The sequence below is a fragment of the Xyrauchen texanus genome, chromosome 16, assembly GCF_025860055.1.
Source record: "Xyrauchen texanus isolate HMW12.3.18 chromosome 16, RBS_HiC_50CHRs, whole genome shotgun sequence".
Classification (NCBI taxonomy): Eukaryota; Metazoa; Chordata; class Actinopteri; order Cypriniformes; family Catostomidae; genus Xyrauchen; species Xyrauchen texanus.
Genome location: NC_068291.1, coordinates 15,396,591 through 15,468,679, shown reverse-complemented (window position 1 = coordinate 15,468,679; position 72,089 = coordinate 15,396,591). Strand labels below are relative to the sequence as shown.

Genomic DNA, 72,089 nt, shown 5'->3' with positions numbered 1-72,089 from the left:
AACAGGGTAGAGTTTCTCTAAACGGGGATCGATTTTTTTTTTTTTTTTTTTTACATTTTCTAAAATTATTAAATATACCGCAACGTAAAAGTTCTATTGAAAACAATCAAATCGGCATATCACTAGGTGCCGAAAGTGGGGAGAAAATTAAAAGATGCTAAGCTAAAAGTCTAACCGGTTAGCTTGTGAGCTAACTGGAAAAAAAACAGAACAGAGAAATGTTCACGTTCACCATATATGTTCAGTTTAAAAATATGATATGTGACATGTAATTTAGAAGTTATTCTTTTGTCATATTTACACAGTTAAGACAACGTGAATCATCTGCGATTCCATTGGATGTTAAATGTTCTTTCAACCAATAGGATCGCTTTGTGATCCATGGGGGCCGTTACTTCTACTAGTGTAGTTAGTGTTACTTGTTGTCTAGTGGGAGGCAGACAGATAAACACTTGGAAATAAAACAGGCAGCACTCGATCAGTGCTCGAACGCTCTGCTGATGACTGGAAAAGTCAAAGGAAAAATTTAAAAAATGTGTGGGTAACTCTGTCTTGGATACTTCCTGAGCTGAGCCTAAATGGTTCTTTGAAAACGTGAAGCAAATGTATTTGAAATACCAATTTTAACTTTTTTCCAGACAAACTAAACCTACACGGCGAATTAACCCAACTCCAGTGAGTGCAGAGCGGCCAAACTCTAACCCCAAAAGATGCTTCACATCTACCTCGCTCAGCTTACCTGCCAGCCCCCCTGACATTCCAGAGATTACTGGAGAGCAAGTGAACTGTGGAAGTCCCTCAATCCAAAGGAAGAGGGAGATTCTCAGGAGAGAAAGGTATGTTGGGGCTGTGAGAAATATTTGAACCTTCCACCCACAGATATATATATATATATATATATATGTTTGAGTAGTTTTGCAAATACCATTAACATTGGCTTGACCCCTCTCGTCTTCCCTAGGTCTAAACTTGCCTAGCAGACCAGCTCTCTGCTAAAAGCCACTCTTACCATCTGCACCCCAACCAAAACAGTGCACAAACTGGGGTTGAAGGTGAACCTTGACCCCCAAGCACCTTACCCTTACCCTGACCCTGACAAAGTCACATAAGCTACAGAGCTGGACCTGTTAGCTGAAATTTATTGTACCTGCATTTCTTGTGAATGACCTGCAGAGGGTGCTGTATACAGCCAGATTAATTCACTGCTAATCAAAGTTTGGAGTAAACCTTGGAAAATGTGATTACATTTCTCGCTCATGGAAAAATAAATGTATTCCACATTAATATGATCCAAGACCCAGTTGGCCCAATACACAATTTAGCCTGATTACTCATACATCAAATCAAAAGACTCACAAAAACATGTTGAGACTAATTTACTTAAGAATATACAATAGCGTAGATATGGCTTGAACATTGGGGGGTTGCAGCATGAAGCATTTACCCATGTTTCCATCGATCATAAATAATGGGGGGTTGATCTTGCCTGTTTTGATTATTGATGGGGGTACCTTCCCCGCATCCCCCCCCTGGAATCTACGCCCCTGAGTATACATTAATATTTAGGTTTATGTTGTAATGAATGTAAATGTGTTTTGATTCTAGAGAATATAGTTCCATGTGTGTTCCTAGAGGTGTTCTTTGTGCTGCAGCTCTTGACTTCTCGTGGTGTGTTGGTCTCTGAATCTGCTGATGGAGTCATTGTGTGTGAAAACAGCCCAGGTGAAAATGATTGCATGCTATGTACATATACGTGCTTGCATAATTTTTACGTTTTTTTTAACTGCTCTTACATATTACTATTACATATTTGTGACGAGGAGGGGGCATTGGCGCTGAATCAGCTGATCAGCGGGAGAGCGAGATTAAGATGTGTTCAGATGACCTGTGTGAATTAAGTCATGGAATTATATTCCAACTGGATGAAATAAACTACAGTTTATAGAAACAAAAAAAGTTAATTGGTCAGTTTTGTCAGGATTACAATATAAGGACTGTTCCTTTAACCATTATATTGTATTTCCGCCAAAACTGACCAATTAACCTTTTTGGTTAAAAGGTTATAGTTTTCTCGCCCTCATGTCATCCCAGATGTCTGTGACTTTCTTCAGCTCAACACAAATGAAGATTTTAAGAAGTCATTAAAATCTTTGACAGTCATTTTATTCCATAATCTTTAAGAAGATCTGCAGCTTCTCATTTCTTAAACAACCATGTCGGAAGACGTATCCTGTGGTGGTGGAAAAGAAGTTACTGTGTTTCAGAAGTGGCAAATTATTGGCCTGCATCAAACAAAGAAAACAATTAAGGAGATTGCTGAAATCACTGGAATTGGGATAAGAATTGTTTAACACATTATTAAAACCTGAAAGGATAGTTGTGAACCATCAGCTTCACGGAAGATATGTTGTCGGAAATCACTAAAATGCTTTGTGAAGTCACATTGTAAAGAATTGACAGTAGAACTCACGGCTAAGTTTAATAGTGAAAGTAAGAGCATTTCCACATGCACAATGTGACGAGAACTTACAGGATTGGGACTAAACAGCTGTGTAGCCACAAGAAAGCCACTCTTTAGTGAGGCTAATTGGAAAAAATTACCTCAATGGAAATGGAAAAAGTTAATGTGGTGTGAGTCCAGATTTACCCTATTCTAAAGTGATGGGTGCGTTAGGGTAAGAAGTGAAGTCCATTAAGTGATGCACCCGTCATGCATGGTGCCCACTGTACAAGCCACTGGAGGCAGTGTTATGATCTGGGGTTGCTTCAATTGCTCACGTCTAGGCTCAGCAACGTTATGAAGCAATAAAAAGCTGAATACCTGAATATACTGAATGACCAGGTTATCCCATCAATGGATTTTTTATTCCCTGATTCATCGGGCTCAAATTTTGAAAGAGTGGTTTAGGGAGCACGAGGAATCATTTTCACACATGAATTGGTGACCACAGAGTCCTGTCTTAACCCCTTTTAAGTCTTTGGGATGTGCTGGAGAAGACCTTACGGAGTGGTTCAACTGTTGTTGTTACGGAGTGATTCATCACTGTTCATAAATAGTAGAATGCAACTTCTTTTTCCGGCCAAGTAGTGTATATAAAGACTGTTGTGTAAAATGCTTTACTGACATTATAAGTGAACCTCAAGAAAATTAAAGTAAAAATAAATCATGACATGACTCTTAAAATTTGAGCGATTGATTGTGAAACGCCACGCTGCAAAACACAGTGTACAATGTACTATGTAAAATACTATGGATAGGTTCTATTCATCTGTAGCTCCTGTTCTCTGTGGGGTTCCTCAGGGATCTATTCTGGGGCCAATTCTTTTTAATTTGTATATCCTCCCTCTTGGAAATATTATTAGGAGACATAATATTTTGTTTCATTTTTACGCTGATGATACACAAATTTATCTGCCATTGAAATCAGGTGATTCTGTTCAACCTCTCTTGGAATGTATTGAAGACATTAAAAAAGTGGTTATCGAATAACTTTCTCCAGCTAAACAATGATAAGAATGAAATGATTATTTTTTGGTTCTGCTGAATCTAGAATCGCTCTTGCAAGCTTGGCCAACACTTCCACCATGTTCATTCGCATGTGAGGAATCTTGGTCTCATTATAGATACTGACTTGGGCTTATTCCGACTTATTCCGATATTATCATTTACGAATGATTTCTAAATTTAAATAAGTTTTATCTTTTCAAGACCTGGAGACTGTTATTCATGCTTTTATCACCTCTCGATTGGATAATTGTAATTCTCTTTATGTTGGTTTCCTCAATCCTCTCTTTTCCGTCTTCAACTGGTTCAAAATGCTGCGGCCAGATTTTTTACATCATCTAAAAAAAGGGATCATATTACACCAATCCTGGTGCCTCTGCACTGGCTTCCTGTTTATTTTAGGATTCAATTTAAAATACTGTTGTTTGTTTTTAAAGCTCTTAATAACCAGGCCCCGTCATATATTAGGGATTTAATACAGCCATACTTACCAACTAGGTCTTTAAGATCTGCAGACAAAATGTTATTGCATATTCCTCGGTCAAGTTGTATACGCATGGGTGATAGAGCATTTGCAGTTGCTGCTCCTAGGCTATGGAATCAGCTACCACATGACATTAGACAAGCTTCATCACTGTCTATTTTTAAACGTAGCCTTAAAACAAATTTTTATTCTCTAGCGTTTTGCGGTATTAAATGAGATTGTTTTTTTTGGGGGTTTTTTATGACGTGTTTGTTTTATTAATGTATTGTATATTCATCTGTACTTGGCATGTTTGTTTTATTTTAATGTATTGTATATTCAACTGTACAGCACTTACAGGTTTGCTGTGTTTGAGTGTGCTTTAGAAATACTTTTTACTTAAAATAATGTGTACTTTTTTTCTTAGAAATCTCTTTTATGTGGAGTTAGGATTAAAATAAGCTTTCAAACTGTTCTGAGACCAATACAGACAGACGGTCACAGCACACTGGAGGTTGTCATTCACTAAATAGGGGGCAAGGGAGCATCCTATAGCTCTCTATGTGGCTAAGTGCATTCACTCTTAAAATCTGACCAAAAGTTCAGTTTTAATGCACACATCAGTCATGCGCGGGTCTCAGGGGGTTATTGTTAGTAGGGTAAAAAAGCTTTTCTGAAAAAAAAGCATTCCTGAGTCAATAAGTGATCTGATGACAAAATAAGCTAAATGGCAAAATATTGGTATCGGCCAATTTTTTTTGTGTTAAAATCAGTATCGGACAAACATTTTCATATCAGTGCATCCCTAGATTAGAGTTTACATATCAATGTGTATTCAGTATTCAGCAACTTTTGGAGATGTTTTTACTCATTTCAAATGTGTAGAGAGCAGCCAGTCATAACAGAGGTAATTCACATATAGGAATTTTAAAGATACAGGAACAAAAATGGCCTGTTTATTTCTAAAATTAAATTAAGGGTGTTTTGGTGGAAGAAACTTTGATAAACAGAGAAAATGTACTTTATTGAAAAATGCTACATAAGTGTCGAATGTGTGATTTCTGTGAAATCTGATCACAGGATGATGGTCAGTCAGCTCACAGCAGCAGGAAACCATTCTCACTTTGCCAGAATCTTCCAGAACCAGCTCATCCAGGTGAGCCAGTATGGCTGATTTACATTTCACATTTTCTCTCATTTCCTCTTATTCTTTGTCTGACCATCTTGCATGCACTTTATCGTTCTCCAGATGTGTAAAGGTCCTTATATGCTTGGCTTTTCCACTGATACCCCGGATGCTGACCTGCTGAGCATGCTTGAAGCAGACAGCTTAGGCCGTTTGAAGCGACTGCAGCAGTGTCTGGTCCAGCCACAGGGAGTCATTGGTCCTTGACCTCCACCATCCTTCCCTGGGCATCAGTAGTTCTTCAAGTACATGCTGGTGAGACCGTCTGCCAAAGTAAAAGCTTTCATGATTTCTTCATGCATGCTCTAATTCCTGTTCTCTTTGTACCAGCTGCCAGCTAAACCAGCACCTGAAAGATGGTCTTTGTCAGCAGCTGCTGAAGATAGATTAGATGTCCATTCTCAGCCCAGCATGGGGAGAAGAGACAGGCAATGGAGACATGGAGCAACAGGTTGCAGCAGAGAGCAAAATTATACAAAGTAATCAGGGATTTTAAATGGGTTAAAACAACACATTTTTTGTGGGGGTTCTCTCTTTTTCAGGACAAGAATCAGCATTTCTCTGCTGTGCTACTTACTTCTCAGCTGTTGGCCAAGTTTTTGGGTTTCATCTCCTTCCTGCCTTACCAAACTTCTGAGGCTCCATGTAGAGACATTCAGAACGCTCCAATCTCTCTGCGTAGTAAGGTACTGTAAACTTAGTTTGAAGGCAATAAATTATGTTCTTACAAGTCACAAATTTGTTAAAAATTTGTTCCATGTGTTTGTTCTAAGAGTTCTCCAGTGCTAGATGTGTGTGTGGTGTTGAGGACTTCTGTGCACATGAGACATACTGGAGTTCCTGTCTATGCTGGACTACACTGGCCCATTTCTGCCTTGTTACAGGATTGCCCTGTGCCTGCTGATCCACATCTACAAGTTAGTTTATTGCACACTAAGGCTGGACTATATAGCTAAGAAATGTCAGTATTTTTCAGTGTTTTATAGATATTCAATATATGTCTTGAATTTATGTATTTGTTCTAAAAAAAATTGTATTTGATTTAAAATACAGTAAAAAAAAACAAAGTGAAAAATATTAACCATAGGTTTCCACACTTTCAGTACATGAACAAGGAAAAAGAATATAGTTTTGATTTATATTTACTCATTTTTATGTACATACATCAACATAACCATACTTAAGCAATATCACTCGAGCAAGCATGTGATATGGCCCTACGCCAGCACTGCTGTGATTCGGCCGCAGGCACAAGGCCGCAGCTGTTTCGAACAAGTTATTGGATAAACAAGGATGCTTGTGTGTGTGTGTGAGAGAGAGATGGAGCATGTGCGATCACCTGTTGCCACACCCAAGCAGAGATGCTGTCAGCTTTCTGAAGGTCAGCTTTCTCAGTGGTAAAATAGCATCCAAGCGGGGGTATTTCTCCCTATTTTGCAGTAGCCGGTGCGCAAGTGTCATTCACTATAGAAACAGCGATGTACTTCATCATATTAAACAGTATGTATCCAATGTGGTAAGCACCTTGAGTTCTGTAATAAATCAGTATGCTGTGTCTCTCAGCTGTGATGAGCCTTAATGCAGAAATTGTTAGTTTAAAGCAGTTTAAAGCTATTTCCTAGCTTTAGTAATGTAGTAGTAATATGAGCAATCACGGAGCACAGTTCTATGTAAACAATGACTAATGGATTCACTTCAAGTCACATTTGGCTCATATTATACACAAAAATGATCTTTTGCCACCACCTGCTGGCTAACATATGTAATGTAAAAAAAATTAAAAAAAAAGACAAACCACAGCTCTTAACAGATCTGCACTGCTCTTACACTTTAGTTTAGAACAGCATGAACACAAGCGGAGTGATTTACACACACACACACACACACACACACACACACACACACACACACACACACACACACAGTGAAGCGTCCGAGTGCTGATGGTGTGAGACCATCAGTGCTCAAGGAACTTCTCTCGTCCAATCAGATTCGAGGACCGGAACTAACTGTTGTATATATTGTAATAAACTGTATTATACCAACATATTAATTTTAACTGAACCCATACTTCACCATTTTAAGCCATTTTATTGAATTGGACAGTTTAAAAAAAATTGTTTCTGTTGAAAAATTTATAATTTTTCACAACTCCGTTAGCATTTCTGCTACACATGATATTGATTGATTTCATATCACCAAATAATATTATTTGGTATATTATTTTATATTATTAATATATATTATATATTATATATTAAGAACAATTATTTCTGTGTGTAATTGTGTTGTTTGCTTGTTTCTTTTTGTGTTTGTGTGCACGTTTGTTCAAGGAGGATGTATTGGGTCGAGGAGGAGAGTTGTGTTACATGAACCAGTTGCTCATGGTGGCAATGCTAGGCTGGCTTTTTCAGGTGAGAAGTCTTTAAGAAACTTACACTTCTAGACAAATAAGAGGGGAAAAACATCCCAAATAATGTCTTTCTTGCATTCTGTCTTTCAGATCCCTGTTTTCCCTGAAGATCTCTTCTTCAGTTCAGATCTAAAGGAAGTAATTGGGGAACTAGAAAATAATGCAACCCTTTTGGGGCTGGTTAGTGGATCACCATGACAATTTATACAATTACCGATAGGGCATTCATGATTATGAAATTTGGCTGACGATTATTTGTCAAAGATATAAATGCAATTATGATGATTAATTGTCTGTTTTAGGGCTTTCATGAGTATGATAATTAATTGTAAACATGTGCGATAGTAAAATATTTCTGTCAAAAATTGTTCACTTTGACAAGTTACTTTAAGGCTTTCTGAATAAACCTGATTTCACATGAAGACAGACCTTTTGAGATTTAAATTTTCTTCATTTTATCATCTCCTTAGAAATAGAGAAGGTGGGCGTGACACAGGGCTTCTTTGTGTCGCTGTGTGTCATCAACACTGTGTGTATAAACACACAACAACAAATAACATTTGCCATTACACGGTCGTTAAAGTGAAAGTAAAACTGCAGCGATTTGAATTCACTAAAATCCTTGTTTATATTTTCATTGAAGCTCAGTGACAGGGTTGAAGTTCAAGTGAATGAGACACTGAAATGCACCCTTCATTCTCGTATTTGTTTTATCTTTTCTCCACAAATTGGCATTCAGCACACCCTGGATTAAAACTACATTTATAATTTTTTTCTCTGGCATAGAGAAAGCAATGGTACATAAAATTATTTTTTTAATTGTCTAAGCATTTTGACCACTATGTGGCACTGTCTTTAACTGTTTTTACAGTTTTAGATAGAAGTTGGGGATATATCTAAAACTGTATATTTACTTTTCAGGACACCATCCCATTAGTTGACCAGCAGCTTCTTTACATTTGCTGCCCTTATTTAGGTGAGAGCAAACTGTTCAGAAAAAGTTATATAGCTTAAAATTAAACATTTCACCAAGCTTGGGTTGAAAATCTCAGTTAAGGGTGTTGGTGGAGGTCTCTCTTCTCCATTCTGTTGACAGGGGAGTTTCGTAAACTACTTGCTGCTTTTGTGGCTGGAAGCACATCCAAGAGTGAAGGCATCATTCGCAAGATCACCCCCACAGAGCCGAGGGGACCATCCACCACTCACTTAGAGCAGAAATTACAGGTACACTGCCAGCAAAAGTCTTCCATTTGTTTATCTGCAGAAGAACTGAGAGCATTTTATCCATGTGTGTCTGTCCATGTTTTTCCATGTGTTTTAACGTAGGTGGATCTGGAACAGGCCTTCTTCCACAACCAGCCCCCCTCTCTCAGACACGCTGTAGAGTTTGTTGCTGAAAGTGTCTGCTCCAATTGCGGCAAACACATCAAGTCAGTCACCAACAATTTTCTTGTACTTTTTGGCCTTTTTTCCATGTTCGTTCATGTTAATCAAATTTATATTTGCTATTCATTATTTCATATTTTCCAAACTCTGTGTGTGGCAGGGCTACACTTGTGTTGGAGCTCATGCAGGGTGAAGAGAAAACCCTAAGAGATTCTATATGTGCTCAGCTCTGTGATGCAGTCATGCAAGCTCTGGAGAGAGCCACCAGGTCAGCAGCTGTCCTCTCTTTTTGTTGCATCTTACATATACTGTATATGAATATTGTGATGATGGATGTGTTTTGGAATAGTTTGCCTGTAACACATCTGCTCATGATAGGTTCTGCAGTGAGAATGCGTCTGGAGCTTTCAGAGATCTTCTTCCTATGGAGACCCCTCCTGCTGTGAGTACTGCACTAAAATGGTCACTATTTATCTGTTAATCAGTCTATTGATTGATTGGTTGTAGATAAACTGAGATATGCAAAAAAACTGCTGGATCACAATTTATTTAAGTTGTGATATAATGAATGTTTTGTGGTGTGGTTTAGGTTCTGGCCACGGCAGAAAGTATCACCACTCGTTTGGCCACAGAAAAGGCTTGCAACTGGCTGTCCTCCAACATCACAAGTAATGAAGCACAATTTTAGTGACAGAGAAATTAAAAGCGCTCCATTTAGTCTTCATATTTTCTGTTAAGTAGTATTTATAGTCAGGATCTGAAATATTCTTCTTTGAATATCTCCCTCAGTGCTGCTAAAGAGGGAGTGGAAGAGTGTGTTTGAGAGGGTGATGAAGAGTGTACCCTCCTGCTCCAGTTTGGAAGCTGAATAGCTGAATAACATTCTGAACATCTGCTGAACATCGACAGCTCCTCTGTGGAGATCGTCAAGAGCACAAAATTCCTTGGTGTTCACCTGGCGGAGAAACTCACCTGGTCCCTCAACCCCAGCTCTATTACCAAGAAAGCCCAGCAGCGTCTCTACTTTCTTCGAAGACTGAGGCAAGCACATCTCCCACCCCCCATCCTCACTACATTCTATAGAGGGACTATTGAGAGCATCCTGAACAGCTGCATCACTGCCTGGTTTGGGACTTGCACCGTTTCAGACCGCAAAGCCCTGCAGAGGATAGTGAGGACAGCTGAGAAGATCATCGGGGTCTCTCTTCCCTCCATCTAAGACATTTACAAAAAACACTGCATCCGCAAAGCAACCAGCATTGTGGACAACCCCACACACCCCTCACACAAACTTTTCACCCTCCTGCTGTCTGACAAGAGGTACCGAAATATACAGGCCCTCACGGCCAGACTGTGTAACAACTTCTTCCCCCAAGCCATCAGACTCCTCAATACTCAGAGACTGGACTAACACACACACACACACACACACACACACACACACACACGTGTCCTGAGTTGCACTTTAATTATTGTGACTTTATACCTGCCTGCTACCTCAATAACTGCTATGTGCATAGAACATTATCTCATAGTATGTTATGTTTACATTTGGCATTTTTAGAAACTACTACTGTGTACTGGTCTCTCACTGTGCCCATTGTCCTGTTAATTTTTAGTAATGTATTGTACTGTCCCGTACTTTTTGCATACGTTTGCACGTGCACTTTATATAGGTATGTGATTTAGTCTGTGTAGTCTCATGTGGTTCTGTGTTTGTCCTATGTTGTTTTATGTAGCACCATGGTCCTGGAGGAACGTTGTCTTGTTTCACTGTGTACTGTACTAACTGTATATGGTTGAACGACAATAAAATCGACTTGACCACTTGAAGAGGGCAAGGGATTGAGCAAAAGTCAGCAGTTCCAGGGTAGTGACTCAGGGCTCAGTGCTAGGCTCTTTTGCCCACCACTCTCCTCCTCCTTTTACTGATAGTTAACACATCAATAATCACATAAGCATTACAGTATATACACCATTCATTATTTGTGGTAGTTTCATGTTCTCCATGTATTCTGTACTGTTTGTCTCTCTCACACACTTTATTGTTTGGTCTTTTTCTAGCTCCTCTGTCCTATAGTTGAGCAGATGATGTTGCATTGTACTGTCCAGCTGGCCTGCAAACTGGGTGAGAGAGCAATTAATGGAAAGTTGAGAACAATTCTGAAGCATTTTTATGTCTTATTTTGTCTGTTTGTGTATTCAGTAACTGGAGAGCTGCCACTGGTGTCCTCAGCTGAGGGGAACAAGAGATCTGCTCTCCTGGAGAAGTTTCTGCTCCTTTGGGGATGGACTACCTCTCCTTCTATACTTTTGCACCTCTTCCTCAGTGAACCCACTCTCACTGCCATTTGTAGGGCCATGGACAGTGAGGTAAACAGCTTCGATTTCGTGGTAGAAGACTTCTGTTCTGCTGAACTGTTATGTCATATCCAGTGTGCAGTTAATGCATGTATGGTCTATCTGGTCCTGATTAGACGGCTTATAGAGAGAGGTCTTCAGAGAGAGGAGGAAGTGGGCTCTTTCTGGCCAAACTTGTCGGAGTTATCTTGGCCAGAGGTAACTTAAGCGTTTCCGATGTGTAAAGAAATTAATACTGTTCCTGGTTTGCACCAGAGGTAGTATGTTCTTTTCACTAACCAAAACCTAAACCTTTAAAATCATTTATTAGACTGTTTAAATGATTTGATATACATTAGTTAATAATATTTGAATATTATTATATTCATTGTTCAATTAATATTAAACTGATTAATGATATTTAATGTTCATGAGCTTAGGGATGGCTTTTCTAATGAATATTAAATCATGGTGATGACTTCCTGGAGCAACAAGTAATAAACCCTAATTAATACTCATGAACTATATCTTATTTTACTGCCATTCAGCAAATCAGTTAAGCCTAATTGGTGACTGTCACAACTTTTTAAGGTTTATGTACTTGGTTTTAAAGTGTCTCATTAATTATTTACTCTTAAGTCTATAGTTTATTAATTTGAATGGATTTAACTTTTGTCTTTTTCTCTTGTAGGAGACTGTAGAGACTCCCCGGCCACCCAGTTCCTATTCAGTTCAGTGCCAAACCACAGGGCTGTACTGCATGTCTCTCAATGACCACTAGGGGGGAAAGTAGTCTAAATTCCAACTGTGGCCATGAATCTCAGCCAACAGTACTGTACTAAAAGGTAGTGAGTGACATTATATATATTTGAACAAAAAAAAGTTACTGATCGGTCTGATTTATTGTTAGTTGCAAGATTAATAATTGCACTTGCATGGGATAAAAACCCACTAAGCTGATCAACAAGTCATTTGTGGCATCTATCTTTCCAAAAAATGATATGGGTACATTTCAGTGAGACTTCACCTGTTCTTTTAACTCACAATGATACATTGTCAGTCATTCCATCATGTTACTCTATTTGTTTTAAGTGTTTGACTTGGCCAAGATCTTACCTATTATTTGATTGTTGCCTTTGCTGCTACTTGTTTGTTTTGTTGTTGGTTTGTGATTGTGTGTGCATCTCTTAGTTTGTGTTTCCAACTGTCTATATTTATATATGTGTAGGCTGAGTTTAAAACCATCTGATTTGCACTTTTAATAGACTTTGTTCGTGTTGGACAATGTTATTACCGGTTCATTTTAAACTGCTCTATCCAATGTTATAAAATGTACTTTTGTGAAAATGAGTATCTTTCATGGTTTGATTAAGTTTTTGGTTGAGCAGAGTATGGCAAGTGGTCCTGTCTTCTGTAAAGATTTAAAGCCTTCTTTAAAGTCTTCCTTAAAGATTCTGAGGGTGGCTACATTGAAACAAAATGCTCATATATCTGACATTGAAAGCAAACTGAGAAAGTAAATTAGATTTTTAATCATGTAATATTATTAATAATAACAGAAATAGTAAAGGCAGGGCCATCACATTGCCAAAAGGCAAAATAAACTGCCATTTGAAGACCAGAGACCAACATCAAATTCCTCTTATATACTGATTTAAGCTTGTCAAAGACAAACGCATGAGTCTCAACACTTTACATGCAAATCACAATGATGATGGCAATTATCAAACACATTATGTAAAAAGGTAAGCTTTGAATTATTGCTACATGACAAATAACAAAGTGACAACAAACACAACCAATAGCATAAATAAAAGCAGCAAAAAAAAATGAAAAGGAAGTAACACTGATATTTGCATAATTTGTTCATGCTGCAATGTATGCTGGTAATCAAAATATGTGAGCGTGGTAATTCTCTTATATTTTTGATTTCATCTGAAGAGTTTTTCTAGAACAGAATAATAGAAATCTGAAAGTTCAATAGCTTAGCCAAATATAACGTATATTTTCCAATTACATGGGACCTTAATGAGGCAGAGACTGGTCTTTAAATGAATATTCTGGATTCAATACAAGTTTAGCTCAGTCGACAGCATCTGTGGCATAATATTGACTATCACAAAAATGTATTTACTTAATTTTCTTTAAAAGAAAAAGTACAAAAATGGAGGTTACAGTGAGGCACTTACAATGGAAGTGAATGGGGCCAATTTTTGGAGGGTTTAAAGTCATAAATGTGAAGCTTATAATTCAATAAAAGGACTTATATTGATTATTCTTTTAAAAGTGTTATTTCTGCAGTAAAGTTGTTTAAATTTCTTTTTTCATGATTAGGGTTTATGGCATTACGTTGTCATGTCATTGAAGTTGTAAAATTGGAAAGGCTGTTACTTTTCACAGAAAAGCTTGGTAGGCCTAAGCTATTTTTTCACACTAAAATCAGTTCAGATGCATATTAGTCACAGATTGTGGCTATAATTTTAAAACCGTGTGTATTATAACATTAACGGATTGGCCTCATTGACTTCTATTGTAAATGCCTCACTGTAACCTTATTTTATTTTTATTTATTTTATAAAAGAAAAGGAGGGACGAGACGAAATACTTTTTTTGTGGTAATCAACCTTATGCCACAACTGCTGTCGATTGAGCTTAACTTGTATTGAACCCGGAATATTCCTTTAATTCGTGCCCTGAGGCAAACATTTCTCACTCCGCCTTTGTTTTCATGCTCATAATTTCCTACTACGCCGAACGCTGAGTTTATAAACCAGTCATGCTGACGTTGTTTTGTATCCTTTCTTGAACGACCAGTAACCAAGCCTAATTAATATTCATAAGTCATGTCTTATAAGAGTAGGATTCTAGCGCCCTTCTTTCAGCCAATCAGTTGGGACAAGTGGGCAGATCATATTAATTACTATTAATATTAATGAGCAAAGCCTTCACCATAGCAGGATTCGTAACCTCCCCTCACGAAAAGACAGCAGGAAGTTTCGGCACAGTTCAACTGCGGCCGCGGCTACGTAATGTGCGCTGTGATTTTCTCTAGACGATATCTATAACATGGCCAGAAAGACTTCGGATAGACTTCCTCATTCTGGTCAGGACAAAGCAGCACACTGGAGGGTTTTAATAAATGGACTATAGCGGACAGCTGAACTGCAATTCATCTTTTCCGTCCGTCCGGTGTCAAGCGAATGGCCAACGTGAAAGTCGCGATCCGAGTTCGTCCCCTGAACTCCAGGTATGACAAGTTTTTATGGGATTATATATTGTATGAATCTGATTGTAAAAGTGCACGAGGCGTAATTTTCAACGGTGTCCAATGGAGTCCATAAACAGACTAAAGTTGTTGGTTCTGTTGCTTTGTCTGGGAATGGAGCTGCACTGACAGCCAAGTGTTTGTTTTTGTGCACAACTGAAACAAATGCTGTCATTCAACTAAAGCAGAGCTATTTCCTGACCTCTATGTGCATATCTCATTCATTGTAATGCATATGTTTATCTATGATATGACTAGATGTACATTACCAATATATGGGAGTTATATCATTTATTATGGTGCTATAAGTTAGGCAGTATTAAAAGACATAATGAATAGGGAATGCATCATTTTACCATGTGAAGTTGTTTTGAGCAGCAATATAGTGTGTTTGATGCCTGATACATGTACTATAATCTCCCAAATCCTCTTAAACCCCCTCCCCCAAAAGATAAACAACTTAATATCTGATACTGTGCTTTTTATATCTTAGTTGTATATTTCCTGTATGCTACTACTTGTTGTGTTATTGATATATGAAATGTGTTTTTACTTAAAGTTTTAGTGCAGCCTTGGGGGGGATACACTGATTTACAGAGTGTGCCCCCTGAGATCCCAGTGCCCCACCCTCCAGCATTAGCCAAATTACTACAGTATGTGGGTGCTGTGCAGGGGGAGAGAAACTAAAGAAGCTCCTCCCAGACCCAGATTGAGACAAAAAGCTATCCGCGTGTGCTTGGCCTTAGCTGTTTGCCTTGACATTTAAAAAGAGTCTCCCTGAAGTGTGCATCACAAAGGACAGTTTCATGGCTTTCTGTCATTATTGTGCTAATAAAGAGGGGTATTTAACAGGCAACTGTTGTTTTCGTGAATATGCGCATAATAAGTCTGTGACATTTTCTTCTTTTGCACTTTCTGACTTTGTCAAATGGCATATTGCTTTAAAATAGTTGAAAGAATCAAATATTCTTGAGACAAAAATGTACTTATTTATTTTTACTAGTTTTGAATAGGCCCATATAGCAACACTTTCACTATGAAGTTAGTCAGAGATGATCACAGAATGTTCTTAACACAAATGTAAATGTTTCTTTAATTAAATAAAAATTATTACTACAATATCCTAAAACCACCTGTCCTTGGACCATAATTTAATATAATTTAGATTAAGATATATATTTAACTTGAAACTAAAAAATACATGTAAATATGTATAATTAAAATAAACATTACTTGTTTCTTGTATTCAGGTGATTCCATGGAAATGGAACAAACCCCCATTTAAATGGTTAATTTAGGTCTGTATTTGACTGCATTATAGCCACTACATGTTTTTTATTTTTTTTATGGAAATTGCATTGTGTATATCCACCTCTTATGAGGGGTGCACCATTTCTAAAACAACATTTTCAGACGTGATATTTCAGTTGCAAAAGAGGGATCAAAGGATTCAAAGGACTTAATGTTAATATGTTAATAATAATTTTTCAGATAGACAAGTGAATGTTGGAGAAAAATATACTCTTTGTCATTATTGCGAATTTGCATTACATAACCAATTACATTTACAAGCTTAATCAAACTTGAAACACAATCAAGTTGTGTGGTAGTTTAAAGGGATAGTTCATGAAAATGAATTTTTCTCATTATTTACGCTTTCTCAAGCCATCCCAGATGTTACTTACTTTCTTCTGCTTCAAAGATTTTTAGAAGAGTTTCTCAGCTCTGTTGGTCCATACAATGCAAGTGAATGGAGACCAAAAATCTGAAGCTCCAAAATCCACATAAAGGCAGCATAAAAGTAATCCATAAGACTTCAGTTGTTAAATCCATGTCTTTAGAAGTGTTATGATAGGTGTGGGCGAGAAACAGAATAATATTTGAGTCTTTTTTTACTATACATTCTCCTCCCTGGCTAGTAGATGGTGATTTTACATTAAGAATGTGAATCGCCAAAAAAAGAATGTGGAAGTGAAAGATAAAGTGGAGATTTAAAGTAAAAAGGACTTATATATTGATCGGTTTCTCACCCACAACTATCACATCGCTTCTGAAGATTTGACCACTGGAGTTGTATGGATTACTTTAATGCTGACTTTATATGCATTTTGGAGCTTCAAAGTTTGGTCACCATTCACTTGCATTGCATGGATCAACAGAGCTGAAATATTCTTCTAAAAATCTTAATTTGTGTTCTGCAGAAGAAAGTCATACACATCTGGAATGGCATGAGGGTGAGTAAATGATCAGAAAATATGTTTTTTTTTTAGGGTTAACTATCCCTTTAACTGAGAGCGGTGCAATTGCAACACAAACGACCAGGGTTCAGAAGAGCATGCGAGGTGACACATGAACCGAAAGTGTCGTAGAAGCTCCATGATATTACGTGGTTGCTTCAGCAATTTTGTTCTTCATCTGACATTTGCTTTTATGACACTATTGGTTAGGTTTAGGGTGGTAGGTTTTGTTGATTTAAAACCGGATAGAGCATTTACCTTTTATAACCTTGTTTGTTTGGAAGAACATTTAACACACTTTAAGCACCACACAGTGTACATTTCACCTCGCAACTGCCATAACAAGTGTAATGAACCACGTAATGTCATTTTGCAAAAATGTCGCCACAGTCACAACAGCTTTTTTTTAGATCAGGCTGATGTACCGGTATATACAACTATATAATACCCTGGCATTAATTCATAATAAAAAAAAGTAAACACAGCTGTAATGTTGTTTTAAATAAGTTGTGCCCACTTTAGAGGCAAAGTTGTTTAAACCAAACATAAAGTTTACTTAAAACAATATAACTTGTTAAATGAGCTTAAATGTCTTTTTCAATTGACTTTATTCTAATTCAGTTTGAAATGGATATAGACATTCAATTCCTTATATCATCATGCAATAATTTTAACGGTAAAAGACTGTAAAATGCTACAATAAAAAAACATGAATTGGTTAACGGGCATTTACCATAAAATATATGTTAATTTATTTTTTATTATATTTAAATAGACATACATGTAGTTTTACGGTAATTCTTTTTTTTTATATATAATTGTTTTTTAATGTAAAAATATACTTTTCTGTATAAATAACAGTAAAAATATATATATTATGTTTAACAAGAGAGTACACATACATTTTACACTAAATTATTGTTAAAATTACAGTAAAAAAAAACAATAATTGGGTGTTCCAAGAATGAGTTTATTTCATTATTTTTATGGGAATAGTTATTATTCTTATTTTTAATATCATATATGAAGTTTATTATTTAATAACGGTACCACAGCTGTCAGTTTTTAACCGTAAATGTAACATGATACTTTTTACAGTGTATTATTGATAATTATAGAACCTTTATCATATTCAGACCAAGACATGCATGGGTCTCAACACATTACACGCAAATCACAGTGATGTTTCAAATAATCAAACACATAATTGTGTAAAAAGATGCATGCTGTCAAAATACGTTAGCTTAATGTGTGTAATTCTCTTGACTTGTATTTTTTATTTCAACTAAGGAGTTTTTCTAGAATAGAAGTCTGAAAGAAGTTCAATAAATTAGCCAAATAACTAACCAATAACTCAGCCAACAAAAACTAGGATAATTTACTTATTTCAACTAGATCAATCAAGGGCAGTTATTCTAAATATACATTAGAATTTATGAGAGCTAAAAGGCAAAATGATTATTTTTGTCAGTGCACTGGAATTTCATTCTCTTGCATCAGTTTTATCTGGAACCCGATACTGGAGAGCTTGCACATGCAGCTGCCCTCGCTGCTCTCTCACACACTGACACCCATATCCTGCTCACACTCGCACACACAGCTGCTTTGGCTCAGCTGTGCGACTTATGGAGGAGTTTTCAGCAATCTGTTTTCATTTGAATTTGACCTAAGACATGCAGCTCAGCAGAGCAGTGCCGAGTAATTCACCAGACCCACACGGCCCTTCACTGTAATGGCCTAGTCTGTCTGAATATGGGTCTGTATGTGATCAACCCCTCTCTCCCCAAATAAACATGTCTCAGAGGAATTCAGAAAGCTCATGATTGACCTTATTTAAAAAAAAAAAATAATTCAAATCATTCAATTAAAAAACAAAAGATTTAAAGATAAATTAAGAAGTCTATTACTTTGAAAACCACTGACAATATAACAAACATCGCATTAGTGTACTTCTTGCTGCATACAGTGCTGTGTACACTGAATACACATTTTTTAAACAATATGTGAAACAGTGCGCATTATGAAACTTACATCATTTCAAACAGTATGCTACATTTTTGTCACATGAACTCATTACGTGCACAATTAATTCAGCAATGATGTGCAGTAATTACTTTTCAATCAATAACTGGACTTTAATTCCATTTGTGTAAAATGTCTTATCTCTTGGCAGTCCAATCAAATAATCATTGCTAATATTGCCTCGTCACACTGGAATTCCATGTATACAACCATATACTCCAGAAATAGTGAGAGTTGTAAACTATTCCCACACAGACAGTATATATATACGTATATATATATATATGTATATATATATATATATGTGTGTATAGAGTGCTGCACAAAAGTCTTGTCAAAAAATATTTGTCTTAAGATGGTTATTTATATCTTCAGCTTAGGAAAATTTAGGAAATATAATAAAATAGACATTTTAGACTCCCTTCTATTTATTTTGCAAATAGAATAGAAGAACAGGGAGACCTGCAAAAGATGGCACGGTCCCCACAGATTCCCCCACTGAACATTGAGTCAGTCTGAGATAACATATAGAGACAGAAGCAATTGAGACAGCATAAATATATAGAAGAACTGTGGTGAATTCTCCAAGAAGCTTGGAACATCCCATCTGCCAACAACCAAGAAAAACTGTGTCCAGGTGTATCTAGGAGAATTGGGGCTGTTTTGAACTCAATGGTCATCATACCAAATATTGATTTAGCTTTTTGTATGTTTACTGGACTTTGTATGATGTTATTTGATAAATGAAAACTATTTATGCCATTAGTTTTGACATCCTCACTATGTATAATGTTTCACCTAAAAAAGTGCCTAAAACTTTTGCACAGTACTGTATATATAATTTTACAATTTGCCACCTTCAATACGGAATGATCCTTTAGTCTGTTAAAGGATAAAAGGGATTAACATTTATCATCATTTAATGAGGCACCAGTTTATAACATGCATCTAAATGTTTAATTAGAAATTTTCTGCACAATGTCTTGAAGTATCGTTCTGTCTCTGTCCTTGTTCTGCAGGGAGAGTCTATATGAAGGACGGTTAGCTGTACAGGTGGAGGGCAAATTGGTGAGGATCCGAAATGTGAAGGTGAGTTCATATTCTTATTGCATTTGTTTAAAATTTTTCAACATTCATTGATGGATTAATATAAGACATGCTTTAGTTTGTGGTCCAAGAAAGGGCCTAATTTAAACACATTATACACAGTAGTTTTACACACCAGAAATACAGCAGTTGTTGACATCTAGTGTCGTAACAGAGTTAAAAGAGAAGGTGCTGTCAGGGTTAGATGGCTGCTTGCAGAGTTTCTCATTGACAGGAAGTTTACAGTGAAGATTATTCTTTTCCTGTTGGGTTGCACATTTGTTTATTCATGCTTCAAGTTTGAACTGGACACACATTAGAGTAGAGGCAGCAGCACCTCGTTATCACTTTCCCCTTTAAATTGGAAACCCTTAAATGCCTAAACAAACCGATAAATGCAAAAAAACAATACACTTGCGTGATAGGACACTTTTTCGGAATGTTATTCTTGTGAATAAAGTGAGTGCCTCAACCTGACTGGTGGGATGATTGCTGTGATGGACTGTTTCTGTGTTGTGTTTTCGCTACTTTCGGGACCATTTGTACACACCATGGTAAGAAATAAACTAGGCTTGGGGAGAAATGTCACTGAATATGACAAAAATGCCCCCAATGTTTAAATACAAGTGCAAAACGTGCTCCTAAAGTAAATTCCTCATCTAAACTTTGATACAATTTATAATAGTATATCCTAGGCAAAAACAGTAGTTTAATATAGGTATGAAGCATTTCACATAAATGGATGTCATGCTGTGTGTTTTTACACTTAAAAAGTATATGTTTTGCTTCTTGTTCAATTTACTTAATTAAAATGATCTAAAGCAACACAATTCTACAACATTTTTTCACAACTTGATTACATTTCGTCCTATTCATTTAAAATTTGTAAAATGGAAGTTTACTTAATCCATTTCAGTTGGGACTTCATGAATACTTTTTGTTGTGTTAATGTAGCATTGATTAAACTGGGCCATTCCCAGCATGCTTTGCACAGGTCTCATGTTAAAATTAAGTGTTATTTTGTGTGTTTTTATGAAAGATGAATATAAATGGGGATACCTTTTGTGTTTAATTCTTTAATATGCTGAGATTAGAAGAGTTTTGGGTGTTACCATTATGGTTAAAATTGCTTGAGCTAACAGATACTGTAGATGTTGCACATGACATTGATTGCTTGCTTCATTGAGCAAATACTGTGCATAGTTTTGTAACTATGCACAGTATTTGCTCAATGAAGAAAGCAATCAACCAGCATGCATTTAGCATGCCAACATTCACTTTCACTAGTGAGACTTAGAACAAAGAAATAAGAGGTTTATTTGAGTTACATTGACACATTTAATTATGTTAGGTTTATCTAATTCAACTAGGTTGTTTCTACACAAATGGTGTTTCTCAATGCTAATGCAGAGAATGGACTTGTGTTCTTATGGAGACCAGTCTTGCCAAGCTAAGTAGTACGTACTCTGCTGCACTGTTCCTGTTGCTCAATTGCCTGTCTGAGCGTATTTGTGGCCAGTTAGAGAACTATTGGCATTATTATGTCAATATGTATTTGCAAGAGGAGCTGACCTTGAGGAATACAACCCCGCCTCCCCAAAAAACGTACCCCACCCGAGAGCCCCCCAAATACCTGTTACCTGCCCCATTTCCGGACAAACAAATCTAAATCACCCCGTCTTAATGACACCTCATCATAAGCCGCTACCCTCCACCACTCCAGATATGGAGGCGCACCAGCTGACCTCCAACCCCTCAAAATAACCTTCCTGGCGATCATCACACAAGTCTGAACCCGGTTCTCTATATGGCCATCCCCTACATCGAAGACCGCCCCATCGCCTAAAACAAAAAGACTTGAGGCAAAAACCGAGTGCCCACCACTTCACACACAAAATTCTAAACCTTCGACCAGAATTTCTGGATCTTGACACACCAGCAAACAACATGGGCCATGTCTCCATCCTCCGTTTGGCATCTCCAGCAGGTGGGTGTGTCTTTAAGACCAAGCCTATACAGTCTAGAAGGGGTTCAATAAAATCTATGCCAAATTTTGAGTTGTATAAGATGCACCCTTGCATCTCTAGATACAGACTTAACATTTTTAAGAATCTTAGCCCACACTCCTTCAAAATTAGGCTTGCTTGAGCATTAAGTGTCCTTTCAAGTTCTGACTTTCTTGCGTGGACGTGTTTTTAAAATATCAATTGGTATTATTAGTTAGCTGTGACATAATGTATGATGCTCAAAGGCATAGGGTCTTATTCATTGTGAAACTGTGTTTCTTAATGGCATGAATCACACTGAAGGCCTAGACTTTAAATGCACTGACCGCCACTGATTTAAAGAAATAAACAAATCTTAACATATTCTTTCTTATAGAGCCCACCCCTAGTTCGCATGGTTTGTATTTTAATGTCTCTTTATTTAGTCTTCCATTTTAATGTTTTTGTTTTTGGCAAATGCTTTATGGCTTACGAAAGACATCCTTATACTTTATGAGAATTTTAATAACACTTTTAAACTTCATGTTTAACATGAAAAGGTTGAAATTTCCATCCACTGTTTTGCACTATTTTTCCACACTTTTGTTTTTGTGTTAAAGTGGCAAACTTTATTTATTTTTTCTCGAAAGAGTAGTTATTGAACCACTTTTCCATAAAATGTCTATTGTGATATATGTACATTTTACATAATATCTTAATAGAATCACCCTCCCCAAGTTTGCATGGTTTGCATTTTAATGTCTCTGTGGCCATAAATACTCCCTTTAGGTTATGCACTTGATTAATGGATTAATGAAATAGCAGAAGCCACATCTGGTCACCTGCTGTGAGCTTAAGAAAGAGCTCCCTAAGAGAAGTTACTTAAAGGGAGACGATGGGCTGCCAAAAGACTTGAATTGCAGGCTGACAGAGAAAATTCATAAAGAAATATAAAACTGCATAAGAAAGACTCAGACTCATATTCACACTTTATCTTCAAGTTGTATTTGTTCCATGCCCAACACATGCTATTAGTGGATAAAGTAATCTGACTGGACCATTGTTCTCTTTGACGCCAGAGCACTGGGGCAGAGATCAGTCTTTTTAACTATGATCGATGAAAGCCCTGAGCTCAGTGTGAACACTGCCACTTTAAGTGCTAACATATGAATGAGAACTCGGAGTCCTACAGAGATATGGAAGAAGTTTTGTTGACTTTAACTTAAAGGGTTAGTTCAAACAAAAATGAAAATTCTCTCATCGTTTACTCACCCTCATTCCATCTCAGGTTTGTATGACTTTCTTTCTTCAGCAGAACACATTTGAAGGAAAATAGAAAATATCTTAGCTCTTTAGGTCCTTAAAATCCAAGTGGATGTTGATCTGATTTTTAAAGCTCCAAATGGAACAGGCAATCAACATAAACATCATCCACATGACACCACTGGTTAAATGAATGTCTTCTAAAGCAAATTGATATCTTTTGGTGCAAAAAAGATAAATATTGAAGTACCTTTTAACTATAAATCATTGCTTCCGGTCATCAGCAGTATGCTCACATTGGCTTGTTCACCCGAGAACAGATGCACGTGCGACACACCTCGAAAGAGTGGTGCTTTTTACAACTGAGGAGGAGGAACGTTGTACAGAAACTTCGTTTGCTTTGGTTTAGATCTGTATTTGTATCCGTTTGTTTAATCACAATGGTGTGTTTCTGTGCTCATCCTGGATGCCTCAACCGAGAGAAAAACAAGAGATTCATCCGTAACATGCCAACACGAATAAGTCACACGAGAGACCATGTGAACTTCGCCCTCTTGAGAATGTGCATACAGCTTCTGACCACAAACGATGATTTGTAGTTAAAAAGTACTTAAATATTGATGTTTTTAACACCATAAGTGATCGTTTCCTTTTAGAAGTCATTCATAAAATCATCATTTTTGGGTAAACTCTCCCTTTAAGATTATTGTAGCTTATTTTGGTAGTGCCTGTTTCCCAATTGTTAACCTTTTGTAATTTGTTTTGTAAAGTAGAATTAAAGTAGAACTAATGCAGAATATTTTGCGAATATTGTTGTATTGTAACTGCATATGACATTCATGTGGAGGTACATCAAAAAGTCGGTACACTCAAAAATTAATTACCCATACTTAATTGAATTTGAGAACATTTTATAAGCAATTTCATTCAATTCTTTCATTAAGTTAGTTTCATTGAGCCAACATAATTTAGTCGGACTAGGTCAAATCAATGTACTATAGTTTTAACTTAAGTATTAGTTTCATCAAACTACATTGACTAATGTTTAATTTAATACATTTTCTTATGTTGGTCCAACTTAATTTCTTTTTTTAATCATCAGTGTATGCCAGGAGAACAAGTTTATGGACAGTGAAAATGTTACACTGTCAATGTAATAGCTTCTTTTTAAAGAGTTAAACAGAATTCAAATCAAGCATCACTTGAAAGTGAAAATCCATCTGTAACCCAAGCACAAGCGCCAATCTTCACCACAATGGTAACTCCCCAATGGTAATTTCAGCGTAACAGACACTCTTTTGAAATACCAATATAACAGAACATTAACAAATCTAATCCTATTCTCACATTGCTCAAAAATGCATAATTTCAACATTTGTGCATCCCATCCAGCCCCATGCAATGCATGCTTGGAAATGGAAATCTCTGCCCAGTTTTATCTGTGCTACAAAAAGTATGAATGTAGTCCAAACCCAAATGGATTAAGTACACTTCAATTTTACTCATATAAATGGATAGAATGCAATATATCAAGTTGTAACAAAATGTTCTGGAAATGTATTGCTTTAGTTCATTTTAATTAAGTAAATGGAACAACCTGAAAACATCCTTTTATTTATTTTTTGAGTGGTCAAGTGGTCAAAGATGTTTTTAGGTTTTGTATATGTAACAATGCTTTTGGCACATAAAAAGTGCATATGTTTTGGAAAACTAGACCTATTGGAGCATGGCCATATAATCTAATCTGATTTTGTGTATTATTATTGAGCCTTAATATAACGGTGCTGAGTGCTGTGTTTGGGCTAATTAGTGAAGCTGTGGTCTGTATTGTGAGATCATTAAGTCAGCTGCGGGATTGCTATTGTGTGAATAATTACACACCAGAGCTGTGAATGTAACATTGCCAGGGTGATGGGCTGGCGATGCTCGGGCATGTTTCTGCATGCTCCTTTAACTGTCCTCCTGCACACACTGTGCCATGAAGATCGGTTTAACTGGGTGAATAAAGAGCTGATGTAAAAGCATGTTTGCTGACATCTAGGTAGTTTTTTATACTGACAGTTGGGTCATGCTCGGATGCTCATGTCATTTGTCTCTCAGCCTAACTATTTCCTAATCGATGCTTTTGAGTGCATTAAAGAGTATCCCAGACATAGGCTGCAGGGGCACAGGCTTGGTTCTTGGCATCCGTGTGGGTGTAACATTATTAGTGGAAAAATTTAGCTCATAAAGGGGCCATGGGCTGGTCTCCCAGTAACGGATTAAATGTTGTCGAAAGAACAATCAGATTTTCAATGGGAAATCACTTTTATCAATAGAATGTAATATAGTTTGTGGCAAGACTTAATCTGGGTATGAATCCATCCTAATGAAGGGCTATCAACCGTTATAACTGCTGTATATGAAAATGACTTAATAGAAAACATGACTGGGAGAATAACGAACATCGAGTATGTGTAATATGATCTTCAAAGACATCTTCAATCATTCCAAGAGAGAACATGATATCACTAGCACCAGTCACTACATATGTGATGTGATTTGTGTTTTAAGTCAAGTTGTTAATTCATGAGTTAGGGATTTCAATAAACGCTAAACCTGAGTATTAAACTTTGGTACATAACTTCTGAAGGATACCTCAAATTGTTTGGCTTATTGAGGAGAGGTGATTTATTAGGTTTTTAAGCAATCAAACAAATAAAAATCCCATAGATTTACATTGAAGGAGGGATCTGAGCAATATTTTGGGATTAGGAGCTGGTTGCACCAGCCTGTGTGTAAGTTACAACTTACCCTAGTTGTTGGGTAAAGGGGCACTAAGTTTCAGCTAATACACAACTTAACATTTGAGCATTGCACCATTAAACTTAGATGAAAAGTAACTCCACGTATAAACTAAATATATCCCTCATTTAGACGTATAATGATGATGATATATACACTATTTTACATTTACGAGAGAGAACGTCATCTGAATAAATGACTTACCGGCTCTTTAGCACAAATCCTCTCTAAATGCGTCACCCGGTATCACTTGTGAATGCCAGGTTTCAACATGAAATTGTAAATGTATTGAAATAGTAGCTATTTATTTCCTGCCCCTGATTCATTCTTGATACTGTTCATTTATGTGTATAATATACATATTTAAATATACTATTTAGTATATTTAATGATTATCTATTAAGGCTGGCAATTTAACATGCTTATTCAATGTGATTACTTAAGAAGGAAACTTACTTTAGTAGGAAATTACACTTTAAAAAATGAACACATTAATCATGTCCCTGGACTGTAATAAGGAGGATTCCTACCATTTGAGCAATTGAAGCTTGAAGTACCATCTGTATTCAGAAGGGGGCAGTAAGTGAAACTCCAGCTGTATAGGCAACGTGCAGTTGACGATTTCAAAAGATCAGTCAAAATCAGTTTGAACATCAACCGTAGCAAAATAGCACTGAAATGGCTTTTTAACTTTTGTTTACAAATAATAATTAAGCTCAACATCATATTATACAATTACACAGTATTTTTCTGAGTGCTTATCAACTACTAGCTTAAGTAGCTACTTATCTTCATACAAAATCAAAGAATGGTGGGTGTCTGAATGTTTGCAAACAGTAATTTGCTCGGCTGCTTCAAACTTCTTTTTACCCCTGAATGAAGAATGAAGAAGATCTCCGGAAGTATATCAGGGCCTTAAGACTTGCCTTAAGAACAAATGGTGCAACCAAAGTAAGAAGGGAATTAGTTACAAACTAACAAGTAGTCACTAAGCCCCTAGTGTGAACCTTATGTCCCAACTGATATAAGACCTTACAAATGACTGGTCTAGCCCTACCCAAAATATAATTGAAACTTAAGGTTCTGCATGCAGAAAACCGTAGCAAACGCAAAGTTGCACACTAAAAACACAGAATGCACCTTAGGAACAGAATAACCATGCCCTAGCAGCATGATGACTTTTGGATGGGCAAGCACCATTTTTCAGAGAATGTAAAAATATTGTTTATCTTGTTAACCACACCCCATTTATCCCCCCTTTCTTGCTGTCTTGCTTTCTCTGTTTAGTTGGAGGGGCGCTCGGATGGGCGTTCGGATGGTCTGGCGGACTCCAGGGACAAGCTGATGGAGTTTGGCTTTGATTACTGTTACTGGTCTGTGGATTCATCAGCCCCCAACTATGCATCACAAGAGGAGGTGAGCTCCCACTTTTGCACTTGTGCTGATGTTAATGTCAGGCTGATGAGCTTGTATATCTCTGATGTGTTGGGTGGAGACTGCAGTATGATAGCCTGTGGACTCTGGGATGATTGCACAACCAAACCTTTGACCACCAGGAAAAGATCTTAAAAAATATTATCCCTCTGCAGAATCAAGACACTACTAGTATTTCTCGCAGTAGATAATACTGATGAAAATCTCCTTAAATAATCTATGATCTTTATTTACATTTGTGTATGAATGTCAGTGGATGTGCAAGGTTGGATGATTAAGGCTAAAAACATACTCAATGCAAGTACGCAAATGCAGACACCAATTTTTAACCAAAGTATTACATACATGCAGTCCCTTTGTACATAACGTTATATTATGGTTATTAATGTGCTATTATTCAGGTAACTAATATTCTGGTAGCTAACATACATTGTCACCAATAAAAACCTGATCTTTTTTTTGTTTTGATCACCTAATGTGCATATGTTCTAGGCAAAAACTTTCTATTTTTCTACAAGTGATCCATCTCTTCCTCATACTGTCTCTATAAAAATGTTTTCTTGGATGTCACTTTATTGTGTTGTGCCTGGCTTGTAGATGGTGTTACATTTTTGTAAAAATCACTAGGTCTCGCAAACTTCAGACCAAAAAAAAAAAAACAGACACCCAATCAGCAGCCTAAGTGTAAATAAATGAACCGTACTGTATCTCTCATTTCTTCTAAGCCAGGCCTTGGTGTTCCCCTCAGAGTCTTTGTCTTCACTTCATGAAAGACTGAACTGTGGTGGCCCATGCAGGATGGTCTTGTCTGCACAACACTTTTCTTTATCTACTCGCTCATTCTCTCTTTTAATTTTGCCAAGTCAGAGCTATACAGCAGAGGCCTGGTGCTTGCATTCCTTGCGCGGGCTGCAGCCGAGTCTGGTCAGAGAGAGAGAGAGAGACTGACCTCTTTTTAAAGTCCTGTGGGACGGAGGTCCATTCCAGACAATCTCAGCATTATGTGTTGCTCTCTGATCAGCTCTGTGATTAGGATGCAGAATACCAAGTACTGATTAAAGCTGATGTTTGTAATTTTTTCGATGTTCAAGTTCTTTCTTGTATCCCAGCTTAATATGCAGCGTAAATGTTAAGCAAGCCATTTGTAGGTTGATTACACCTAAATGTGTAACAATCTGGTGCCCGAGACGGCAACATGGTCTTGTGTCAGTCTGCGGGAGAGAGAGAGCGGTAAGGCTTGTCACCTGGTTTGTAATTATCTCTAACACCTGCGTCTTGTTGTAGTGATACGGAGAAAGACATTTAAAGGGACGCCAAGTGTCGAGAGAGAGAGTGGGTCCAGAAAGTTCCACAGACTGAGTGTGATATTGTTTTGTGTATGTTTACATTTCTACAGCGGTGACCGTCGTATGCTCGTGAAAGAAATTAAAGTGCTGATTTCAAGCCTGCTTCGCTGTCTCCTGACTCCTCCATTGCTCAACGAACCTGTTCACAAGCTACTTAAGTTCTTACAATGCTCACAGTAAATGTACGTGTATCTAGGTCATCTCATGTAATGATTTGCCATGTCACATTTAGCAGAGAGAATATCCAGATTTCGTGACGAATCTTATTAGTGTTCTGACTCAAAGCTTCGGTCATATTCAGGCAGCTCATGGTCAGCAGCAGCAGCTACAACAACAGCTTTCTCCTGCTGTTTCTCTGCCTCGAGTAGAGCAGGATATAACCAGGTTATCAGCACCTACTCTTAAGAATCAATCTGTTCAATTTGTTTTGCTTTTGTACAATTAACATTACAAGTGATGTTCTTTTATTGTTTGTAGATCGTTTCCTGGGATGCTTATTTGTTACGATCGTTTAACTTTTTATTTGTAATCTATTTATTGTCTCCTTTAACAGTGATAATGTAACATCTATTTATATATTTTTAAATATGGAGTTTACATTTTTTTAGAAGACAACATACTATGGTATAGACAATTATAATCTATAAAGTAAACATAAGAATCAATCAATAGGGCAGTCACTTATTTCCAGGGGTTTCAGTACAGCGTAAAAATGTGACGTGGTAGTGTAGGCGTTCTCCTAATTCAAAATTTGCATAGTTCATATGCACTTATATTGCAAACGGTAACAAAAATTATTTATCGTTAATCGTTCTTTACATTAAAATGCTACCGCATCTTTTACAAAATCATCTGCCTCTGTATCATAGTAAAACAACAAAAACATTTACCGATTTCCCTATTTTGTCTTAGATTCTCCATGGCTGTTCCATTAGTTTGCTGTCGCTGTTATGAAAAGCCCGCGGAAAGAAGGCACTATAATGCGCATTTGCGCTGACCTGAAATTTGTTTTATGTCATGGCCACGCCCCTTGTGCGTCGCTGTACTGAAACCCCTGTACTTTAGTGAATGCCACCGCTTTAACTGATCTCTAACTTCTTTATCTGAAGCAAACGCTGTTAAAGCACATTTAATGCTAATTAAATAAAAGGAAACAATTTTTTTTTTTTTTTTTTTATTGAACAAGAACAGAACAAAAAACAGAATGTACATCTACAATGGCATTGGTACAGGTAGGCCTAAATGAGAATTAAGCAAGGCACATATAAGTTAAAATAAATAAATTAAATGGATAAAATAAAAAATACAAATACAGAGAGGTCTCTTTATTCCTCTTTTAAGAGCTCAAGGTCTCTTATTATTCCAGCCAATTTCTGGGCCTTTTTACTTTATATACATTCCAACGCTGGAAAGAAATTACAAATCAATTCTCTTTTAAATACAGAAAAATACGGTTTCGTCTTCATACATTTGGACTTATGAATGAAAAATGTGCCCAGTATCAACATTACATTTAATAAGAAATTCATTTCTTTTCTCGTCCAACAGCATTCCAAACATAACATGTTTCCTAGCAAAAGTGGGCAGTGAGTGAATCTTTGATTCCAACCAATAAGACATATTTTCCCAAAAAGTATTTGAAGAAAAACGAGAAAAAAAGATGATCAGAACGTCTCTGTCAATTTGACAAAAAGTACAGGCATTTTCTTCAAAATTAAACCGTTGTCTTAAAAATTCACTTGACGGGTATCCCATTGAATATTTTAAAATGAGTTTCCTTAAACAATCAACTTTATATACCTGAGATCCACCTGCATGCCTGTGCTCAGCCATGATGTTTGATCCGTGTCTCAAGCTAATGACGTAACTTCCAGAGAGGCATCACTGAGCCCGTTGTACACGCCCCAATCCCCTGACTCCACCCCCACGTCAAAACAGTGCCATAAAGTGAAGCGCAAAGGCAAAACGGTATCATGAGCTCACACCTGATGGAAATGCAGATTAAAAGGAGCGTTGCAAAGAAAAAGATGTGTGGCAAAATCATTGCTGCCTAAAAATCTGTTGCAGAGATAAAAAAGGATAAAAGATCTTTAGATTATTTTACAACAGTCATTGATTTTTGCAATTAATTACATCTTGGTTTTTGCTATATTTTATTTATATTTTGCAATTCTTTATTTTTGTTTGCAAAACTTTCTTTTTTCTCTCGATACTTTATTTTACGTTTGTGATACTTAATTTTTGTTTAAATTTTTTTTTTTTTTGTTTGCTCAATACTTTTTTTGTTTTGCAAAACTTTATTTTATTTTGCAGTACTTTATATTTTTGCAAATATATGTGGCATGGAATTGATTCTATACCCTTTCAAATAATTTACATTGGTCTTGCCAAAATATGTAGTTATTCCAGTCATTGGTACTATGTTAGAAATATAAAGTAATGTAAGATCACCATCAAAGTGTGAAGGCTAGTTCACACTGCCCCAAGAAACACTTCCAACTTCCAGTGTTTGTTGGGGTTTGTTGGATCAGTCAGTATGTTTACAGTACATTCTATTTAAAAGTTCAGTTTCAGTCAATAAAAAAAGAACATAATTAGTAGGGCTATCAAGTGATTCACATTTTTAATGGAGCTACATTCATATTTCACATTTTCAAAACGCTCTCTGTCCACAATGCTGTTTTCAAGCGTTTTCCAAATGTTGCTCGTCCACAGTAAACCGGATGAAAACTCTTTAGTCCCCTTACTACACATGCAAAAAATTGCCATTCCATGTACGGTCTGAAACGCAATTTCCTTCATGTTCCATCGCCGGACAGCAATTCCAAGTAAACTTCCATCATCTTTAAAAGGAATGCAATCAAAACCAGAATGAGCTTTCTTGCCAAGTGTTCTCATGTAAACAAGGGATTGTTTTGGTGATAGGAGAAACAAGTGCACACAGAACATTACAGTGAGACACAGAATATAAAATAAGGTAAGAGTATGAAGAGACATACAAATAATAGGACATATAACAGAATGGCGTATGTACATGTGCAAGTGTTAATGGATGTGCAATGTAGGGGTATGTACAGGTATTGAATTAAATATGAGCATTTACATACGTACACGATATATGTATTTACATTATTGAACAATGGGGGATGTCCTGAGGCAGGGTAAATGGCCTGAGGGTAAAAACTGTTCTTGTGCCTGGATGTCCCGCCACTCAGTGCTCTGTAGCGCCGGCCAGAGGGCAACATTTCAAAGAGGGAGTGGGAAGGGTGTGTGGGTCCAGAGTGATTCTACCTGCACATTTCCTCACTCTTGAGATGTACAGGTCTTGGAGGGTGGGCAGGGGGGCACTAATAATCCTCTCAGCAGTCATGACTGTCCGTTGTAGTTTCCTTCTGTCTGTTTTGGTGGCTGAATGCAATGTAAAGTTTGTACAAACTGAATAGTAGGCACAACAATACCGCTACAACAAAGGCCGCCATCTTTATTGTTTTGGGTTGAATGGATCATATGACTGCGTCACATAACAATAAATATGTCATAATTTTCAGATATCTCCGTTTCCCCTGTCCACACTATAATGTGAAGACCTTGTTTTAAAATGTATCCACTTCGGAGGGCGTTTTCGAAAAGCTCAGTTTTTGCTGTCATAAATGCTGTCTCAGTGTGGAGAGAAGGCCAAAAACATAGGGAAAGATTTATTATAAGGGCTATTCTAAAGACACCAATCTACAACTGCATCAGACGGATGCTTTTGGAGTATCTTACTTTGGTTGCGTCGTGTCATAAACCGTTTATTTAGGTAACTCCTAAATAACTCCTTAAAGTTAAACGTAGTATGAAACATCTCAAGATCACTTAATTCATAATTGCCTTCCTTTCAGAAACTTTCATAATCTTTGTGTCATTTTGTTAATTGTTTTTTTTTTATATCAGTGGTGACTAATATCAAGCTACCACATTTTTACTGTAGAAACAATAACAGTAGGATTTATAGTATTCTGATGTAAACTAGGTTATCATGTAAAAATGTTTTTCAAAGGGAAAGGCTGACCACATCACAGATATCATAAACTGCTTTGCTCTGATCTTCTTCTGTTTTGATATTATTAATTTAAGTGTGCCTTCACACTAACATCTGTGGTGTGCTCCCAGGGTCGAATGACGTAAAACATTGGTTAGTTTGGATAATGTGAATGCCGTTTTCCAAACTCTGGTGTGCACCCGCGAACTGCACCGAGACTACCTGTAGGAGGTGGTCTGAGTTTGGTTGCACTTGAACTGTGGTGCGGTTTGCTTGAGTGAGAAAGCAACCTGTTCTCAGGTCCGCACTTCTTCAGGAAGTAAAATGACTTACGCATGCATTTTTAAGCATGATAATATCATCAGTTGCACAAAAACAAACACACACGCGTGCATCATGGGTGGCAGGGAAACATTGTGGGACACAGAAAAGGTGAGGTGCCTTTTATATATGTGAGTGAGTGAGCAACCAGCTGTGTCCTCAAAAAAAAAAAAAGCTGTGTCCTCAAAAAAGATCAGATATAGTCTCCTTCCCCTGGAAAACCTGCATTATGCTTTCCATCATGTGCAAGTTTGTGATGACACAGGTTGATGATGGAAAAGCTCTGGGGTTCGACAGAATCATAATGAGTCTGAAACCAGACAAAAGCTGCTGGGGGCGCTGGGAACTGTCACGCTCTGATTCAGACTGCAGCAAACGTGCCCAGTGTGAAAACCACCTAAGTCTGCCTTGTTGTTGTTCTTTAATTCGATCTTGCTGTGCTACATGGGTCTCTGTGGCTGCTAGCGACAGAATGAGACTGGAGCCTCTCCTTCCTGTGGGGTTTCCAGAGACTCCTCCGCAGAAGGGAAACCAGCCCAAGTCCTTCACTGTGGCTGCCCCCTTCTCCTTTTCTCTAGGAGCAAGTCAACCCTACCTACGCCTCCATCTGTGTATATGGAAAGATACTACGCGTTTGCTCTTGTGGCTAAAAGATTGGGGGTTGTCTCTCTAGAGGAACATGTCCATCTCTATACTGTATGTCCATGTCTGGAGAGAGAAAGCGAGATGAGAGTGAGGAGGGAGAGGTTGATGGTGGATCTGGTTTGGGAGCAGAATAGATAAAGAAGGGTAAATGTAAGCCAGCTGTTAAACTGGTGTGAGATTAGGGCATTCTGAATGCTTAAAGGGTTAGTTCATCCAAAAGTGCAATTCTGTCATAATTTACCATCTTGATATTTCAAACCAGCCTGACTTTCTTTCTTAAGGCCCTGGTATACTTCACAAGAAATCAAAGAACGAACGGGTGTGACGTCATTTAGAACAAAATCTGGCCAAAACGAAGGTGTTTTTGAGTTTGTTTTTCGGTGGTTCATAACAGCTCGTCAGCACGAACTTTCAGGAAAATGTCATACCTGCTGCTAAACATTCTGCCATTGGTCCACGTCATCAATGGGCGTGACTTGGAGCTCTTCCTACTTTGAGCCGACAGCTCATTCCAGTTGTTATTCAGTCACTTGCTGAGCAGTGTTATTAAAGGATATCCTGCAAACATACCTACATCTGTACAATCGTTCACGTAAAAACATTTTCCAAGAACATGTCATGTGATTTTGACATGGTTTGTTTGTTTAATTAGTCTACAAAACGAATCAAATGTACTCAAATACTCTCAAGTGCCCATTCACTGTTGTGTGATATGCTGCTTCACTCATGTGCCAGCTGCAGCCGAAAGCCATTGACACATTTGCCCAGTGGCTAGTGTGTTCACGTAAGAACTTGCGATAAATTGTTTTTAGCACTTTTCTGTACGTCTCGCGTACAATGGATGTACGTTTTTTGGTGGTTTTCTTTTGTGTTTTGCATAAGAAAGAAAGTCATGCGGGTTTGGAATGCCATGAGGCCAAATAAATTATGAAGAATTAGCATTTTTGGGTGAACTATTCCTTGGAAGATGACATCATATATGCGTTTGGTGCATTTTATTTTTGTTCCCTGCAGTAATTTTATTTTGTAAATAAAACCCTTAGAATTAGGGATGTGCACAAGTAATTGACTAATCGAGCACTCATTCTGCACCAGCTAGTCAGATTAAAAACACTTCTTGAATAATGCAAATTGATTTTCCTTTGCTCATTTGCCTACCATGGGCAATGCTGAATATGCTGTACTTTCTCTCTGGATCTCTCAACAAATTTCGAAGTTACAATTGCATCCACTGGGGGTGCTGTGAATGTGTGTCATCAAGTTGTTGAATGAGAGGAGACATGATTGCATCTTTGTATGCTTTAAAGCAAAGTTAAGCGTGGCAATACTTGTAACATTTGATTTTTATTGAATTCTACTCTATTGATATTCGGTTCTTGTTGCAGTCATGCAAACCAAGGGATGAGAATTTGATTTTATGGTGGAAATGCGAAGCGGTACGAGAAACTCAGAAGCTTATCAGACCGGTATGTGTGTGAAGTATCTGAACACGGACAGAGTCGTGTTTTACAAATCCAACTTTCAACACTTGTTTTTCTTAATAATAACATGTGAGTTTATATCTGTGCATTCCCCTTATGCTATCAGTATTAGTTTCTATGTAAAATTTTTTCCCCAAAAGAAAAGCATAGTTTGTTAAAGTTAGCATATTTTGAGACCGTTCTATGTAATCTGTTAATAAATCAAAATACATTTTATGTACGAGTAATCGATTACTCATTTTGGGGGGGTTAGAGTGTAACTCAACTACAAAATTATCACTACTTAGAATTACACAGACTGTTTTTGCTACTGTACCTTTTAGACTTTTTATGTAAATTACCTCTGTTATGATTGGCTTACCTCTTCACACATGAGATGAGTAATAACGCTCCTGCCAAGTTGCTGAAACTGGATAGGCATTCATAAAAGTGGGCGCCCATGTTAATGTTCTGAAAGATTTGAAATCATATCTCCATACTGTTCCAGATTACCTGTTTATATTTTCAAAAATAGTCAGGGTGGACTCAAAGGGGCTTTGATTTGGTTTCCCAAAGTTGCTGTATCAACAGTGAACTCATATCATTGAACTTGGATATCATAGACTTAAGAAAGTGACATGAGTATAACATAATGGAAGTTAGAGGGTACTGGGGTCACTTGCAGCCCCGCTCTTGCCAAAGGCACAGCTGCTTTAGTAAAAAAAAAATCACTGTGAGATTGCGCTTGGAGGACGTCATTGGTCCAGAGCTGGAGCACAATGCTGGTTTTCTTTCCCAAGTGAATTCAGCTTTGTGTTTTTTCCCTCCCTCTGTCTCTTTATCACTCTGTCCCTCCTCCCTCTTAGACTTTTCCTTTTTGAAACAGTGGACGACTTTATTATGCTCTCAGTATTTCTGGGTTTCTGTGTCAGTGGTGTGCTGGACATGTGAAGGATAGCCACACAAAATGTCTTTACACACAGACTGACCACATGAAATCTGAATTTCTTTATATGTCAGATTCCAATGACCCACAAGTTAACATGTCTTTTGGACTGACATGAGGTTGAGTAAATAACGACAACATTTCTGGATGAACTGTCCCTTTAAAGAGAATTAATTGAGACATGCCCCTGCAGAGAACACATGTACCTCTCTATAACTGCAGCAAGGACTTGAAACCACACAGCAGGCTGTGGAAGATATTCCACATACCCTCATAAGAGCAGCTGCACTTGGAGAACTTTTATTGGAGTGGGAGGAGGAGCAAGAGAAAATCTCCACTGATTTTGCATTTATTTTTTATCCTGTAGTTTAACCTTTGCTCCAAACATTTGGTGACTTGGAATAACTGTAGAAAAATAAAAACTTTAGTTAAATTACACACTCACACTCTCTCTCTCTCTCTCGTGCGCGCACATGCTGTAGGCCATCTTTGTGTTGCGTGTGGAATACCCTGACCTCTTTTCCCTCCCATGCAAATATGACCCACACATTTCTGTGAAAGTATGACAAATGACAAGCGAGCTGATCCCCTGCCAATGAGCTCAGTGTCTCCCTCTCTCTCCCACAGCCCCCTCCTCCAACCTCTGTTTGTGTCCCCTGTAACCCAGCTCTACCCAAACTCACATCAAGTTATAAACAGAATCTCAGACTCATAACCTGAAATTTTAGCACAGTGGAGTTTGAATGTTAAACCAAGCAAATTGTAAAAAGAAAGATAAACATATAGAGTGGTGGTGGCATAGTGGGCTAAAGCACATAACTGGTAATCAGAAGGTCGCTGGTTCGAACCCCACAGCCACCACAATTGTGTCCTTGAGCAAGGCACTTAACTCCAGGTTGCTCCGGGTGGATTGTCCCTGTAATAAGTGCACTGTAAGTCGCTTTGGATAAAAGCATCTGCCAAATGCATAAATGTAAAATGTAAATAAAAGAAGCTTAAACCCCAAAATATTAAATGCTATGGGTCAATATTTACTAAGCAAACCATTAAGCCCAAAGTTTACTTTGGTCAGACGTGAACACTTGAGTGTCCGCGTACGGGACGTGTGATGCAAGTTTCATCATCAGCAGAGTGCTCGAGCACTAAATGCGTGCAACCCGATTTTTCGAACTGCTCATCTTTGTACGCGCAGAATGCACATGTGCCTGGAGTTATTTGCATTAATTAGTGGGTCCACAAGATGGCAACACTCAAATTTGAGCCATTGCTGTCAGGAAGAAGCACCAGAAGAAGGTTCAATTTCTACTAAACATCAGTAGACAAAAGTAAAAACAACAACAGTTAATGTGCAAGTCAAGATGCCTTGTGTGAGGAGGTCTGGAGATACCTGCATTTGTATAACTCAAGTCTGAAGGACTATAAAGACATCTTTATGGGCCTAAACTCCTTGAGAGAAAAAGTCCGGTGTCTCTTAGCAGTTGTAGCGGGTATGCGCCAACTACCTGTGTATGCGCACACAGTTATATGGAGTATACTTCGACAGACTTGCGTTCGACCATATGCAGATGCTAAGCATTTGCATCAAAATGGAAGTATGCCTAGGGCTTTATTTTGTAGTGGGGCTTAAAATGTAAATTTTCTACAATGATTTTGGAGCAAAACAAGTTAAAAATAAGAAACTTAGAAACACAGAGATGGGTAGATCTACTTATAAAATCATTTGACTTCAGCACCCCACCCCTTGTTGCATTGAATCCCAATGTGTTGACATAAGATAGAGTTCAAAAATAGGAAAAAACATGAGAAATTTGTTGTTTTTCCAAAGTTTAAGTGCCTATGACTCCAGACATATTAAATATATCCTTTTAGATTCTGGTTTAGAACAAACTTTCCTTTTTGTTATCTTTATATTTTAAGCCCTAAATGGTGAAATCCCAGAGATATGGGGTTCTGAGTGTGGCTTCAGACATAAATTAAGTTTGACTCATTTTCAGTGATCAAAAACCAAATGTGGGTCACACTGTATGAAGCTAGTTAAGCGGCAAAAGCTAGTAAAAAAAAAAAAAACTGGGTAACACATGAATTCCTACATTTTTAAAATAAACATACATGTAAACATAAATTGACTTCAGTAAACATTAACCATCTCATTGAACTTACCAGCACTCCAGTACAGTAGCCTTCATTCAGAATGTAAAGTGCAATATCCCTTAGGTCAGCTATCTTTTCCTATGTTATGTTAAAGTGTGAAATCTGCACCAGCATTGCAAGCATGGTTAAGCGCCCCCTAAATTTAGTGCATAGTGATTGGATATTTACTCGCGGGGAGGTGTTTCCTCATCTCAGTGCGTAGACCCAAAGTCACACAAACAGAGCCAATTTGGAGAGAAATGAAATGCACGGAAATGATTTATACACAAAACCGTGCATATTGAACCGTGGATGTTGTACCGAACGGTTCAATATTATATTGAGAATTGTGGCATCCCTAATATACACACACACACACACACTACTGGGCCAAACTTTTGAAACACTTGACTGAAATGTTTCTCAATAATCTTAATAATCTTTTGATCTGAAGGCGTATGCTTAAGTGTTTGAAATTAGTTTTATAGCCATGTGTTATATATTGTTGGAAAAGTCGCTATTAGTAGAATGGATGAGCAAATTGTTTCGCTTAAAGGCCAAACTGCAGTGAGTATTAGTGTATGAAATTCAAGTCTAATCCATTTATTTCCAATGGCCAGGCCAAAGTGAAATAAAACCCAAAAATTTTAAAGAAAATGGTCAATGGTATGTGTTTTCAGATACCATATGTTAATAAAGTCAAGGAATTTTATTCCAATTGGATTAAGAAAAAAAAAAAGTTGTTTGGGTCAAAATGGCCAGAACACAATTTAAGGATTAAAGAATATGGCCGTTGTCTAAATCATTGTGACAATATATTATATTTACTTTCATCATAACAATGAGGTGAAGATAATTTCAGTGATCTTTCTTGATCATGTCAAGTGACATTCATAGCACATCACAAATTTCTAAAATGATTTGCCTTTGTTTTGTTAGCATTTGTGTGATTCATTGCGTATTATGTGTGCAAAGCATTTGGACACTTACAGTACACTTAAAATGTATGTCTGTCCTCGCATGGAGTCCACAGGTGTTATGTAGTGATCATCAAATGTCTTTCACACTGTGGCCCCAAAATAGGACATTTTATCCAAACATACCATTTAGTATTACTTTCATTGCAATACATTATAAAATATCAAACATTAACTCACATTAACTATGGGCACGTTCCATAAACGTTTGACAACCTGAACGTTTTTTCATCTTTTTGTGAAATGTTTTGCATGAAAATGTGTTTGTGCTGTCTTTCTTTCAAATAAATGCCACTTGGTTTGTTATTTCGTTATCTAATGCAATGACATATGCATGTTATTTAATGTGCCTCCAGTGTACGCCATGTGTTTCTGTATCTTTGGCCCTGTTCTTTGTATAAAAACAAGAAGAGGAGCTGACGTATTGGTCTATGGTCTGGGACGGCCCTCGCCTTGGATCAGGTTCAGTTGGCACTCCCCATGGGATCTAACAAGAAACAAGGGTTTTTCAGGAGTGGCTATTAAAAAGGCCACATTAAAGAGCCTCTCCCCTTCACGCACTGATTACAGACCTTAAGACTTTAATGTGGACGTATTACCCACTAATAGTTTTTTAATAGAGTGGAGTTTCCCTCTGCCTTCATATCCATCCTTCTTATTCCTCCTTACAGTTTTTCTGTTTTTAGCCTGGGGAATATAGGCAGTCTTTGACTATATTTCTAGAAGAAACATTTCACCCAGTAATGACAATTCATTGTTACTCTCCTCATGTTGTTACAAAACCTGTATGACTTTCTTTTTGACATCGTTCACAAATCTGATTGATCCATTTCTCGAGTTTAACTCACTGACTCTGTGACCTGGTTGCATGTGATCAGTTTCTCACACAAACCTAATGTATTGCTTTAAAATACTTAGACTACAGCGCACAAGTCCACCATGGACCACTTTTATGATACTTTATGGTTGTTTTGTGTACTTTTTGAAGCTTGAAATGTGTCAAACTGGTTGGGAAGAGCATAACAGTAAGTAAATGATGATGATGGCAGAATAAAAAATTTTGGGTGACCTATCTCTTTAAGCGTTCACTGAGAAACCAAAACTGAACTGCTGATAGTGTTGTTTGTTATTGAATGACGTCATCTCACCTAGTTTACACTGCCTGACCCATGTTTTCCACTGCCCCAATTTCTGATTTATCCCTCCCTGACTGATCTTCTCAAAGGAGTCTTTGGATCACGTGTTTTCTGAGGCACTGACCTTCTGGACAACTTCCTGTCCAGAATCGACTCTATATTCAGCTTTCCCCTCTTGCATTGTCACCACAAGTGCATTTGTTTTTGTTTGTGGTTTGAGGAGGGAAATGGAGGAAAGCAAACATCATATGCTTTGTTAAAGGTTTCCTATGTCTACACACATACATAATTGAATGCACACCCCTAAGCTTAGAGGGCCATTCATTTCCTATGGATTGCAGTATTTATTCTTGCAGGACTTGTTGTTAGGTGCCAAATTGGCTCCATTTTGGCTAGAGTTTGATCTTCGAGTGAGCCATGAATGCATGGCTAAATAATCTTCTGAGATAATTTTGATACCTGAGTGTTACCGATTCGGAGCATTGCAGAAAATAATAAAGTTTCAGTAGTGAATTATACATGATTTTTCACTTTTCGAAGTACAGCTACCTCATTAGCTTATTGTTGGCTACCTTATGCAGAATCTGTTCTCTTTTTAAAAAATATTACGGGAAATGTATGATTTTAATAACATTCAGTTCTGTTAACATTTCCATTCCTACTGAATGATTGTTCATATGACAATGTGTTGCTAAAGATGACCTTCACATTATGAGTTTTGTTGTAATCAGTAAAATAAAAAAATAAAATTATTAATTGCATTTTATCAAATTCATTTTTGATATAATTGTTGTTACCCTATAATGCAGTCTGCCAAATATTATACACAATGTTTGACGGCCCTTGTTTCACTCTCTGTTCAAGTTGATGAGGCAATCAACCTATGGTGTGTAAGTTTCACATATTTATGGATCAATCTAGTGGTTTTCTGTGGAAAAAAGTGGTTCCAATGTTTTTCTTGATCTATTTAAAATGGCAGCAGACTTGCATGAAAAGTGACTTATTTTGGGATAAATAACAGCTTAAAATGAGTATTTGCTGAATATAAGCAAATGTGCTTGTTTCAAATTTTATATTTTTACATTTTATATTGAATATTATTTTATTGAACCCCCCCCCCCCCCCCCCTTTGGAATTAAGTTAAATAGAAGATAGAAAGATAAAAAAGATACAAAAATGGCTAAATATTATAGCATGATGGATGATTGATATGAAGAAAAAGTTATTTTGTACTTCTAAAACATTCAGTTTAAAGCAGACCTATTATGCCCCTTTTTACAAGATGTAATTTAAGTCTCAGGTGTCCCCAGAATGTGTGTGACGTTTCAGCTCAAAATAACGGAAACTTGAGCTGCATTAGCCGTGGAAACATGCACATTTGAAAAGGCGATTTGCAAACATGAACAGTTGGTACTGATTCATGCTTGAGAATCACATTTTTTGAAAATCCTGCTTTATATTGACACTCATTCACAAAGCAGTCCGGTGTAAATGGATTGTGTATCTATATATCTGTATAATGGATTGTGCTAACACTGTACTGACTGAAGTGCTGAATGCTGACTGTATTTTAAAACGCAGTCTTTTAAGGTTTAGTAGCTTCACAAGGCCATATGTGATTTACAATCTTAATTCAATCAATCAATCAATCATCAGGCATTAATGGATATCATAGCAATGTCTCAAAAGTCTTCTATGTAATGTGGCTATTATTATTTTTGGATTGTACATTTAAATTCACAGTTTTTACGTGTGTTATAAATAAAATATGATTTTTTCCATATCAACGTTTTCATGCTTATATCCAATATGCTGATGGTTTTAATTTGGTCAATAATTGGCCGATAAATATTGGCAGCTGTTACATCAGTGCATCCCTAAATAAAATGCAACATTGTCACAGCCTACCGATTTAAAGTTATGTAATTTTATGTATGTAGTATGTATGGTCTTGATTCACTACCAGATTTAATCACTGATATATTGATGTTTAAAAGCATGTTTAAAAGTGCTTGGTCCAGCGGTGACAGTAAAAGCAAATTAAAAAGATGCCCCGACTATTGTGCTGTAACAGAGAAAAGTTCCTTTCGTGAGCAGAGTTCAGATGAACTCTTTTAACAAGCTCCCTCACTGATTCTTTCATGCTGAAGAATCAAACTCTGGCTAATTAGAGCGACTGAAGCAACTACTAGATGCTGATCAGTTCTCCCTGCAGACAAAATCCCAAATTAGCCTCTATTCAGACCTACACCGAGACGGAGCCCGCCAGGCCCCAGGACTCAAACACATGGGTAACAAAACCCTCAGAGAGGCTCTTGTTTTGCTGACTCACTGGGTTTTCAATGTACATGAAGGTCGAATTACATTCTCTCTCCCACACCTTTGGTGCACAATAAGAAAGATGTGTTTTTTATATTATTTTGAAAGCTCATGAAGATAGACAAAGGTGTGTGAAAAACAAACGTGTAGCAGTTAGGTATTATGTGTGTTACTAATACCTTCTTTCGAAGTTGTTTGGAGAGTGGCATACCATTCACTATGTAAATATAGGCTAGTCAAATGACTTTAGATTCTTTCTGTTTTTCACCTGTTAGGTTTTAAACATCATCACAGTGTGTATTTGTGCATGCTTTCCCTTTGAGACCTACAATAACAATTTTATTACCCATATAACCATTTATATACTCACAATATGGGTTGACATGACACATGTCTAGGGTGTCAAACCATCCTGTTAATATTGTTATATTGTTAAAAAGTATTTTCATGGAATTTAGGGGTATGTTTTTAGTAGTTTTAGGTTTTATTAACACTATAATGAATATAGTCCATGCATAAGACAGTTGTTAGCTGTGTTTAACCTAAGAAATTATGAATGGCCATTTATTTGGGTACCTTTATGGGGAATTTGTTCAGGAAGAACAAATACCAAATGTGAAGGACATTAGAGGGTCAAGAGGTGAGCTTTGCCTTGTTGCCATAGATTGGGATTTATTTACACCTCCTTTATTTACAAGTTCATGGACAGTGAACTGTATTTATTGATTGTGATGACACATTTCTGCCTTGTGTAGCAGAGTAAACCTTAGGGGTGTATAAATGTGTAAAAATATTGATGCATCCGATGAAATTATATCATTCATGACAACTCCCTGAATAAATTGAAAGTGTTGTAATAGATATTGGTAGGTTTAGTCTTGGCAAACTAGATCTGCCTCTACTGCGGCACAGCAAGTGCAAAGGCTTATTACTGCTATATAAAAAATACACATGCCGTGTTGAGCATGTATGACATGTTGCTGCTGCACAATTTGACATACATAAGACATGCTGCATCAAGCATGAAGAAAATGCTGCTGCTGCATGATTAGACATACAAAGAGTCCCCTTAAAGCAGATCTAGACCTTTAGTGCAGGAGTGGAGGAGGGTTTCAGAGTGAAAACTCTCGTAGGACGTTGCAGTGAAATCAGCTTACTTGCAAACATCTGAGACAATATAAACGTTAGACAAAGAGAGAGTACGCAAGTTGATTGGCTAACAGATTACATGTCAACGAACCTTTAGTTTCATGACCGAACAGGTCATTGCTCTGTGCTCTTTGAATACATTTTTCAAATGAGCATGCATGTAGATGATTCGTTGCTGGTGTGTATTTGTGTGTTCTTGTTGGAGGGAGGGAGTGAGTGAGCAAGTGAGCCATGTCTTTGAAGTCTATCGTGTATGTTTAGGACATAGAGAATGTGCTGTGTCTGTATTTACAAGAGCCCTTCAGAGTGTACAGAGATCAGACTTTAGCTGCTCTCAATTTAAGGAGAGAGAAATGAAAAAACTAGGGAAAGTCCTACTGCAGCTCAGTACACTTACAGCTCAGATGCTGGTGTGGTCTAATCTAACACCAGACCCACTTGGACTTATTTCTTTCCCTCTATTTCTCTCTTTTCAGTTTGTTTGTCTTCAAAATTCATTAAAGCCAGGTGGCTTAAAATCTCTTCTAAAGAATGCTGCCCATCTCAGCACTATGCTGGCATTTACCTATGTTTATATTAGATGGTGCTTGTCTATGAAAAGATAAGCATGCTAGGATGTTGGTGATAAACAATGATTACCTATGTAAACATATATTTTAAGAGAATTTCACATCCTGACAAGTTACATGTCGAAGATTACTACTAAGGGTTTAAACTAATACTGTTTAAAAGATATTTCCCTCTCCTCCTCTAGGTGTTTCAGGATCTGGGTGTGTGTGTTCTGTCTGGGGCTTCAGAAGGGTATAATGTATGTCTGTTTGCATATGGACAGACGGGCTCAGGGAAAACATACACCATGATGGGGACTCCAGTAAGTAACAGTGCTACCATCAGTTAAGTCATTGGTGACATTGGGGAAGCATTATTTCAACCTTAATATTGTGTGTCCTACTTTTCTTTGCAGGATTCCATGGGGCTGACTCCAAGGATCTGTCAAGTAAGTTACTGGTGTCGATAATGACATTTCTGAGATATAAGCTCTGACTCTTTTCACTCTGAAAGGCGTTTCTTCAACTTTTGACACTTTTAGCTTGATGATAAAACACTCTCACTTTATTTCATTTGTCTACTAAAACGTTTTACCTTGATTTATTCTTTGTTTTCTTTAAACTTATCTCATATTTCATCTCAAGCATACTCTTCAACACTTTTGTCGACTTGGTTAACAAGTACACTAACTTTACGTTTTTGTGGTGGAAATGACGTTGTGGGAAAGTGGTAATTTTTTACAAATTGAGAGAAATAATTTTCACACAATAAAAAATAAATGGTTTGTAATTATTTCACTGTTTGTTTAGATTATCATAGTTTTAAACATGTAATGATACTAAACAAATTATAAAGGGTTTTCATAGATTAATATTGAATGTCTGGGTCTGTGATAAGCCTTTAAACATGTAAATCTATTCATTTGAAAAGTACCAAAAATAAATGATTGTGGCCTTGTATAAAGTTTCTAAATCACTTTTTATGTGACCATCATACAACAAAAAGAAAAAAGTTTAAAAACCAACCCCTAGAACATGAAAGTGCCTGAAGTTGAAGAAACACTCAGAAATGGTATGTTTTAAATGTTAATTATTGAATGAGCCTTTCTACCATCTGTTCAGGGGCTTTTTAGGTCTGGTGTTGACACTGCAGATGGACAAAGCTGTAGAGTTGAAATAAGGTGAGATAGAAACCTTTTTTTTCTTTATTTTATTATTTGACAAATAATAATAAAAAAAAGAGTGTATGATTTGTTGTGTTGGGGGCTTGGGGCCCATGGAAATGTTGGCTGAGCAAGAACCACTGGCACATTTGTGTCATTAACAAAAAATCCTTCTTGTCGAACCCTGCTATCTGTTTCGCAACATTACCAAGCTTTTTCTAAGATTGAAGCATTTCTACATTAGGCAGGATGTTGAAAAATTAGCATGCTTGTAAGCAAAAACCAAATGCAATCCCTTGTTTTCCTTTACAGTTTTTTAGAGATCTATAATGAGCGTGTTCGTGATCTGCTGAGAGGTGTGGAACAGAAGAAACCAGTACCCCTGAGGGTTCGAGAACACCCAGAGAAAGGGCCATATGTGCAGGGTAAGTGTTCACAAACAGCAAATTTGAAGTCTCTGTGAAATAAAAATGAAAGTTTTTCTGCTTTTAGTCCATATCTATTATCTTTACGACAATTTATATGCTAACTGAGGAGGAATCTCAGTGGCCTCCACATCTGAGACCATCAATCCGCGCATCTTATCACATGGCTTGTTGAGCGTACACGAGGAGGTTACCCCATGTGACTCTACCCTCCTTGGCAACCGGACCGATTTGTTTGCTTAGGAGACCAAACTGGAGTCACTCAGCACACCCTGGATTCGAACTCGTGACTCCAGGGGTGGTAGTCAACATCTTTACTCGTGGAGACTCTTACTCCACTTTTTCAGCCTTCGGCCTTCTGAAGCTTTTACAGTGGAGGGTAATTGGCCTTTGAAGGAATAGGGCTTAGGGATGATCACTTCTGAATAGAATACGCATGCAGGAGCTTGATGCAAGGAAAGTTGTTGGAGTTTATTCAAATGTTTGATGCAGGGTTTTTTACAAAGGTTTATTTGGGGATATACAGTACGAGTAAGAGTTCTTGGTGTATTGTGAGTATATTATCAGTGAAAAAGTGGTCGGACACTGTATTGAGATTGCATCTTTGTTTTCCTGGTGCTGAGGCATGAGAAGCAGCAAGGGTATAAATAAGCCTATTGGCTTTTTTTTTTTTTTTTAAAGCACCAGCCTTTTTTAAACTTTCAGTAGGAGATATGTCAACATGCTGAAGAAAACTGCTTGTCTAGGCATTACAGGGGGACTTTAAAGGGATAGTTCACGCAAAAATCATCATTCACCAACAAGTCTTGTTGTTTCAAATCTGCCTGACTTTCTTTCTTTTGAAGAAAACAAGATTTTGGGCAGAATCTCAGTCACCATTCACGTTCATTTCATCTTTTTGCTACACAATGAAAGTGAATGGTGACTGGGCTAACATTCTGCCTAAGATCTCCATTTTTGTTCGCTGGAAGAAGGACAGTAAAATGCGTTTAAAACAGCGTGAGGGTGAGGAAATGATTTTTGGGTAAACTATTTCTCCAAAAATTGCCCTCAAGGCTATTCCTTGTGAAAGAATACAAAAGTCTGGTGAAGCCCCACAATTGAGTTTGTTTCACCTTGCATAATTTACTCTTATGAAAACATTGTGCTTTGAGGAAAGCTCTCAATGTGTGTTATAACATTAAGGGAGGCTTTGATAAATTGTTGTGTGTTTTTACTTAAGAGGTACAGTAAATGTGTAAAGTTATTCATTCCTGACTGTTTGCATTTGCAACTCAATTCCCAACACCGCTTGGGCCAGGGGTGGTAAGCTTGTAGATCTGTTTCTGCCCCTCCTCCATCCCTCCCTGACTCTCCAACATCCAGTCATTGTGTATTAGGAGAAAGCCCAGTGCAGCAAAGGAAGTGACCTCACTTCCATGTGGCTGCTTGGAGCCCAGTGGAGCAGTAGTGATCAAGATGTCTTTCACACACATGTACATTCAATGGCCCCTAAAAGTATTTGGACACTTCAACCACACATAAAAATGTATGAATTTCATTGCATTCGATTAGATAATAAAATGACAATCTAAGTGGCATCTGCAAACATATGATGCTAGACCCTTTCTCAGGACTATGTTTGCAATTACGTTTGACCAACTGGTTTCATGGTCATTTTCAGTAGATGTATGAAGTCATTTCCTCTTCAGATCATACAGATGCAGAGTAGAGTAACCACAGGTGTAGTTCATCACCTTAACTACGGACATGTTACACTTAGGCCAGACAACCACAAAGTATCCGAATCCTTTTTGTCTTAATTTTGGACTGTTTGAATTTGAATACTTAGCACACTTCTTTCTGAGAAATGTTTTGTCTGAAAATTGTTCTTCTGTTATCTTTCTTTAAAATAAAAGTCTTTTGTGTTGATATTTAGGTATATGATGCAGTGTGATAGAAATTGCTCATCTTTTCCTGATTTTTATATTGTTTACCATTATTTAAACTGATAGTTCACCCAAAAAATAAAAGATCTCTCATCATTTACTCACCCTTATTTTCTTCTGCAGAGCACAAACAAAGATTTTTAGAAGAATATATATGCTTTTTTGGTCCATACAATGCAAGTGAATGGTGACCAGATCTTTGCTCCAAAAATCACATAAAGGCCACATAAAAGTAATCCATAAGACTCCAGTGGTTACATCTATGTCTTCAGAAGTGATATGATAGGTGTGGGTGAGAAACAGATCAATATTTAATATTTATTTTTTACCATAAATGTCCACTTTCACTTTCAAAATGTGAAAGTGGAGATTTATACTTAGAAAGGACATTACAATGGATCTGTCTCTCACCCACACCTATCATATCACTTCTGAAGACAAAGATATAATCACTGGAGTCTTATGGATTACTTTTATGTGGCCTTTATGTGATTTTTGGAGCAAAGATCTGGTCACCATTCACTTGCATTGTAAGGTTCTACAGAGCTGAGATATTCTTCTAAAAATCTTTGTTTGTGTTCTGCAGCAGATAGAAAGTCCTACACATCTGGGATGGTATGAGGTAGAGTAAATAATGAGAGAATGAAACAATTTTGGTGAACTATCCCTTTAAGTTTCTTTGTCCAATCAGAAAAGATGATGATGCAATTATACTGTATGTTGGTTCTAGGTCTCTCTCAACATGTAGTGACAGACTACAAACAGGCAGTGGATCTGCTTGAGGTGGGCATCGCCAACCGCATCACCGCCGCTACACACGTCCATGATGCTAGCAGTCGATCTCATGCCATCTTTACCATTCGATACACACAGGTTTGAATCTAATGTCCTCTCCATGGCACCATCAGATCCCCATCAGTTTGTCTTTTGCCCTGTTTTTAAACATTGCAAACTGCATAAGACTAGTTTAGTTGTCTGTTTAAAGTACTTTGCTCTATATAGCAGCTGGTTATTCTAGATATATTCTTGCTTGATTATCAAATTAACTAAAGTCTGACTAAACCACTAAGAACACTGAGCTTAATGTTTTTTTTGTGCTTTTGTTTGTTTTTTGTAGGCTATTCTAGAAAATAACCTTCCTTCAGAAATTGTGAGCAAGATCAATTTGGTGGACCTGGCTGGCAGGTTAGTTGTCTATGTTTGTTTGTAGTTTTACTTAAACCAATAACACATATGATACGTGGGCAAGTTTCCCCTAGTGGTTGATCACTGGATGGCCATCTTAATTGTGAACAGTGAAGTTCTGACATTGGCTTGAGACCCTATTCTTTGTGCTGTGTCAGTGAGCGAGCAGACCCGCACTACTGCAGAGACAGAATAACAGAGGGAGCCAACATCAACAAATCTCTCGTCACGCTTGGGATCGTCATTTCTGCTCTTGGTAGGCACTGGCTTTCTTTAATCATATCTACTCTTACTAGTGGTGCTTGCTAAAGCAATAACCGTATCCGAATTTGTGTACCTTTACAGTTTGTACAGCATTTGATGAAGAATGTACTTTTCGTCTGTTAATAAAGTATGTTCTTTAGGTATTTACTTTCATGGTGTATATATACAGGTCCTTCTCAAAAAATTAGCATATTGTGATAAAGGTCATTATTTTCCATAATGTAATGATAAAAATTAAACTTTCATATATTTTAGATTCATTGCACACCAACTGAAATATTTCAGGTCTTTTATTGTTTTAATACTGATGATTTTGGCATACAGCTCATGAAAACCCAAAATTCCTATCTAAAAAAAATTAGCATATTTCATCCGACCAATAAAAGAAGGGTTTTTAATACCAAAAAAAAGTCAACCTTCAAATAATTATGTTCAGTTATGCACTCAATACTTGGTCGGGAATCCTTTTGCAGAAATGACTGCTTCAATGCGGCGTGGCATGGAGGCAATCAGCCTGTGGCACTGCTGAGGTGTTATGGAGGCCCAGGATGCTTCGATAGCGGCCTTAAGCTCATCCAGAGTGTTGGGTCTTGCGTCTCTCAACTTTCTCTTCATAATATCCCACAGATTCTCTATGGGGTTCAGGTCAGGAGAGTTGGCAGGCCAATTGAGCATAGTAATACCATGGCCAGTAAACCATTTACCAGTGGTTTTGGCACTGTGAGCAGGTGCCAGGTCGTGCTGAAAAATGAAATCTTCATCTCCATAAAGCTTTTCAGCAGATGGAAGCATGAAGTGCTCCAAAATCTCCTGAAATCTCCTAGCTGCATTGACCCTGCCCTTGATAAAACAAAGTGGACCAACACCAGCAGCTGACATGGCACCCCAGACCATCACTGACTGTGGGTACTTGACACTGGACTTCAGGCATTTTGGCATTTCCTTCTCCCCAGTCTTCCTCCAGACTCTGGCACCTTGATTTCCGAATGACATGCAAAATTTGCTTTCATCCGAAAAAAGTACTTTGGACCACTGAGCAACAGTCCAGTGTTGCTTCTCTGTAGCCCAGGTCAGGCGCTTCTGCCGCTGTTTCTGGTTCAAAAGTGGCTTGACCTGGGGAATGCGGGGATGTTTCTACTCCAGACTCAGTCCACTGCTTCCGCAGGTCCCCCAAGGTCTGGAATCGGTCCTTCTCCACAATCTTCCTCAGGGTCCGGTCACCTCTTCTCGTTGTGCAGCATTTTTGCCACACTTTTTCCTTCCCACAGACTTCCCACTGAGGTGCCTTGATACAGCACTCTGGGAACAGCCTATTTGTTCAGAAATTTCTTTCTGTGTCTTACCCTCTTGCTTGAGGGTGTCAATGATGGCCTTCTGGACAGCAGTCAGGTCGGCAGTCTTACCCATGATTGCGGTTTTGAGTAATGAAACTGGCTGGGAGTTTTTAAAAGCCTCAGGAATCTTTTGCAGGTGTTTAGAGTTAATTAGTTGATTCAGATGATTAGGTTAATAGCTCGTTTAGAGACACTTTTCATGATATGCTAATTTTTTTAGATAGGAATTTTGGGTTTTCATGAGCTGTATGCCAAAATCATCAGTATTAAAACAATAAAAGGCCTGAAATATTTCAGTTGGTGTGCAATGAATCTAAAATATATGAAAGTTTAATTTTTATCATTACATTATGGAAAATAATGACCTTTATCACAATATGCTAATTTTTTGAGAAGGACCTGTATGTATGTATATATATATATATATATATATATATATATATATATATATATATATATATATATATATATAGAGCATTTACAGTTGAAAAGAGCTGCCAGACTCTTAATTGTAGTTCAGCATTTTGAATCTGAATGGTCCTCAGTTCTTTTGGGATAGTATTGTGTCTAACTGATGCACTCGTCAGAATCTCGGTAGATGCAGTTGATCATCCGGGTATTTTTTGCCTAGTGTTTTATGATATTTAGGATTTGGACATCCTACTCATTTCACATTCTACTTTTGGCATATTATATAGTGCATATTTGAAAACAGGGAATCACTATAGCTGTTGCCAGTACTGGGTAGCAATGGATTACATGTAATCTGGATTATGAAATCAGATTACAACAATCAAGTACTTGTAATTAGATTAAATTACATTATAAAATACTTATAATCAGATTACAGTTACTTTTTATAGATTTCATGATTACACATGAATCATGCAACTGCAGTAAATTGTTCATAAATTATTTGGTCCCCTAATAATTTTTTTACTCATTAAATTCTAAATGAGCCTATCGCTGATATATGTTAGATCATGCCTTCTCATGACAAATAATCATGCAAACTACTAATCATTGCTGATGTATAACTGTGAAATAATATGTCTAAATCACATCCAGTTACTTTCATTAATTATTAATTCTGAAAGTCTGGACAAAATAAAACTTCAAACCTGCAAGACAATAGTATTAAAAAAATCCTCTTCTAAATAAGAATAATTCAAACAATCCTTTTCTGCCATCTTTGCCAAAAATAGCGAGTAAAATTAAAAAAGGAATATCAATTCTGATATTTTGATTACGTTTTCTTAAATGTGTTATGTCAGCAGCATTATGTCAAAATTATATAGATTATCCTACTCAAATGCATGTGACATCAAATAAACAAGAGTTAGATCACAGGTAATCAAAAAGTAATCCAAAATAATCCGATTATATTACCAAAAAATGTGATTAATGCGAGTTGTTAAAAAGTTTAATGCTTTTATTTTTCTTGTGCGCGATTAACCCATTTATCCTTAATAAAACCTAACTTAACAGAATAACACTGATGCACACACCACACACACAACAGCAGTTCTGTGTCAGTGATTAAATGATGGAGAAATGAGCTCTTAACACTATTTGTTGTACAAAACAAGCCCAGATGGAACTTGTGATAGAAAAGATGTTTGAACCGCTATTTATTTACCACAGAAGCACATTGAGTCTTAACTATCACAAAAACGCAGAATGAGACATTTTGTCTGCAAGCACTTTTCATGCAAATCATGAATGCAGCTTCATGATTGCTGTAGCAAAGTGGATAGCCACTGTCTGCTGGCTGATTAAAATTGTGGAGGATGAGAGTTTAGGAGATTTAATGCCTATTGCAATAAATACTCAACCTATGGGGACTAATTATTTTAATTAATCAACCTCCCACTTAGACTTTGGGAAACGTTTAATGTTACTTAAATCAGTGCTATATTTCTATCTTTATACTGTTGAAGGCTTTGTTTGGAAAAGGTTAATAAAGCATTATATTGTTACATATTGTTTTGTGTTCTGTCCCAAAAAGAAAATAAATGCATTTTGACAGGAAAAGAAGTGAGTGTGTGTGTGTGTATATATATATATATATATATATATATATATATATATATATATATATATATGGATTTGAAAATAACCCTTATCTTAAATATAAAAATTCAACATGGAACTCATTCCACACTGTTTTTGCTATGGACATGATAAATAATTTTTTCTGCGAATGAGAACAAACTGTGCTAGAGAATATGTGTGCCCTGTTCAGCAATTGGACTTACGATTGACTCCTGGTGGACAATAAAATGGGTGAAAATATAAAGTAGACTTAAATTTAAGGACTCGGGTGGGCTCTTCAGAATGCCCAGCATGCACCCACCCCAAAAACACTAGCAATCTCGTAACGATGCTTAAAACCACTGAGAACACCTTAGCAATGCCCACGCAACCACCAGCATTGTGGCAACAGGCTTTGCACGGGCAAGCACCGCTTGCATTTTCTGAAGAACTTGTGAAAATATTTGTATCCTCTTTGTTAACTCCTTGTTAAATATTTTTTTTGCTGCCACCTCCAGCTCAGAACTGTCAGATGTTCAGCAGCAATCAGAGCATTAACAGTGTGCTCAGTGAGGGTGAAGGGAGCACTGTAGGCAGCCAGTCCAGCTCTCTGTCAGGCAGTGGACGCAGACATTGCTTCATCCCCTACAGAGACTCCGTCCTCACCTGGCTCCTCAAAGACAGTCTGGGCGGCAACTCAAAGACTATCATGATTGCAAGTAAGTCATTCAGAATGAAAATGATATTCTTGTCTTGCATCTGTTGCAGTAGCCTTCTGAAAAGACCAGCACTTTTGGTCAGCAGCATATGTTGTATTTTGGTTGCTGGTCCCCAGCATGGTATATTGGTGTACTGGTGTCCATAGCAGGCTTCTAAACTAGGTTAATCAGCAAGAACATCATGGCAAGGCCATGCTGGTCAACCAGCCTCACCAACTAACCAGACCAGCACTAATCAGGCTGGGCCAGTGTGGAAATGCTGGTCTTTTCTGTATTTAAATTATTCTCGTTGTTCTCCAGCTGTCTCACCATCCAGCAGCAGCTACAGTGAGACTCTGAGCACCCTCCGCTACGCAGCTCACGCCAGGAACATCGTCAACAAGCCAAGAGTTAACGAGGTGTGGCCATGTGTATCTGTAGAACTTGTTGTACCAACATCAGCTTATAATAAAAGCCTGTGTTGTGTCCACTGAATGGAAATAAAATAAAACCATTTACTTGTTTTACTTTAGGACGCCAATGTAAGGCTGATCAGAGAACTGCGTGAGGAAATTGATCGTCTAAAGAGCATGCTGCTCAGCTTTGAAATGGTATGAGATTCGTACATGTCATCCTAACTAGACACAACACATTACAACAAGCCGATTAACATAATATGAATCTCATGTAATATTTCTTAATATTTAACTGAAAGCGAAATGCTGTGCAAAGTGACAAAATAAGAGCCAATCAAAACATATTTGATTTTCAATAAAAAAAACTGACAGTCATGGCTGTTTATAGATGTGATTTATCACTTGATGCTTTGTAACATTGCACCTGGTTAGGTCACATTGTCACAATGTGGATGATATTAGCCAAATGTCCATATTCAGACAAAAGTGTTTGTATTGCGCTCATTAATTGCCTTTGCCATTCACAGCAGAGGAACCCCAGCCCATCGCTCAATGATGAAAGAGAAGGCAGCCTGTCTGATATAGTCCTACAGAATGAACTGAAGGTGAGTTCATATACATGAAACACTAGAGTCAGATATTCAATTATTGTACCACTTCCTACCTTCAAACACCTAGGCTGTCTTGCCACCTCACTGCCCAGTCAGTCGATAACTTTTGCATGAAAGTTCTAAAGCATGTACTTTGAGATGCTGAAGTGCTCGACCATGCACGAGATGCAACGGCATCTGGAAAAATGAAATATATACTAGCGTTAAAGGGATAGGTCATCCAAAAATGAAAATTCTCTCATCATTTACTCGCCCTAATGCCATCGCAGAGGTGAATGACTTTCTCCTACTGAACACAAAAAAGAATATCTCAGCTCTTTAGGTCCATACAATGCTTGTGATTGGGTACCAAAATTTGGAAGCTCCAAAAAGCTCATAAAGGCAGCACAAATGTAATCCAGCCAACTCCAGTGTTAATCCATATCTTCAGAAGTGATATGATAGTTGTGGGGGAGAAACAGATTTACATTTACATTTACATTTATGCATTTGGCAGACGCTTTTATCCAAAGCGACTTACAGAGCACTTATTAAAGGTACAATCCCCCCGGAGCAACTTGGAGTTAAATGCCTTGCTCAAGGACACAATGGTGTTGGCTGTGGGGATTGAACCAGCGATTTTCTGATTACCAGATTACCAGTAATGTGCTTTAGACCACTACACCACCACCAATCAATATTTAAGTAGGTGGCGAAATGCACAAAGAATGTGAGTCAGCAAAAACAATATAAGAAGAAAAATGTGAAAATGAAGATTTATAGTAAAAAAGGACTTAAATATTGATCTGTTTCTTACCCACATCTATCATAACACTTCTGAAGACATGGATATAACCACTGGATTCTTATGGAATACTTTTATACTGCCTTTATGTGCTTTTTAGCTTCAAAGTTTTGCATTGCATTGTTTGGCCTATAGAGCTGAGATATTTTTCTAAAAATATAAATGTTTTGTTCTGCAGAAGAAAGAAAGTCATAAACATCTGGGATGGGGTGAGGTAATGATGAGAGAATTTCATTTTTGGTTGAACTATCCCTTTAAGTCTTCCAAGGCACCATAACATCATGTCTAATAATCTAGAGCAAATTCAAGAAGCTTAAAGAAGCAAATATTTATTTACTGCAATGCTTAATTTTAGCAATTAATGGAAGAAATAAAAAAATGGAAACAAAATAGACACACAGTATATGTGGAAAAAAATATTTATTTAATTTCATCTGCCCTCTCTCAGACACCATTTTTATTCTTTCTAGCAACCACCAAGCTGTACTGACTGTGGGCCACCATATGCAGTGAAAGATACATATATGCTGCCTTTTAAAAAACAACCAGATGAAGGCGTCTTAGTAGATTAGATGCTATGCAAAAGTTGGATTCGGACGTGCTATTACGCCATCCTATCTTTGTATACTTTCTCAGAAGGCAACGTTTTTCAGACAATCACGTTGTCTTTTCAGGTGGAGCAGCTGACGAAAGACTGGTCTGACAGTTGGTATGATAAGCGAGCCTTGCTAGAACGCTACAGTGTGGACATTAATCAGGACAGAGCTGGAGTGCTTATCCACTCTCTCCTGCCCCACCTCATCGCTCTGGAACCAGACGTCCTCAGCACAGGAGTCACCATCTACCATCTTCGGGTACTGGCCTAACTGTAGCTTCCCCTTGAAATGTTACTATCCAGCAAGTTATATGCAATGTAGACCTTAGTCATGGTACACGACTTATACAATTTTGTGTCAATGAAAAAGAGGTTATAAGGTGTAGATGTAATTGTCTATTCAATAATTTATCTTCTAGTCCTAGGTCACATCTAATTTTCACAACCGTGTTTTTGTTCACTGTAAAGACGTATTTTCAATGTTGCATCGGCTGAATGATTGACACCAAGTTATAGGGTTCCTGTGGACAATGTGGAAATAGCAGGGAATTTTAAAATTGTGTCATGGAAAGTAATACAATTTATGAAGTCATGGAAACATCACTGAAATGCCTATAGTGAATATATATTTATACATATATTAGGGTTGCACGGTTATAATGAAATATCGTGATACCAACATTTTTTAAATGGTACAATATCATCTTGTTGTTAATTTTGAGAGTTTTGAGATTAAATCAAAGACCATTTGAAAATAATAACAAAAAAGGCTATATATTGCCAAGTGCAGAAGGATGTAATTTAATTAAATGATATACAGTCACATGCGCTGCATACCACAGTATGAATAAGAGGTGCCTCTCTGCCCTGTCATCTCCTTCACACACAGGCACGAATACACACACACAAACACAACACACACTACTAATGCTTGATTTTCATGCAGTGGGTCCAATAGTATCCATCTGCAGAACCTCATATCAGTGTGTTTAGTGTATAATTGGCTGTGTGCTCTCAAATTACCGTTTTCACCATTGCAGCTCAGAGATTTCAGCTTGCGAGTAGCGGGAAGCTTGATATAACGATATAAGGGATAGTTCTCCCAAAAATCAAAATTCTCTCATCATTTACTCACCCTTATGTCATCCTAGATGTGTATGACTTTCTTAATTCTGCTGAACACAAAGGAAGATTTTTAGAAGAATATCTCAGTTCTGTAGGTTCATACAATGCAAGTGAATGGTGGTCAGAACTTTGAAGGCCCAAAAAACATATAAAGGCAGCATAAAAGTAATCCATAAGACTCCAGTGGTTGAATCCATGTCCTCAGAAGCGATATGGTAGGAGTGGGTGAGAAACAGATAAATATTTATGTACATTTTTACTAAAAATCTCCACTTTCACTTTTATTATTTTGCATTTTGTCTGGGTAGGGAGGAGAAATTATAGGAAAATAAGAAGACATAAATATTGATCTGTTTCTCACCTAAACCTATCATATCACTTCTGAATACATGGATTAAAACACTGGAGTAATTTGGATTTCTTTTGTGCTGCCTTCACTTTGAATGGACCTACAGAGCTGAAATCTTGAAATGATGAGAGAATAAACATTTTTGGGTGAACTATCCCTTTAAATATGGCATCTTACCTTACTAAGGTCTATGGTTGCTTTTTCCAGTCATATCTGTTCAGCCCTCAGCTAGTCTGCTCCTTACAAAAGTCTTCTGCTCTGTCTGGTGTTTAACTAATGATTCTTTGTCTTTCCTTACAGTAGATTGTCTCTTCATTTCTCTTCTGTATTTTCTAGTCTTGTTCTGTTTGCAAAACTCTTGAGATACGTCTCACAGGAAGGTAAAAAAGAGCTTTGGTCATGTTGTCTTGCTCTCTCTGCTCAGTTTTCCCTCTCTCCTTTTCACTTACCTACTTTCATGCGGTTGTGTTGTACATTTAGTAAAAGTTCCTCAGAGGTGTTTACTTAAATCTGTGCTAGGAGGTTAGCCCGTATAGCCCATGAAATTCTCTAGGCTTCGCAGTTTCTGCATTTTACCTTCTTTAAAAGCTAAAACCACTTGGGAATGATTCTGTTCCTGGACGTTTTATCCCACATAACAGAGTTGACAAATTCCCTGCATAGCTTTGATGTGTGATCAAAGCTGGAGCTTACTGCAAATAAACACAATTTAGAGGAATATTCCGGGTTCAATACAAGTTAAGCTTAATCGACAGCATTTGTGGCATACTGTTGATTACCACGAAAACTAATTTTGACTCATCTGTGTTACAGTGAGGCAAATACAATGGAAGTGAATGTGGCGAATCCATAAATGTTAAAATACTCACTGTTTCAAAAGTATTACCACAAGGCAAAGTATTTGCATATTAACATTATTTTAGTGTGATAAAGTCGCTTACTAACCTTTTCTGTTTTATCCAATTTTACAACTTTGTTGCCATGACAACATAACGTAAACCTTAAACCGACCATAAAACAAAGATTTTTGAAACAACTTTACAGCTAAAATAATACACAAGTTTAACAGAAGAATTACTGCTTTTATAAAATTATAAGTTTCACATTTCTGCCTTTTTTAAACCCTCCAAAAATTGGCCCCATTCACTTCCATTGTAAATGCCTCACTGTAACCAAGATATTTGCATTTTTTTAAAGAAAAGGAGAGACGAGTCAACATTTTTTCTTTGTGGAAATCAACATTATGCCACAAATGCTGTCAATTGAGCTTAACTTGTATTGAACTCTGAATATTCCTTTTAGGATTTAATAATGTTTTGTTTTGGACATGTCCAACAGTGCAGTGCACCTAATCCTATTAATGTTTAATGTCTTTTTTGGTGCTGTAGAAAGGGGTGACAAGAATCGGGCCTCGGGATGAGAATCTGGAAGAACCTCACATAGGTAGCTCATATTCATCTCAATAAGTTCTGTAGGGCAATACAATTGTTTGAAGTGGACAGTATTGATTTACTTTGCTCCTCAACCCTTCAGTCTTGCCAGAAGGTTCTGCATGTGAGATTGAGAATCAGAGTGGTGTGGTGACCCTGAAGCCTGTCCCGGGGAATATCTGCATGGTCGGTGAGAGAGAGGTCACTGAACCCTGCAGACTCGCACAAGGTAAATACAATGTGCACATAAACCCATTTACACCCATTTTTTTCCTGCACAGACCTTTACATACAAATAGCAGATTATATTGTAAGTATGTTCTAATGTTTTGTTGTGCAACTCTATCATCCCGAAGGTGCAGTGATAAATTTAGGAGGACTTCATAAGTTCAGGTTCAATCACCCTGAAGAAGCAGCAGTTCTGAGGGAGAGGAGACGGGTACAGTGCACAGATTACACACACGATTACACCTATATACAGTGTGGTTCAGAATAAAGTAGTCCACGTCCAAAAACTGGGAGTTAAAATCGAATTTAAACCTGGACATAAAGTTTTAGGGTTTAAAATACTAATACATTGTGAAATTAATGTACATTTATAAACCGTTTGCTCAAATAGTTTTGCTCATCATATAATTTGCTTCTTTTTTTCCATAATAGATTTGTAGGTTGATTTTCAGTTTGTGAATACAGAGTACATCTCTAGTCATTGTCCAGAATCAAAATGTATTTGTTTAAAAAACTGCTGGTATATGTACAGGGCATTTTCAGAAAAAGAAAATAAAGACATACATGCACTGCAAAAAAATCATCTTTTCCAGTAAAAACATGTAAACATTATTAAAGGAATATTCCGGGTTCAATACAAGTTAATCAACAGTATTTGTGACCATGTTGATTACCACAAAAATAATTTGTACTTCTTTTCTTTAAAAAAGCAAAAATCTGGGTTACAAGTGAGGCACTTACAATGGAAGTGAATTTTTGGAGGGTTTAAAGGCAGAAATGTGAAGCTTATAATTTTATAAAAGCACTTGCATTAATTCTTTTAAAAATTGTGTATTATTTGAGCTGGAATGTTCTTTAACTAGTGGTTTACAGGGTTTAAGGCATTATATCATCATTGCAATGGAGCTATAAAATTGGCTATAACTTATGTCAAAGAAAAGTGATTTTTATCACATTAAAATCATGTTAACACACAAATTGTTAATGCCTTGTGGCTATACTTTTGAAACCTTGAGTATTTCAATGTTTATAGATTGGCCACCATTCACTTCCATTGTAAGTGCCTCACTGGAACCCAAATTTTGTTTGTTTTTTAAGAAAAGGAGGGTCGAGTCAGAATTAATTTTTGTGATAAACATTATGCCACAAATGCTGTTGACTGAGCTTAACTTGTATTGAACTCTGAATATTCCTTTAAAACAAGATAAGTTTACTTTTATAAAGATATTTTTTCTTGTTTTTAGAGAAATCTAACAAAATTAAGTACAATTTTATAACAAGAAAAACTATTGGCCAACGATTGATTCAAAGGGAAAACAAGTTTATTTTTCTAACTCCATAGGCTAACTGTATTTTCTGGTTTTAAACATTAACCTTAGTCAAATTCTTATAGGAAAATTAGACAAAAAATACTCCGTAAGAACATGAATGTTTGATTTCATTACAAGAACTGTACACTTGCACAAATGAAAGAGTTATTGTGTTTCTTATTTAAATTTGCATGCATAGTAAAGATTGAATGAATGCACCCAATTTAGTACTAAATTTGCTTGAATCAAAGAGTAATACATTTTGTGGTCTTTGCAGACCAGTGAAGGAGGTCTGATGTTCAACTCTACAGACCTCATCATGCTCCGTTCTGACTCAAGGTAAATGTTCTTGTTAACACAAGAACAATACATTTCAGAACCATCAAATGCTTCCTCATTGATGCATTGCACAAGTTCATGATGTTTCTAAATGTTGAACTGATAATGAGCTCTCCAGAGAAACATTACCTTGTTTATAGAATCGGCTTGCTGTTGCTGCGTTTCTACTGAGAGTATGCAAACAACAAAAGAGGATAGATGGAATGAAATTAGTTTGTTTGCTTTGTTTCTGTCATGCATTATTAAATCAAATACTTTCACTTGAATTGTTTTTGTTTTTGCTTGAATTTTTAACCAGTGAACATATTGTTGTACTGCCTCATCCCCAGTCTGTGAGTTTATGTTTGTTGTTGTGTGCTCAGGGTTGCAGGAGCAGGTTGTCATGAGAACGGCAATGTATCGGCTCCCAGACAGCGACTAGCAGAGCAGCAACGGTACGTAGAGTGTTTACGAGAGGAGATTCATCTGGAACAGAGACGAGCGGAGAGAGATCTGGAGAGAGAGCAGGCGTGTCTTCGACAGCAACACTCTGAGAGTGAGTACTGAACATACTGAACATACTGACAAACCGAGTCTTACTTGATTCAATGCCAGATCACACTATAGTTATTACAAAGTTTACTGCTTTGTCTTAACCTTTAAGATGTATTCTTAAATCTTCTCTGAGGTTTTTAAAACATACTTTAATTTTCCACCCTGTGGTTTTTTGACAGTGTGTAAGGGTGTTTCTTCAACTGTGGGTGTATTTGGCCCTGTGGACTTAATAGAAATTGAAATTGTATAAGTAGAAATTGTTCACAAGTGAGATTTGGCTTTATTTTTCTTTTCTTCACATAAAATGTTATATTAAACATACTTTTTTTTTTTTTTTTTTTTGTCTCCTCAGTAAACTAACTTTGATACAACTTTATTAAAGGCTAAATTGTTTGTTGTAGTAGAAATGACGTGACATCTGTGCAACGCCTGTAAAAAAATTATATAAATAATTTTCACAAAACCAATACTAAAGCAGTTGGATTATTTTTCTCTTTGTTTACATCATAAATTTAATTCATATCTTTGCGATGGATTTTCATAGTTTAAGATTGAAAGTCTGGATCTGGGACAGCAATAAAACTAAAAATATCTATGAATAAGGCATTTTGAAGGATAGCAAAAAGAAAAAAGAAAGAAAATAAATTATGGATAAATAAAAGATACTATAAAAAGTTTAAGACTGTTTTAATTTGACCTTCTTAAATAAAAAAGTTAGAAATCTGGCATTTATAGAGCTTGATTGTAAAGAAAACCCCAAAAATCCTTCTAACAGCCCATGTGAAAGCTTACAGTGATAGTTGACCCAAAAATTTTACTTCTCCCATCATTTACTCACCCTCATTCCATCCCAGATGTGTATGACTTTCTTTCTTCTAATGAACACAAACAAAGATTTTTAGAAGAATATATCAGCTCTGTAGGTCCTTACAATGCAAGTCAACAGGGTCCAAAACTTTGAAGCTCAAAATGCACATAAAGGCAGCATAAAAGTAATCCAAATGACTCTATTGATTAAATTCCATATGCGATATGATAGGTGTGGGTGAGAAACAGATATTTTTAAGTCCGATTCAATTTCTTCATGTGTATTGCCACCTACTTGGTAGGGAGGAAAATTTATAGTAAAAATGTATCTATTTCTCACCTACCTTATTGCTTCTGAAGTCATGATTTAACCACTAGTTATACAGATTACTTTTCTGCTCCCTTTATGTGCGTTTTTGAGCTTCAAAGTTTTGGACCCTGTTGACTTGTATTGTATGGACCTACAGAGCTGAAATATTGTTCTAAAAATTATTGTGTTCAGCAGAAGAAAGAAAGTCATACACATCTGGGGTGGTGAGTAAATGATAAAATAATAAAAATTTTGGGGTGATCTATTCCTTTAAAGAATATTTGTGAATACTTGAAAATTAAAATGTTAAATCGTCGTTAAATCGTCTTTACACAGCCTCATGTTCCTCTAAACTGTATTTGTTTTGATTTGATTTTATGTAACTAAAGTCCAGCAGTGGATCTTGCAAGAAAAGCAACGCCTTGCAGCCCACAGGGAGAAGGGAACACTGGAGTCAGGGGTTCAGACAGATTCCATTTTTCCTGTACTGAATGGTTCATCATGTCAGATGAATGTGGAGGAAGACCGTGCAGAAACAGTCCCACCATCACTCTTGATGGGTGACAGGAAAAGAGTGGTGCAGGAGGAACTGCTGAAACATCACTCTCTGCGCAAAGCTGAGAATCGTGTGCGACGCAAAAGGTTACATTACCAACTGGAAAAGATCGCACGAAAACGCCACCTGTTGGAGGCAAAGCGAGAACTGCAGAGGCTGGAAAATGAGCTTCTACAAGGAGGGGATGAAACCTCATCTCCAGAGCTGGGGTACACCTCAAAGTCCAGAGGACGTCCACTGACCTTGCGAAGACATTCCTTCTCTGCTGATCTTCTGTCCCGGTTGTACCCCCAGCACACTCCTATTTTTAGGTTAGTTTAAGCATCTAAACAACAATGTTAAAGGGATAGTTCAGCTTCATGGTGTTCCTAATCCATATGACTTACTTACCTGCGTGGAACACAAAAGGAGATGTTTTTTTCCCATTCTATGAAAGTGAGGATAACATTCTGCCCCACATGTCCTCTTTGTGTTCCATGGAGTAAAGCAAGTTGTATGGTTCTGAATCAATAACAGGGTGAATAGATGATGACAAAATGTACATTTCTTGGTGAAATATCACTTAAAGGATTTTCACTTTAACTTATCTGTATAAAACCAATTGGCACATATTACGGAATTTGTATGCGAATTTGTAGATTTCTTTAGTTAAAATTATCAGTATCATGAGACTATGAGCAGTGGAATGTGATTGCTATTTAAGAGAATATAACTGTATCAAGTTTTTTGTATTTTCCCAAACAGCCAGTTCCTCAAAAGGAATAGGTCTTCTGAGTTTACATCTCTCACTGGATTTGATTGCCCCACTACATGGGTATCTGATGAATGCCTCCAAGATCAAAAGATTAGAAGGCGTTCAAACACAATGCCCTCAAGATATGACCAAGGATCTTCAAGTTGGGCTTCAAGTTTTTCAGAAAGCCTCATAAATTCTGTAAACGAAGCAAGATCAGCTGGAGTGACTGAAACACAATCTGTACTCTCAAAATCACTAGTCAAGAAAAACACAAGTGACCAAGACAAGCTTTGTCTGGATTCAAACCCCAAAGCCACTAGAAAAGTATTGCCAATAATAAAACAATTAGGCACACAGAGACATTCAGGCAAGGGGACAAATATTCTCTCTCAAAGTGGCAGCAAAGGTTTGGAGAACATCCGCAAGGTTTTTTCCCGCTCAGTTTGCCCAGGGATCAGGACTGCCTTGGTCAAGGTTTTCCGCAAGCCACCATCAGGGTCCTGTGGTGGCAGAGGTGCAAAATCTTTGAACAAAACAAGTCAATTTAATGAGAAATCATGCAAAAAACAAACTGTGAAAAACCATATAAGATCGACAATGTCTTATGAAAGTTTAGAGCAGCTTAGCTCATTGAAACAGCAACAGAGGCACTGGCATAGTGCAGAAACTCTGAGTACCGAAAAGAAATGGGTTGGAGTGCAAAAAGAAACTGCCAGATGGGTTGAACAGAGTGGTGTGGAGGATCCCAATGGATCCTCAGATTGTGACAGTATCTTCTCATTGGACTCCCTCTCATCTGCTTATGCCACAGCTCTAGCTGAGCAGCTTCAGCTGGAGGAAGGTAATTCCAGTGAAGCTGAGAGTGAAGACAGTCAGATGTCCCAGGATTCCCTTGTTATAGAGAGTAGTGGGAAGCATGTTACTGCCAGATCAGTGCTGAGGCTTCAGAATGTCCCCAACTTTGGTAAATTGCCAGCCTCATGTAGCTCTCACTTAATTAGGAATACAGAGGAGAAGGAAATATCAAAAGAAGTACCTGCAGAGGTTTTCTGGAGCCTAAATGGAAGTCCAAAGTTGAAAAGGGAGAATGACAAAGACAAGGCTAGAGAACCTCCACACATCTTGTGTCTAGTATCTGAATCTAGACCCTGTAGTGGCACTAGCAGAGAGACAGAGAATATACTTGCGCTTACTGACGCTTGGTCATCCACTGATGCAACGGAAAGCCCCAGAATCAAACAAGATCTACACACAACAATAGAGAGCAATAGCTGCCAAAGTTCTACAAGTCTGGATCTCTCAGACAACATGAACTTGTCAGAAGAGCTCACCTCACCTCATTCTGACTCCAAACAGGGTGTAAACACAGTGCTTGAAGAACAAAACGACACATCCTTTGAGAACACCCTATTGTTAGAAAGCCACGAGAGTAGTGATCCTGGTTTTACCATGGTGCAAAGAAGCATTGAGATGTTGAAGGATTATAATGAGCTGACTAGCATTGCAGAACCATGCACAACTTCTACAGAAACCAATCCAGATGGAGTAACATACACCAATAAACCAATTGCTAAATCTGAACCACTGAAACCCACTTTGACTGAAGCACTGATGATCAACTCTTGTTCCAAAGATGTTGACATCTCGACAAGCATGAGTAATTTACAGTGCTTCCCAGTTAGCACTTGTAGGAAAGATTTACATTACCCAGTGTACCCGGAGCATTCTTCTGTGAAGACAAACTTAAATCTAAGAACTGGCTGTCAGGTTTTACCATGCCACAATGCAGGAGATCCAGAAGTCAAGAGCTCCAAAGATGAACAGGGATTAGTATGTGAAACTCCTAGCAGGATGGACCATCCCAGTATCAATGAAGAAAATTATGGCAATGAAAAAACCTTCCAGCAAGGCTATGAAGAAAATTATTGTTTGTACCCAAAACAGTACAATAAAATGTATTGCTTACGAGATACCAAAGATGATGCATTGTCAATCAAACAATCAGAGAACTATGACGAAGAAGGTAATACTTTTGATAGAGATAATGGACACTTTGGTGTGCTGTTGGGGAAAGAATCAATCATTGGAACCTGTCAAAAGAACAAAGATTCTTGTAAAGCTTCTATGGGAAATATGAAGCTTCCAAAGAAATGTGATGTAGAGGTTTCAGACACTGAATCAGTACAGTCAAATATGGATCTGGAACAATCTGCTTGTTTAAATGTCAACAAATCTGCTTATTCAGTTATCAGTAGAAAATCAGTAACAAAGCCTTTGGAAAATTTGCTCACTGATCAAGATCTGAATGAGAAGGAAATCATATGTGCACCATTAACCAGTGATGCTCACAAGGCTTTAATCAGCAATGGTCATAGCAATATTTCTAGAAATGAAAGCAATACATTTGATTGTGGTTTGACACCGACACATTCTGCAAGCCTGAACTTTAATGAGATCAAAAAAGAGGAAAAAAATAATGCAGTTCAGATTATGGAGAGAAAGACATTTAATAACAGATATTTTCAAATGAGCGACTCTGCAATTCATGATAAAATATCAGAGGTGGTGAAAGAACATTTTAATATGTCTCTGATCGAAGACTTTGGAGAAGATCACAACTCCAAAACAAACAAAGAAAACTGTTCATCAGCTATACTGGATGGTCCGAAGTCCGAGACAAACAAAAATACATTTGAATATGAAAATATTCAAACAGAGAATCCTACAAGCGCGACTACTGTGCACTTGGTGAACCATGACACCCAAATAAAATCGAGAAATTCTTTGTCCTTGGGAGATCACACAGGCTTGGTAACTAAAGAAAAACATGCACATAGTATGGAGAGACCCTCCATAGAGATAAAAGTTGAACAAGAAGGTCACAAATGTGGGAATATCAGCGATAAGATGCAGTCAGAGGTATATTGTGCCATCGAATCACAGAGCACAGATGGGGCAAATGTGAGCAAATCAGTGTTTTCTTTTGTAACAGAAACATCTATGGTTGTGAATGCATCCAGAGAGAAAACCGTTTCATCTACCCAAGAGAGCAAGGATTATGTTGATGCTTTAAACACTGCTCAAAAGACAGATTCAGTGAGCAAAGGGGTTATGGAAGGTAGAAAAGTAACAGTAATAGAACCACAGCTTCTATGTAGGAATGCTCAAGTGACTCAGTCGCTGAAGCAGACAAATGGGTTAGAAAAAGTCCAGAAAGCTGACCATCAGTTTGCTCAAGTAGTCAACGACAAAACAAAAAGTAGATTGGCTGCTATGGAAATCCAAGGGCACAAATTTGACAATAGACCACTTATGCATGGACATTCAACACTTTCAAATGAAACTTTGTGTTCACCAGGTCTTAACAAAATCTTTACTTTGTCCACTAAAAGCAAAATTGAGGTGTCACCACCCTCTGAAGCTACAGTGAAACATACTGCCTCAGCTGTGCACTCTGAAGGAAGTGATTGCAATAGAAATGCACTTGATCAATTTCAGCAAGTCATGGAAGAATGTGCTGCAATATTACCTTCTTATTCAGAGGTGCAAAATGAAAATGTATATATATGCCCATATAATACGAAATCAAGCATGGAACATTGCCACAAAACAGTTGATGATTATACTCCTGAAGCCCGACCTTTAAGCAAGTTAGCGTTTTATGAATTTGGGCCAGGAAACATTGGAAAACATCACAGTTGTGTGAGCCAAGATAAAACTGGTACCAAGCATGCCCTTGAAAAAACTACCCCTGGTATCAATAGTAGTCATGATAAGGACAGAGAAAGACCTGTGGAGCACAAACATCAGAGTTCCAGATTCGAAGATTTTAGAAAAGATACCACTATTTCAGATTTAGGCCCTCACATTTCCTCGCATACACAAATACTTAAATCGCGCATTGTGTTAAAAACCTGTGCGGCTGTAAAATTCGACAAGGAACCACAATCAGAGAATATGTCAGTAACTGAGATGCCGACTATGTTTCAGATTAAAGATAGTTGTATCAAAGCAACTCAGAACTGTAACGACCAACCTGCGAGAAACCAAGAGCCACCTACACCTCAAAAGCACCAGTCAACACAAATACAAAAAAGAGAGCCTGATAAATCTTTGGTCAAACCCTCATCACCTGTTGAGGTGTATCACAAGACTCCTTCCAGTCTAAACACAAAGGAACATTATAATTACAGATGTGAATCAACAGCCAAAGATAGAGGAGAACATCCCACAGAAGTGGATGATACAAAACATGTTGAGGCAAGATGATAGGCAGAGAGGAAAACAAAAGCGATACAGAAGGGCCCATTTTACGGCACCTCCAAGTTCATCTACTGACTCGACACCTGATTTGTCTTTGGATGAGAGTACCACATCTAAAATTCATGTGTCTAGTAAGGTGTCTCATACTAAACCTGATTTACAGGCATCTGGCAGACAAAGTGCTGTTGCTCATGACAGACACCGAAATCTTTCACTCCATGAACGCAGAACATCTTCACTTTCAGCAAGTAGTCAAAGATCATTAGAAGTGCAACCAGGAGAAAGACACACCCAGCATCCAAACACTGGTATGCCACGCTTTGAATTTGGAGTCACCATGGGTAGGGAAGCTGAGAATGAGACAATTGCATGTCGGGTAGAGCATGGTTCCACTGACAAAATACAAAAAACAGAGGTGATTGAAACAAAGGATGGAAAAGACACGAGTAATGGTTCTTTCAAACCTATTTTACATGTTTATGTGGATGATGAAGTACAACCAATTTTGCATACTAGAGATTCCGCAATGCATTTTGCCTCAAGTGATATTAACCCCTTTATTCATACAAGAACTGCTATGGGATTGAACAGAGCAGTCCACAAAAACCAGGCCTTTGGAAGTGCTGCCAATATATCCGGCCAGCACTTGCCGCTTGATAGTTCAAACATGAACATAACTAGGTGTTGTAGTGTAGACAATGGCTTAAATAATCAAAACTCCCCTTTCAGTTCCCATTTGAGAAATTATGCAAATCTTAAAGGGCTCTCTAGCACACTGAGTAGCGTTGAAGATTCAAGAGATCAAATTTCTTCAGAGCCTCTGCCGAAGGAAGGTTCTTATTCCTCTAGTAGTTCAAATAAGCAGACGCTATCAGCTTTGAGATGTTATTCTTGCAATAGTGCCTCAGTAGATTTAACCCAAAGTTCAGGTCAAGTTAATGACATAGTACTGGTCTATTCCTCCGAGTATGAATCTCAGGAACATGGAAATCCCTGTCAAAGCAAGTGTGATCATGGCACACAGACCACTGAGGTTGATAAGGACCTTAAAAGAAAGAGCCATCATAGAAGAAGCAGCACTCAGACGCCAGTGTCCAAACAGGAGAATGGTGCACCGACCACATGGGCAAGTCTTCAGAACATGTCTGAACATATCTCTGACCTGATACACAACACATCTGATCTTTTGGGGAACATACAATGTATGAGAACAGGGGAACGACCACCAAAATATGAGCATCCTAAAAACTATTTAAAATTTTCAACTGTGAATTCAGGCTGTAACAACAAGAAGGACTGTTGTACGCAAACTTCCATGGACATTGGGATCCAGACTGATAATTCTTCGGCAGCAAAGAGTGCTATGGCCCATGAAGTCAATGTTATTGTTAAAGTGATTGGCTCAGATTTTCATAACATGTCCGAACTAGGTGGTAACACCAATATCTTGAGTGAACAGGCCTTTGAAAGGATTAAAAGCATGCCTGATTTGCGGTCCAAAGGCTCAAAGGCAGCAGACAGTCCAAATTCTCTAATATCGCCACCAAAGGTTTTTTCATTAGAGACTGTTGCACCAAATCAGAAATCCCCAAAGTTGGAAGCGTTTGAAGTTGATAGTTCTTCCAAAAAGTCTTCATCGAGCTACCTTGAAGCAAAAGAGTTTCTACACATAAAGAGAGAGGAGAATCAGCCATATCAGAGCAATGTAAACCTACGGAATCACTGTAATAAAGTCACGCTCATGGATCGTGCATCTTCACCCATTCTTACTGTAAAGGCTGCAAGACATGCCCAACAAATTCAAGCAAAAACCTCCCAGCATTTAACATACCATGAGACAACTGTGGACCAAAATCTCAAAGAGAAACAGTGCTCAGATCTATACAAAATGCCATTTAAAGATCATGAAATGTCTAATCATGAGAATAAGGTTCTACATCAGGAGAATCTTAGTATCCTTCACACTCAAAATACTAAAATATCCACAGGTATGTCAGTGTCATCCATCACCCTTGAAAACCAGAGTGACCTTAGTTGTCCAAATCCTAATGGATCTGATGAGTACTCTATAAATAGCTTGTCTTCAAGCACCAAATGTATGCAAAATGAGAGACAGGAGCACTCTCAAAGAGTTAGGGACAGGGTAATGATTCATTCCACTACGAACTGTTCTCCATCTCAGCTACAAATACCAAGCAGCACAATTGCTGCCCAAACTTCCCCATCATCCTTGGATAAAGTCAGGCAGCCTCAATGGGAAAGCCCAGACAGATTCCATTTGTCAAATCTTAACAGCCAATTGAATCATAGTAGCACTATACTAGAGAAGTATAACAGATCATCTGAGTATATATCGAAAAATTGGGATAATTTGAATCAAAGGTCTCTGGAAGATGATGCAATGTCTTTGGTTCCAAGTGAATGCAACACCGATGTTCTGGTCAGCATCAATCCTCTGACAGAGACCAACTTACTCAAAGAATATCAGTGGATCCCTGATGATCTGCCTATGCACAACAAATTTACAAACTGGTCAGGCATCAAACAGCAGCCACCATCAACTCTGAGTAAAATAAACAATCCATTCGTACAGTTCTTCTCAGGGCTCAGTCCCAATTACCGGCAGCCAGTGGAGTCCCAAAGCCCTAGCTTGATCTGTAGACTAGAACCCTTCGAGGAGGCCAATAGTAGAACAAAAGAAATTGAGAGGCTGAGGAAAGAGCGTGAGCAAGTTATGGCGTCTCTACATCTGGATCTGAGCCCTCATCGGCTGACTGTTGAACTCACCGAGGCCAGGCTGCACTACGGTCAAGGGGAAACAGACACTCTGCTTAAAATGCTCAAGTCTGGTTCCAAAGATGATCCTTCAGCCTCTACCAAACAAGAGCTCCTTGACAGGTCTGTATTAAGTTTGATTACTTATTATTATTAATTTAAAGGTGCTATAATCTATTTGTTTTAATGGAATGGCTTACAGAAAATGTCCCTATTACCTGAAAGATATCACTAAATTAGTCTTTCTAACAAGTACAGTATATCAACTGTCTCTGTCACAATGTTAGTCTCTGTAAACGGAAAAGAAAAATTTGGCTGCGGGCCATGGCCAGATTCTGTTAAACCAATCAGTAGACTTTGATGCATTTTCTGCCTGCCAATCATTTTCCACATTTACAGGGCAGCCCAAACTGTATATGGGAAGCAGGATGCTGAGAGTGTAGTTATACCGTCTCAAACTCTTATGTCGTTCTTTCCTCTGCGGAACACAAACAAAGATATTTTGAAGGATACATGATGTGTGTTTGTCCATACAAGTTAATTCGGTCCAAAACTTTCAAGCTCCAAAAAGGACCGGGCTTGTGTACTGTACAGAGTTCTGTGCATGCTTCAAGCACAAGGAAGTGTAAGCTTCAAAGCTTCAAAGCTTCAAATCATGATGGTGTCAAAGAGACTGCAAATGTCAAGTTTTATAGTGATTGAGTCACCCAAAATTGATCGTATTGATTCAGAAGATGATTAAAGTCGTATCGATTACCTTTATGCTGCCTTTATCTCCTTTTTAGAGCTTGAATGTTTTGGATCCAATTGACTTGCATTGTATGGACAAACAGACTGAGTGAACTATTCCTGAACAACATATTCAGTTTCATAAGCAGTTGTTAATTTGTTGTGTAAGAAGGTCATTTTGCTAGCAATGCTATTAACAACACTGAGAATGATGCACTGCTGCTCGCCTGCTCCTCTGATTACAGAGGTCTTAACGGTACAATTAGAAATTTGTAGGGACGGGGATTTGAAAAGAGTTTGTGTGTCTAATTCAGTGGCGAAATCAAATCTGGCGAAAATTCCAGAATGGCTTATATTGCTTACTACACCTTTAAAGTTCTGCATGTTTAAAGTTATTTAAAAAAATAATTTGTATTACTATAAATTTGTACAGTTTGTTATGAATAGAATTCCATTCTGTCATTAGGCACAGGAGGAGCATTGAGAGTTTGAGAAAAGATAGAGATGCCCGCCTTCAAGCATCCCGCCGGGCTCGAAGCCTCAGTCCCAGTAAGCACCGGATCCCTGTAAATCATGAGAAGGAGCAGCAATCTCACAGAATTTCAGACCTACCAAGCAGGCGCAGGGAATATCTGCAACAGCTCCGCCAAGAGATAGTTGAAACTAGCAGGTAATTTAGAAATACGCAAAACTAATTGGTCAAACAATTAAAGTTTGACTTCTATATACTGAACCAATTGTTCTTCCCCAGAGTTCCCGATCCGCCAAGGCGGGAGGGTCAGTGTCCATCTGAT

At 37.5% G+C, this 72,089-nt stretch overlaps 2 protein-coding genes and 1 pseudogene across 2 annotated transcripts in view; all 3 read left to right on the top strand.

The window, feature by feature from the left end:
• LOC127656734 (codanin-1-like) overlaps positions 1 to 12,161 on the top strand; it is a 12,770-nt pseudogene extending 609 nt beyond the window's left edge.
• Positions 12,162 to 14,392: 2,231 nt separating this feature from the next.
• On the top strand, positions 14,393 to 61,542 carry LOC127656733 (stAR-related lipid transfer protein 9-like). Its single transcript, XM_052145211.1, has 21 exons — positions 14,393 to 14,540; positions 19,837 to 19,906; positions 27,223 to 27,351; positions 44,574 to 44,690; positions 44,784 to 44,816; positions 45,490 to 45,548; positions 45,843 to 45,955; positions 48,614 to 48,756; positions 49,001 to 49,068; positions 49,227 to 49,324; positions 53,219 to 53,419; positions 53,720 to 53,817; positions 53,932 to 54,009; positions 54,345 to 54,419; positions 55,884 to 56,063; positions 58,667 to 58,721; positions 58,812 to 58,937; positions 59,065 to 59,147; positions 60,524 to 60,585; positions 60,948 to 61,120; positions 61,472 to 61,542. The coding sequence occupies exons 1-21, from the start codon at positions 14,494 to 14,496 to the stop codon at positions 61,477 to 61,479; spliced, it is 2,016 nt and encodes a 671-aa protein (XP_052001171.1). The 5' UTR covers positions 14,393 to 14,493; the 3' UTR covers positions 61,480 to 61,542.
• Positions 61,543 to 66,048: 4,506 nt separating this feature from the next.
• The window catches only part of stard9 (StAR-related lipid transfer (START) domain containing 9), a 12,911-nt gene continuing 6,870 nt past the window's right edge, over positions 66,049 to 72,089 (top strand). Inside the window, exons 1-3 of the mRNA XM_052144903.1 lie at positions 66,049 to 70,689; positions 71,762 to 71,965; positions 72,047 to 72,089. The exon at positions 72,047 to 72,089 is cut by the window's right edge and continues 141 nt beyond it. Coding sequence (XP_052000863.1) covers positions 67,769 to 70,689; positions 71,762 to 71,965; positions 72,047 to 72,089 — 3,168 coding nt within the window. The 5' untranslated portion in view covers positions 66,049 to 67,768. The remainder of the gene's footprint in view (positions 70,690 to 71,761; positions 71,966 to 72,046) is intronic.

Bases quoted from the DNA above. Each gene is read 5' to 3' on its own strand.
- LOC127656733 (XM_052145211.1), top strand. From the start codon at position 14,494: ATGGCCAACGTGAAAGTCGCGATCCGAGTTCGTCCCCTGAACTCCAG. The intron at 45,549-45,842 runs GTGAGATAGAAA...TTTCCTTTACAG, and splicing joins AGCTGTAGAGTTGAAATAAG to TTTTTTAGAGATCTATAATG. The intron at 56,064-58,666 runs GTACTGGCCTAA...TTGGTGCTGTAG, and splicing joins TCACCATCTACCATCTTCGG to AAAGGGGTGACAAGAATCGG.